The 72,089-nt window shown below is 39.3% G+C and overlaps 1 protein-coding gene across 1 annotated transcript; it reads left to right on the top strand.

Moving 5' to 3' along the window:
• Positions 1-29,689: 29,689 nt before the first annotated feature.
• On the top strand, positions 29,690-52,043 carry LOC145572181 (putative indole-3-pyruvate monooxygenase YUCCA10). Its single transcript, XM_081631194.1, has 4 exons — positions 29,690-30,408; positions 49,591-49,824; positions 51,077-51,199; positions 51,699-52,043. Exons 1-4 carry the CDS (start codon positions 29,770-29,772, stop codon positions 52,035-52,037), a joined length of 1,335 nt encoding a protein of 444 aa, XP_081487320.1. The 5' UTR covers positions 29,690-29,769; the 3' UTR covers positions 52,038-52,043.
• Positions 52,044-72,089: the final 20,046 nt, after the last annotated feature.

Consider the following 72,089-nt stretch of genomic DNA (forward strand, 5'->3'; position numbering starts at 1 on the left):
GATAATAAGAAGCTAGTTTAAATCCCACAAGAACGAGATGCTACCATTAACGGGGTTTGGGATAGTGATGACGAGGATGTCTACCTTAACGTCGAAGAAACTCCACTCTCGACAGTATATCCAGTAGGTGACATTTGGAATGAAGAGGATTCACCTATAGATGTCCTTACAAGATCCGGGAGAATGCAACCTCCCATTACTTCGCAACCTATTCCCACTACTCAGCAAGTTCCCATACCAATCATAGAATACAACGATGTTGTCAAACAATTAAAAAAGACTAAGGTCGAAATGAACGTATAGAAACTTCTAGCTACATCCCGAGAACATAGAATCGCAGTCATGGATGCCTTAGCTAAAGTAGGGATAGAATCAGACACCACTCCTAAGGGGTTGGCTAATTTCCTCACAAGTGATCTCCTAAGTCCTACTAATTTGATCACTTTTTCCGACAAAGATCTACCGCCGGAAGGTGACAAACACAACAAAGCTCTCAACCTCACAGTAATTTGCAAGAGAATGAACACCCTATGACTCTTGTAGATAATGGATCGGCAATTAGCGTTTGCCCACTTAGAACTGCGAGGATGTTGGGGATAAGGGATGAAGATTTATCTCCATCAACACAAGGGATAAGAGCTTATGATAACTCACGTCGCCAACCATTAGGCACAATTACCATGAACATAACGATGGGAGTAATTGAGCATGCCACCACATTCCAAGTGGTAGATATTAAGGCTTCGTTCAACTTACTGTTGGGACGCCCTTGGCTTCATGACCTCATGGCCATCCCTTCATCTCTTCACTAACAAGTGAAAGCCATAGTTGGAGGAGTACCAATTACAATCGATGCTTCACCCATGAGGATCAAAACAGTAGAAAACCCACTAATCAATGTGGAGCACGATGAGAATGACGAAGATCTGTGGGGCTTTAATGAAGAGGTCTCCTTGATCGAGGAAGATGAAAAGACCCCTCTTCGCTACGACCTCCACTCAAACATGATAACCAATGCTATCTTGAGAAAACAAGGACACTTCCCTAGAATGACCCTAGGAAAGAAGAAAGGGATAGCAAAACAGATGGGACTACCTGGCCTCTCTAAATTAGATACTTTCGGACTTGGTTTCGAACCGAATCTCGAAGATCTAAAGCGATCCCGGGAAAAATCAAAAGCACGTAGAAATGCTCGCACACAAAAGAAAGCAATACCGATGGATCAATACCCTCTTACCTTAAATGGACAATTCATAAGAGAGGGAGAAGATTATCCATGTTACGAATTTCCAGAACCCTTCGTTGTAAATGGAATAAGACAACCTGGGTTCGAAATATTTCTGGATTGTTGCTTTCTAGATGAGATTCCAACTCCCATACATAAAGAAAAAGCACCCCCATGCTTTGACTTTAACGTCATGGGACTTCTCTTTGGGCAAGAAAAGAATGAGCCAAGATATATAGAGGATAACTCTTCACTCATTCAAACAGTCCTACAAAGCGAGAACTTTGATCCCTCCAAGCTCATCACTCCAGCAGAGGATTTAGTGCGAGAATGGCGCAAGACAGTAAAAGTGACTACTGCAAACGGAAATAAGATCTCAATAACTACAGGACAAGGGCCAATGTTCGAAGAATCGTCTGAGTCAGAGTCTGAGTCTAAGTCTTCCCTCATCGAGTCCTCTAAGTCTCTAGTTGTAGCACCTCCCTCTAATTCTACTATTTTATCATCTACTCCTAGGATAGTTAGCAATCAAGTCCTAACGGACATTTCTTTATTCGATGTAATGATTTCTGAGTTTAATAATATGTCTTCTTCCCCTTATTCCTCGTGTTTCTCCTTAGCTCCAGATGACGAGTATTGCTTAACTAACGATGAAAATGACAAAGAAATCATTAAAGCAATGGAAACACTTGAAAATAAAACACCAATAATTGAGGACACTGAAACGATTGATATCTCAAAAGATCCAACCATCAAAAGAGAAGTTAAAATCGGACTCACGTTAAACAAAGATGAAAGAACCGATTAAATTAATCTACTTAAAGAATTCATCGATGTATTTGCTTGGTCATATGAAGATATGCCAGGCATTAATAGAGAAAAAGCTCAACACACTATACCACTAATCCCAGGAATGAAACCTGTAAAACAAAAGTTGCGTCGAATGAAACCCGACGTAGCTCTTAAAATAAAAGAAGAAGTACAAAAGGAAATAACTGCGGGTTTTATTAGGGTATCCAAATAGCCCGAATGGGTTGCAAATGTAGTCCCAGTTCCAAAAAAAATGGTAGGGTTCGAATGTGTGTCGACTATCGAGATCTAAATAAGGCAAGTTCGAAGGACGACTTCCCTTTACCACACATCGATATTTTGGTAGATAATACAGCGAATCACGCACTTCTCTCATTTATGGATGGATACGCAGGGTACAACCAGATCCTCATGGCCGAGGAAGACATGGAGAAAACAACATTTATAACACCTTGGGGTACTTACTATTACACGGTAATGCCATTCGGGTTGAAAAACGCGGGTGCCACATACCAACGAGCAGCAACTGCCCTACTCCATGACATGATGCACAAAGAAGTGTACTTTTGGAGTACCTCAGGCAAACTCTTGGGATACGTCATAAGCTCTAGAGGAATAGAGATAGACCCAACCAAGATCAAAGCAATCATGTCAATGCCACCGCCCAAAACCGAGAAGCAAATTCAAGGATTTATTGGCCGATTGCAATATATAAGTAGGTTCATATCTAAGCTGACAACAATATGTGAACCAATATTCAAGAAGCTTAAGAAAAATGTGCCAGTAATATGGGACGACGAGTGTCAAAAAGCCTTTGAGAAGATCAAAGCCTATCCCATGCTCGTTCACACAGTCTTTGTAGTATCACGAATGGATCCTCTCAGGTACTTATTCGAGAAATCCACGCTTAACGGACGCATCTCAAGGTGGATAGTCAACCTAGCCCAGTTTGATGTAAGGTTCATGCCTCAAAAGGCTATTAAAGGATCTGTAGTCTCGGACTTCTTAGCGGACATTCCAATAGAAGATTCGACACCAATACACGACAATGAATTTCCAGATGAAGACTTAATGGTCACGGAAGATGATACTTGGACTTTATACTTCAATGGAGCCTCGAACCAAAAGGGATGTGGCGTAGGAGTCCTATTAGTATCACCTAAAGAAGAGCATGTTCCAATTTCAATAAAGTTAGATTTCGACGTTACCAACAACGCTGCAAAGTATGAAGCATGCGTGGTAGGCCTCGAAACAGCTTTAGAATTGGGTGTAAAGAAACTTCGAATATTCGGAGATTCTTCCTTGATCATCAACCAAATATCCAAAAGATGGAAAGTAAGGAGCGAAAGCTTAGCCCCTTACCAAACCTATCTGATAACTTTCACCGATCAATTGGAAAAGGTGGAATACACATATCTACCTAGAGAAGAAAACCAATTTGCCGATGCCTTGGCAAGACTAGCCTCAATGGTTAGGATTCTTAAGGAAATTGAGCAAATGCCTCTAACGATAGAGAAAAGACACAAACCAGCATATATTCAAGCTATAGAGGATGATGAAACAATCCAAGAAGAAGAAAAAGAAGAAGAACCATGGTATACCGACATACTCAATTGTGTCACCAAAGGAAAATACCCTCCTCATGCTGACAAAAGAGCAAAACGAGCTTTGAGACTTTTGGCTTCCCAATACGTGCTCATAAATGATGAGCTACACAAAAGGGTACCTAAAGGTCGAGCCCTATTATGTGTAGGCAAGAAGGACGCTCAAATAACTATCTATGAGAATAGTCCACGAGGGAGTATGTGGAACACATGTTAATGGAAAAATGCTAGTCCAAAAGATAATGCGAGAAGGATATTATTGGACTACCATGAATAGGGATTGTCATCAATATGTAAAAAGATGCCCTAAGTGCCAAATTTATGCAAACTTGCAGCATATTCCTCCATCTCTCCTCTACACCTACACCTCACCATGGCCATTCTCAACATGGGGAATCGATATAATCGGAAAGATCACACCTCCTGGAACAGGAGGTCACGAATACATCTTGGTAGCAATCTATTGCTTCACAAAGTGGGTAGAAGCACAATCATATGCTAAACTCACTGCAAAACATGTAGCACTCTTTATCGAAAGGAACATAATTTGTCGATATGGAGTCCCACATGAGATGATAACTGACAATGGAACTCACTTTCAAGTCGAATGTGAAGAATTGTTACAAAAGTATGGTATTCAACATCACCATTCTTCCCCTTATAGACCTCAAGCAAATGGAGCAGTTGAGGCAGCTAATAAAAATTTAAAAACTATCATCGAGAAAATGACAGAAAATTACAAGGATTGGCCTGACAAACTCCATTTTGCACTTTGGGGTTATCGCACGTCAATTCGAACGTCAACAAGAAAACACGCTATTCGCCTTAGTCTATGGAATGGATGTCGTACACCCTGTAGAACTAGAAATACCTTCTCTACGCATTGTGTTAGAAAGTAAACTCGATGAAGTTGAATGGACTAGAGCATGGTATGAAGAATTAATTCTACTTGATGAAAAACGACTAGAAGCTCTACATCATACCCAATGCTACCAAACTCGTATGGCTAGACACTTCAACAAGAAGGTCAAGACAAGAAACATCAAGGTTGGAGACTTGGTACTAAAAGCACTAAAGAGGAATGTGTTGGATCCAAGAGACAAATTCAGGCCCAATTGATCCGGACCATACATTGTCAAAACAATCCTGTCAGGAGGTGCAGCTCAGTTAACCGACATGGACGGCAATGAATTCTCAAACATGACCAATCTTGACCAACTTAAGAACTACTACCCATAATTACTTGAGTAGGACACTCAAGAGAGCTACGTTTGGCTTGATTCCTTAAGAAAGGATACGTAGGCAACCCTTTAAAGGGTGCGGCCACTTTAATTATCAAGCATTTTGCGTCCCAGCATCGACAAAATAAAATAAAATAAAATAAAAAAATAAAAAATATTGTCGCCAGACGACAAGGCGAAAAGCTTGGCGACAGATTCGTATGAGCGTCGCCAATTTTCTCCGTATATCTGGACAACTTCGGTGCATTCTGAAATTTTTTCGACTTCTGTACTTGAAGAAATTTTTCGAAAAAAATATTTTAAGTTGTTTTCATTACTTTAAATGAACAAATGTAAAGTTAATTTAATTAAAAAGCTGAAATTGCATTAATAAGTAAAAGAATTACATCATTAATGGAATTTAAATAAAGCTTAAAAAATTAAAATCAACTTAACATGTGTCATAAATCGAAGGAAAAGCAATACTCTAATCTTTCTTTTCTTTCTTCATCCTTTTCCAATTTTTGTCAGAGGCTTCTTCTTCATCCATCACTTTTGCTAAGAGACATCCATTAGAGGCTCTACATTAGATTTTAGTATGGATAGTCTCTCCCACTGCTAAAACTCCATGCTTCTTCTCTACCAAACTTTATTTTTTGAAGAGTCCACCTTTATTTTCCCTTTGTCTTTTTAGCACTCTTCTTTTTAGGCATCACAGGAGTCTTAAACTCAATTCTTTTACCTAGGCATTCTTTCGCAGGCATTTTCTTGTCACCAAGGCGAGTCTTCACATTGGTCTTCTCTATTTTGGTTCGGTCCTTTTGAGATCTACCAGTCAACCACCGCTTCACATCATTGGACAAAGAAGGTGGAGCCTTTTGGGTAGTCACTTTCCATAAAGGCCTAGCACACCAATACCCGTCAAAAAGTTCAACTTCTTGTGAAACCGGGAATTCATAAGGGCGACGAAGATCTCCCGTAGGAATGGTTTGAGCAATCCCATATTGTCTCTTTACTCTGCAGGGATAAAAAAAAGGTCAATTTTAACAAACTAGGAAGACGGCAAAAGGGTTGAGTATTACAATCAATCATCTTTTCAAGCTTCCACCAGGGAATGACCCATTTAATTGAGAAGTCACAACAGGCAAACACTTTGCCCCACTCATGGCGACCCATCTTCAAGGAGAAACGTTTCTTTCGTCGAACAAAGCAATTGGGGGTATATTTGTCAATATTATCAGGAGGACTAATCAATTCTAGTCTCTCCATGAGCCACATTTGTAAAAACCAATGCACATAATCAGTATTGCTATACAAAAATATATTTTTAATTTCTGTAATTAAGAATATTATTTTTCTACCTGTAATAAAATTGGAGAGCCTCGAAGAGGTGCTTCTGGATTCTTTTTCAATTCATCAAGACTAAGCATAGTCTCTCCAACGATTAATGGCATTGGATTTCTCCCAGATTCGATTTGTTCTAGCACCGATATTATAATTGCTTGACCATCATTATTTTTACCATTAGTAAGAAAATATTGGCCAAGCATGCAAAAGAGGAAAGCTCTTCTCCTATAGACATGAAAAGATTCGGAGCGTGGTCCATCAAAATAAAAACGTGCAAATTCTTTTAAATCAATATTATTACCATGCACTATGTTTTTTAGATCTTTACCCCTAAGGTCAAGGAAACGCTCATAATCTTTGTAATAATACTCACTCACCGAAGGCATTACCACGAGATTTAATGGAGGAAAGCCTAGAATGGCACCAAACTCTTCTGGTAAAGGGCAAATTTCATCATAGCCTAATCTAAAACAATGAGTATTAGGATCCCAATATTCTAAAGCGGTATGAATGAAGTCTATATCAAGATCTACCCCCTTTATGCCATAAATACCCCCCATATGAAAAAAGTTGAGTTCTTTTCTCTCCTTAGCAGTTAAAGAACGACACCACTCACGAGTGAAATCACAAAAACTCTTTTTAATTAAAGCCATGATTAATTTTTTGAGTTAATCTGTTCGAATTATACTGAAATCGGCAAATTTGGGGGCTATTTATAAACAATTTTTTGGCAGATTTCGAATTCTGTAAGGATTTGGAAAATAAAGTCTGTCGCCAAACGACAAGTTTGTCGCCTGACGACAACGTCTGTCGCTTGGCGACAAAGATTGTCGCCTGGCAACAAAAGGATACGCGTGGCGACAACGCGCCTGAGCAAGCGACAATTACACGCTATGCAACCCGCGTTTTTCTGACTTCGATTCGACTTTGATTTTTCATATTACACCCTGTTATTCAATACCCTCATCCAAATCCATTCCATATTACCTTTCTTCTTTTTGATTAAATTGAGCTTAGGCTTATTTTTAGTCAACATCATTTTATTTTTCATTTTTTCTTTTGGGGGAGAAAGTCGGATACCCTCCATTGATGATAAAAATGACGAAAACTTTTGCGCAAAAAAAATTAAGTCACAGATGCACACACTCACATGCACATAAAATGAAAAATAAAATGCAAAGATAAAACAGGCTTAATATAAAAGGTTTGTATATACGATATGAGTCATATAATACGAAAGACAAAGTCCTATGAAGTCAAATAAATAAATGAGTACAGGTACAAACTATGGCGCCGGAGGCCGTAAATGATGAGGTACGCCCATCATATCAAAGAACGCTGTAGTCCGGGGAGTATGCTCCTTACCATCTCCTGACCCGTCAGTCGGCGGAAATCTTAGCTCAGGGCCAGTCAACCTAGGCTCACCATCGACAACAGCTGAGGCTGCAAGGGCTGCTGCGACGACGAGCCGACCTCGTACGTCCCACCACCTATCGAAGGAGCCGATGTCGCACCTCCTTGGCCCGTCGGCCCAGCAAAGACATCCTCAGGTGAAGAAGCCGAGCCCTCGGTCGGAGCAGCCTCAGACCGGCCACCTCGACCGCTATCAGAAGTGCGGCGACGCCTTGAGCCAGATCTACTCGGCTCTCTCCTAGCCTCGGGTCTCGACCGAGTGCGGGGTGAAGGAATAGGCTATCCCTGCAAAGGTAAATCAAATCAGACACTAAGGAAAGAATATAATGAAAAAGAAAGATAAGAGAGATACCTCCTCAACGTCGTTCCTCCGACAGGTAGCTCGGTCTCGTAACCTCACGAGCTGGCTACGAAAGGCGTCTATACACCTCGCCATAGCTGTCACCACCTCGCGAGGAAACTGTCAAATGAATAATGTCAGTGATAATACAGAACAAATACAAAAGCAAGAAAATAGATAAGCTCACCTGAGTCTGGTGACGAGGAATTGAGCGCTCCACAAAACGCTGATCCTCGAGGGCTGGAGGAATCATCTCCTAGATCGGTCCGAACGTCCCTGGTAATAGATAGACATCTTCGGAGGGACGAACTCCCTAGGCACAGCCTGATAAAATAAAATGCAAAAGATTAGAATTCACTTGGGGGCTACCTAAAGAGAAATAAAAGCTAAAGCATACCGCTGCCTCCTCAGACAAAACAGGGGCCGGCGCTAGCAAAGGCAGCAAGTCATCCTCGTAACTCTTCCCTAAATGGACATGAGACCGCCAGGGAGTGCCAGGAGTGACCGACTCGCGCAGTCACGCATCAACGCCTCGTGGAACATATGTTGAGGCGGACAAGCGGGGACGACGAAAACATCCGAGGAGTGCTGAATAGCTACCCTCTCGCCAAGATACACTATAGCGTCATACGTCCCCTGACAGTAACGACGCTCGGTAGTATACCGCATGGCCAGCGTAGGTATAACCAAATCAGCCCATGGTCGGTATACCACGTCAGGCTCCTACAAAACAGCTATGTAAGATCAATGCACTCAAAAAGTAATATCAAAAAAACAAATGTTCACGAGAACCTACCGAGAGGATCAGATCTCGAATACGTGTAGTCTCGACCTGGCCAGCACAACCTCCCCAACCAGCGCCGACGGGAAGCTCGCGAGGTGAAGGTCTCACTAGTGCAAGCGAGGGGAAGTACTCGTAGAACCAAATCTACATAGATAAGGAAAAGTCAGCAAATGCTTGCACAAGTCTAGAGCTAATTTCAAAAGGATGGAAATATACCTCTACGACCCTCCAGAAACTGGAAAGTGCGACCTCTCCAAACAAGGCCCTATGACGGCAAGAACGTCGCAGGCCCAGAAGAAAGTCAGCATAGGCCAAGCTGGCCCAGTCATACGTCCCGACCAGAGAAAGGTCGCGAACAGCTCTTAGGTAGTAGAGAAGTACTCGACTACCCTTGTCAGGAGAAAAGGTCCATGACAGCAAAATAAGAACAAAGATGCGCACCCGTTGCTCGCGAGTGGTCGCATCATCCTCAAAAGCCGCTACTAGGGTAGAACGGCGGATGCACCGGGAACTAAGTTGTCCCGGCTGAGCCTCAGCACGGGCCCGAATAGCAATCAGACCCAATAACTCCGAAACCATCGGTGAGTAGACAGTAATATCACTGTCAAATGTCAGTGGAGAAGAACGAAACTCCAAACCTGTGATGAGACTGAAGTCGGCAGGAGTGACCGTCATCTCACCCAGAGAAAGTGAAAGGTGTTGGTAGTGTCCCAAAAGAACTCCACCAAAGCTCGGACAACGAGGTTACTCCCATCATAGGAGTACATGGCTTGAGTACCCCGAAAGAGGGGAGTCAACCCACAAGACTCCCAAAGCTGTGGCAACACCTCGTCTCTGCTGAAATACACTTTATATAGCGTACCGATGACGTTGTTGCCAGAACCATGACTGCGAGTCCTCCCGCTGATGAGCCCGCGTCGCACCTGCTTGGAAATATGGTGCTTAGGAGAAAAGAAAAGAGTGTGCTCATCCCACTCTGGAAGGGGTCCAAGTCTAGTAGAGAGGTCCTCACCCTCGCCGGCGGGCTCGTCCTCCTGGCGTACATCCCTCAACTGAGAACCAGAGCTGCGTTGCCTAACCATGCTATATTATGCAAATAATAAAGAATGAGGCTCTATGGTATCTAAGGTTTGCCTAGCCGCATGATACTATGTTTGCAAAAATGGAGTACGTAGTACAAAAAACAGAGCACAATTTCAACATGAGCATAATTAGCATTTTCAAGTAATCAAACAATTTCTTACAATACTATGACAAATATTGTGACAAATTGTACAAGAGGAACTAGTAAAAACATCAAAAACGGATCACATTGTTCTTCACGACCACAAGAGGTCCAACAATGGTGAATCGCTCATTTCTTCACCAAATTGAGCCAAACAAGTCTCAAAACACTCCCAAGGCAATGCATAAACATAATCAAGCAATTTCAAGGCACAAAATTCAGCAGAAGAAGGGAATTAAGCAAAGACATGTTCGAATTTCCGGAAAATTCGTGAACAAAGAACGCATAATTCAGCAAAAACCGAGTTGAGTTTGTATAAAACTTACATGGATCTGGAAAAAAGATGGAATAAGCTTTGATTTGCAACAAGTTTGAGCGAATTCGATTGAGAATTGAGCGAGAACGAGAAGATTGAAGTTTTAAGCAAATGCGAAAAACAGAACAGCAGCGACTGAAAATGAAGAAGAAAGGGAGGGTATTTAAAAAACCGGACTCTGTCGCCAAACGACAAGTTTGTCGCCTGGCGACAAAGCCTATCGTCTGGCGACAAGCGGAAAAGGCGGCGACAAGCAGTTCTGGCTAACGCTGGAGCGACGCCAGAATACTGGGCTCCATAATATGGTAATGAGAACCTCGTGCAGCAATTTCAGTTTCCTTGGTACGCCAGTTAGCCCCTCTAAGCAACTTGACATGATTAAATGATCGGCTCGATCACGATTAAATCAAGTGATCGGCCTGATAAAAAGATCGTCTCACTTAGCTTAAAGCGCCTAAACATTGGCTCAAAGGCACCGACATAATGGTTCATAAGTAGCAAAGGCACCGACGTAATGATTCACAAGGCAGCAGAAGCGCCGACGTACTGGCATAGCGGAAGCAAAGTTTAAGCGAACTTTAAAGGATCAACAGGCATTGGTCTTCGGTGATATTCTTCGGAGTATTGTCACAAAAAACTGAAGATGGCTACAGGCAGAGTTATCTTCGATCGTGTTCCCTAAGATGTGGAAGATGGTCATAAAAAACTGAAGATGGCTACAGGCAGAGTTATCTTCGATCGTGTTCCCTAGGATGTGGAATATGGTCTCAAGCGGCGGAGAATGACTACAAGCAGAGTCATCTTCAACAATAGGAGGCAGCTACAAGCAGAGCGGTCTTTAACAAATGCAACAAATCGGTTACCTCGAGAGACGTGTGCTCGACGGTGCAAGATACGCGTTTCTTAACTCTTTTATCTGTTTAACTAATGCTAGTTTGCAGGTATTGGCGTTACAATAATGATTTAGGATCGCAGAACGTTCTGAATCATTCTCCGTCCCTATCGCTACTTTGACTTTTGTTTTCGAAACTTGCGTTTCTCCAAACTCAGTTAAAGTTGGGACTTCTGTAGACACCCAAATGTGTCTCTCCAAAAACAAACCAAGTGATGAATACCTTTTGCGTCGAATGATTATCGAATGAGGTGAAAGTGTTAAAGGTCAAGTGGTGCGGTTGGTTTTTATTAAATTCTTTCTTTCTGTTTTCGAAAACAACTCTATTTTATGAAAACAGCCAATCCAGTTTAGTTTGTTCCACAACAAGGGTCCAATAATAGTGAAGTTGGATGGGGCTTGCAAAGATCTTTCCAACGATATATTATAAGCCCAATTCCGATGAATAATGAGGAAGTTATGGCTAAATTACTAAACTGGGCCCGGTTTGATCTTTACATGCGGCCCAATGATCTAGGGGAGGGCCCAATATTAATTATTATTCCTAAAATTATTAGAATTAATTATAGTCTTCTAGAATTCTCTAGAGGGTTCTCTTTAATCCTAATAGAATTAGAATTAATAATTATATTTTGATAAAGTTTTATTTGGAATAAAATATTATTTTATGAAAGATACGATTTCAATTTCATACGGACTTTACAAATCGATTTTGATTCATATGTGGACTCCGTGTTGAAAGCGCATAGAAATTCAGGCTGTCGCCTGGCGACAAGGTCGATTTTGCAGCGACAACGTGGAGTTTTATTCCTTAACAAATTCTACCTATTTCCAGACTGTTTTCTTAAAAATAGGGTCCTGAACCTCCGTTTTTATTCATCTACAATCATCAATAATCTACAACAATCATCTCTCTCTTTCTCTCTCTAAAGCTAGAAGCTTTCTCTCTCTCTTTTTCTAAACCTTCCTTCTCACAAAATTCCGCATTCACGAGATCTAGAAACACCTAGCCAAGTTCGAAGTTGCCTTCGCCCTAGACGTGAAAGGTTATAATTTCTGAGGGTTTGGTCTCTAATCTCTATTTTAATTATTTAATTTTATTGTTTGATTTTATATTTTCCTTGAAGTTACTAACGCGTGTATTTTGTTATTCGAAAGAGGCACGAGGCATCAAAGTATGTAATCTTATTGCTCTATTCTTGTAGAAAGCATGTTTAAATTTGTTTAATTCCTAGTATCATGTTAGGATGTTATTGTTGCTTTCTATTATCATGTTTAGGGTGTCTTTTACTCTTTTCTAATATCATGTTAGTATCATGTTAGGGCTAAAGCTTTGATTTTTATTGTTTAGTGACATGCTAGGGTTTGTTATTAATTTTGTTAGTATCATGCCTAGGATCTTGCTATTAATATTATGCTTTAACATGATTGTTTATAATTATGATTTATGATTATTATGTTGCTTGATTTTTTATTGTTATTGCTTGATCACGCCCTCTCTTGCAGGTTTAAAGGGAATTTGTACTTGTAATCACGCTTAATAAGATAATTAATTAACCTTGTTTAGGGCTAATATGGTTATAATTCAAGTGATCGCCAATAATAGTTTATTTGTGCATGAAATTCAACCAACATAGATAAACAGGTTCAGGGTTAATCTGTTGATTGCATGCTAGTCAGAAAGCGCACATGAATACGAGAAGAATGAAGTAGAGGCCTATTTAGGGCAGGTTCAATCTCTTTTAGGTTGGATTTGTAACTTCATCCCTAAACCCTATTTGGTTCAAGACCTTTTGGAGTTGACAATCTCATGGATCGTTAAGGGGTGTAATCTTCACCTTGTGAACGGTTTACAAGTTCCTAAAACTTGTTGGCGACTCTTTTGCTCTAGCTTCCTTCCCTTTGGACGCCACCATACTTAAGTGTATGATCACAGTGGGGTTCAAGTTTGGGGTAATGCTTGAAATATTCCCTACATTTAGACTCATCGAAACCCAACACAAATAACACCGGGAAAATGCTCCAAATCTGCAATTTCCTACAAAACACTACCAAAACTAGGAAAACACTAGAAAACACATATTAGTAATAAAAGTGGCTCTAAAGAGCCAAAAATACTCCTAATTATGACCAAGGGACGGTAGTAAATCACTATATAAAATAGACATATCAAACTCCCCCAAGCCAAACCTTTGCTTGTTTCAAAGCAAAGAGCTCATCAATGAACAAATAAAACATACTTCACCCCACATCGATCAAAAACAAACATAACCAATTCAAGGCAAATCCAACAAGTATGCATCACAACCAACCAATCAAATCCATCCAATCACTCATCCTCCCTAACAATTGTCAAATAGAGTAAACCACAAGAGCATATAGAAGTCAAGACTAGTGCTCATGCACTCAACTCTCATTTATGTGGCGGATATAAAATGTATCCGATCGCTCTCCATCCCAACCCCTTTATGTGAAAATGCCCTCCCAACTCACAACACTCGTGTGTTTGAAAGATATGCACTCAACCTAAATAGTGGACTCGAAATATATCAAATCATTCTTTGCATTGATAAGCAACTAATTTCACATTCACACAACTCTATGCATAAAAGTCGAAAGGTCGTTAAAGCTTGTAATGTAAGGCTTAGGGGAAAGGGTAAGATAAATTTGGGAAAATGTGAGAGTAAAGTCATGCTTAAGGGAGCCAAAATCCTAATAAAACAAGGTCAAAAATAAATAATGACCAACAATCTCCAATCATAACTCAACTCCACCAAAAATTCACCAAACATATAATTCAATCAAACATTCCCAATACTTACAATTTCACTCATAAAAATATAACAAGGTAGAACTTGAGTGAATAAACAAACTTTGAACTTCAACTTGATTTTTCTTATTGAAACTCATTTTTTTTCCTTTTGATCAACCTTCACTTAGAACATTTGAACATCAAACATTTTTTCCTTTTTTGCTCTTTATTTTTCTTTTCTTTTTTTTTTCTTTGAAGTTCACTTATTTTTTTCCTCTTTTTTTTTTTTATTTTGAACTTCTTTTCTTTTTTTCACTATCATGCTTTATTTTTTCAAGAATTTCAACTTTCAAAATCATCAAAAATAAACCACCATAAGAACAAAACTTCTCAATACCACCCCAAATTGTACAAATAATAAGCACACTACAAATCCCTCACCTCACTCACTAATAGCTCCCCCAAGCCAAGCTTGGGACTATTAACCAATGGGGCAAAATCGGCTTGTAATGTAGATAATAAACAACAAAAAGTCAAGGCAACAACATGGGTAGCAAGAAGGGGACAAATGTATCTAAATTCTTCTGAAGGCTACCTAAAAGAACAAATGCCTTCGTCCTCCTCAATGTGCATAATAATGAGCCATACAAACACTACTCAAAGTTTCAAACCAATACTCAAATTCATTGACATACTAGGAACTAACACACATTCCTAACCAAATCAACTAGTCAAGCACTATATTCACAAGCAGTTGGACAAAATTGACTCATGTTAAGGCATCCAAGCAATCAAACATCAAATCGTAGCTAGCCTATCCACAATACTCATCATCATATACCAAGAATCAAAACAATTTTCATATATGTATGGGGCACAGGGAAGCATGTTTTACCATTCATTGGATCGTATTTTTGTATTTTTTTTTATTTTTCTAATTTTTTTTGTATTTTTCAATTTTTCAAAACAATAAAATCTATACTAGAAAGCAATAAAACTATACTAAACACACCAAAAATAAAAGAAAAAGATACCTAAATCCAAAAATCTCCCCCAAGCCAAAATCAGACAATATCCTCATTAACTCGGGAATTAACCTAGCATGGCTAATCCTCATCCTCATCTACCGCTCCAAATCCTCTGCCGCTACCACTTGCACCACCAGAAGAGCTACCACCAAAATATTTAGGGTTAAAGTCCCCTTCCCCCTCCCCCCCCCCCCCCCCCCCGCGTTGGCCCCCCAAAAGGAATGTCCTAGCCAAACCCGTGAAAGGCCAAATAGTCAGTGTAAATGCCATGGAAGGTGGGATCTATTAGGTCTTGTGTGACCCTAGCTTGCCTAATGGCATTGTAATACTGACAGAAATCTGCAATGTGAAGATTAGGGTCTTCACCCTTAGCTCCACTGAATTTCTTTTTTTCGAAAATCGTGATAAACTGGGGCTTGATCTTGAATTGCACTCCATTAAGAGCTAGAGTAGGAGTAAGATGCGGAAAATCCGTCAGGGACGGCTGCGAATAATCGCTAAGCTTGCGAGGTGGAGGAGGTGGTGGTGCTGTCATCTTTGATTCTGATTCTAAAGAAACTTCTAAATCACTAGATTCGGATGGGGGTTCCAAAGGTATATTACCCTCAGAAGTAGCTCGTACCTATCTGAAAAGATTCTTCTGTCTATGAAAAGATCGTTCGATTTCAGGATCGAATGGAATGTAACCTGATCTAGAACCCCTAGGCATAAACACAGAACTAAACAAACAAATATGAGAAATTTGTCTCAAAGAACTTGCGTTCTCTAAGATGAGAGGAATAACTTAGACTACAAAAATAATCAGAAACAAAAATAAAATTGTTTCCCCTGCAACGGCACCAAATTTTGACAGGATAAAGTCGTATCTCCTAATTAAAAGTAATTACCTAAGTCCTCTAACTAAGTAGATAGGGAAATAGGGTCGAACCACAGGGAAACAAGTCAATTTATTCCTAATTAATTAAAATAATCTAAATTATTAAGTAACCAATTTATTGTTATGAAAAAGACTAAACTACGGAGATTAAATTAGGGAGAAAATCAAAATAATAAAAGCCTAGGGTATAGGTTCACCAATAAATAATATTCTAGGATAAAACACAATAGTCAATCACCAATGCATCAATTAATAAGATTATAAAGGGCTTTCGCTATATATTACAATCATAGAATTAATCTACCGGTATTAAATTGCATCTCTCGAATCTTAACTTAACCATTTATAAATTAACCTGCCTATTGAAACTAAGCCTAAACATCAATTCTCATCTCTCGAATTTCGAATCAATATTGCATAACTCATACAATTAAACCAGGCCTAATCTAATTGCATAGCATTAAATCAATCAATAGGAAATTAATCAAGCATTGACAATTAACAATAATAATTTACCCCTTCATATTATTTATGGATCCCCACAACCCTAGAAAATAATCTACTCACACATAATTAAATCTAAAATAATCAAAGCAATTAAGCTAAACATGATGAACAAAAGCAAATAAATTGCTGAAATAAAAAGGGAAGAAATTGTTACCAAAGTTAACAGAAATAATAAATTGAATTAAAGCCAAGAGTTGTAGAGAGAGATACAAGAGAGAAGTCTAAGTTTAACACTAAGTAAGATAGAATTAAACTAATGGAAAGTGGTAATTGTATCAAAACAACTAAAACGTATTTATACAAACATCAAAATCCTAATTAAAATCTAAGTGAAGAAATCGTCGAAATTGCCCTCTAAAACACGGGCCCGGCCGGGCCCGCCTTTTTCCTCAAGGAGCATCTCTCGCGCCCGGTCGGGCGTGAGACAGGGCGAAGGGCTGCCTTTCTTTCTTCCGCCCCGCCCGGTCGGGCGCGCCTCAGGACGAGGGCATGCCCGATCGGGCGGAACACTTGGGCACCATTTGGATTTCGATTGGGCTTCAATACTTGGCCCAATCCGGATTTCCTCTTTGGGGCTTGATAACTCGGTCCAATGCATCAGCTTCTCATATGCCGAGCCCTTAATCACCGGTTTAATGACTCTAACCGGCCTTGGGCTATGAAAAACGGTCAATATCTTCTAGTGCTTGTAATGGCTCCAAATAACACCGGGAAAATGCTCCAAATCTGCAATTTCCTACAAAATACTACCAAAACTACGAAAACACTAGAAAACACATATTAGTAATAAAAGTGGCTCTAAAGAGCCAAAAATACTCCTAATTATGACTAAGGGACGGGAGTAAATCACTATATAAATGGGGCAACACTCCAGGTCGAGTTCGATCGGTTGAATTCGGGTCGCGTCAATTGGGGTCGGGTCATTTCGGGTCGAATTTGTTTTCGGGTCCAATTATCAGGTCAAGTTCGGGTCGGATTGATTTCGAGTTGGGTCAATTCAGGTTAGGTCAATCTTCATCTACGTCGATGTAGAAATTTGACCAATAATATATTATAATTATCAATAAGTATAAAGTATAACAATTGAATATTAATAATATATTCATTAGACAATTCCAACAGTACTATATACACAAGATGACAAGACTGTATTGTTTTATATGTATGATCACTGAATTGGTCAAAATTCAATGTAACACTTAAAAGAATAAGCTAAGAGTAATAGTAATAATAACAATAACTAGTGTTCCTAATCAAATGAACTCTTTATGAATTACGAGTACTAAATTACATGCACATTTCAACAGTATTATACACACAATACTATATTGTTTAATTTAGGTTAATTTCGATAAGTAATGATTTGAATAAAGTAATTAAGCCATAAATCATCAGTTAGGTAATTTTGAGTATTTGTTCAATTTGGATAGGGTCATTTCGAGTATAGTTCGGGTCACTTCGGGTTTCAAGTCCGTTCGGATCATTCAATTCGGGTCAAAATCGGGTCGGGTCACTTCAGATATCTCGGGTCGGGTCAGTTCAGGTATCGGGTCAACTTTGGGTCAGTTTAATTCGGGTATCGGGTTAAGTTCGGGTCAACTCCACTTCAGATCGGGTATGGGTCGGGTCGGGTCATCTTTGTGTTCAGGTCAATTTCGGGTCTACGTTTTCGGGTCAATTTTGGGTCACGGGTCGGGTCTTTCGGGTCGGGTTGGGTCTTTTGGGTCGGGTCAAGATTTCGAGCTCTAGGTTAGGGCCTCGGGGAAGAGGTTGGGGTGTTAGGTTAGGGTTTTTTTTTGCCAATTAACTTGTAACTTTTGATATTTAAAAAAAAAATTCAACTGATTACCAGCCATTGGATTTGTTAGAAAAAATTGCACTGTAAAATTGGATTATTTTGGAATGATCAAAAGTTGAGATTATTTTTTTAAAAAAAAAATTGGCCAATATTGAAATAATTAAGAACAAATTTTACCTATATTATATTAAGGATTGAAATCACTCATTTAGAAACATATAAGGTCATGTTCTTTTGAGCTTCTAGGCAGAGTAGAGCAGAGCAGAGCAGGAATAAGTGAAGCAAATTTCAGCAGAGCAGGACTTCCACAACTGTAGAGCGGAGTAGAGTAGAGCAGATTTCAGTAGAGTAGAGCAAGACAGAGCATAGCATAGCAGAACAACTCTAAAGAACATGGCCTAAATGTATAATGAAAATTGTTGTATTTAAAAGAAAACAAAGGAAGTATTTTGTAATCGTCAATGATCAGAGACATGGAGTAGGATACGAACTACTAGTAAAACATTTTACTTTAGGAAAAATTGTTGGGAATAATCACACCTTTGGGGCGTCCGCGAAAAATAATCCCACCTTTGGGATTTTTTTAAATAATCCCTCCTTTATATCCAATATGCTCAATGGTCCCAACCGGTAATGTAACTTGTTATAACAAGTTACATGACACGTGGCGGCCTGTGATTTGTCAAAAAAATAAAAATAAAAAAATAATAAAAGTTTTAAAAAAGTTAGATTTTTGTAAAAAAAAAGAAATCAATAAATAAATAAACCACCCACGCCCAAGCCACTGCCGCTCTGCCTAAGCCCACCGTTGCCGCCTGAGCCCCACATCGCCGACCGCCCAGACTAACTCCCCCAGCGCCGACGCCCCCTCCCCGCCTCCCCTGAACCACCAACCTCCCTTCCACCATGACGAAAACCCTTTAAAACCAACCATCCCCAACCCTCGAAAACCCTTTCTCCGCCCCGATCCCAGCTCCCCTCCCCTTTCCCTGTTTCGATCTCGGTAGATTTCCCCTTCCCCCGTCCCGATTCCGGCCTCCCTCCCCTTTCAATGGCTCGAGTTCGGCCTCGTCATGCTCCCTCACATTTCCTCGCCGTGATTTCGGCCTCCATCACTCTCCCTCACATTTCCCCGCCGCGATTTCGGCCGTCTAGACCACCCACAATAGAACGACGGCTCAATTTGATGGTTGCTGAACTCCGGCGATCAACCGTGGCTGGCTGGGGCTGCAATTCATATTGTGCTCCGATCTGTATTGCGGTGGGCCGATGGCTGGGCTTACTGGTTTTGTTTTTTTTTTTTAATTCTATTTTAAAAAAAAATTAAAATTTTAGACAAGTTGTATGATGAAATGTGTACTTTAAACCCAAAAAAAAAAAAAAAAAAAATAAAATAAAATTACTATTTTAGCTGGTTATTGGTCACTTGAGACCATTACGAGTAGATAAGGTATAAAGGTGGGATTATTAAAAATTATCCGAAAAATGAGTTTATTTTTCGCGGATGCTCCAAAGGTGGAATTATTCCCAACAATTTTTCCTTTACTTTGTACAGTTTTTCTCTTGAGTTAAGCTTAAGTCGTTTCATTGTTCACAGTTCACTGATTTATTTCAGCAATCAAAATTTTAGGTAGTACGTGTGATTGCAAAGCATAATTTTCCCACAATGCCCATAATAAATTGAGTTACAATATTAGTTAATCTTATTTTTAAAAATTGCAGGTTACAATCAACATATATGCCAATTTGTTACTCCTCGCGTATTTAAATATGTGAAATATTTTGGGCACTATTTACTAATGTTTGTGATTTATACATATTAATAAATATAGTGTTATTGTTACTTGTTAGAATTGTTTCAATGGATAGTTTTAGTATTCAATGATTATAGTTTTTAGTTATTGATAATTAAACATATTATCAATTAAAGTTTTATATTTGCATACGTGCACGAGACAAATGCTTCACTTATTTAAATACTAAGATGAAGTATATACTACTCTCTTCTTTCATTAACGCTTTTGTCATATTATACGTCATCTATAATAACCAGGCCTCATATATATAGTCACATGTACCTTGTAAGGAATTTAAAAAATAAAATTAACAATCACACATACATCAAGACTTAGACCTGGCAAATGGGTCATTTGGGTTAGGTCTGAATCGGATCACTTTCGAGTCAGGTCATTTCGGGTCAGCTAACATTTGAGTCGGGTATAGGTCGGGTAGGGTCGATTCAGGTTTCGGGTCAGGTATCAGGTCGAGTTCGGGTTGGGTCAATTTCGGATCGGGTATGTTTGGGTCGGGTTAATTTCGGGTCAAGTATGTTCGGGTCATATTCGGGTCAGGTCAAAATGTGGTCGCATCATGTTCGGGTTGTTTCATTTGTAAGTCAAGCTCAAATCAATAATTTTATACAGATTATATAGTTTGTTATTGTTATAATAAAAACTATCAATTCAATTTATGAGTTTAGCTACAATTGAAGATGAACAATTTGAGTTATTTTTGGTACAAGACATTTTAAGTTCAATTATAAGGTAATTTTAGTACGGGATATTTCGGGTATCGGGTCTGTTCGGATCAATTCGGGTATCGGGTCTGTCTAGGTCAACTACTTCGGGTCGGGTCAACTTCGGGTCGGGTCAGTTCGGATGTCGGGTCAGCTCCATTTTTGGGTCGGGTTGGTTCAATTTCGGGTTTTGGGTCATTTTCGGGTTAATTTTTTGGGTCATGGGTCGGGTCATCAGGTTTGGGTTAGGATTGCCAGGTCTAATCAAGACATTAGGGGATTGAATAGTAAAAGTACATTATATCATATTAGGATTGCTCACATTAAAGTTGTGTGTGTGTGTGTTTAGAGAGCCACAAGCATTGGTAAGGAGAATCGATCCTAGAATTTTCTGAAATCGGAAAGAAAGCTTCAACTACTTGACCTATCCCCCACTCTGAAAAAAAAAAAAAAAATTAAATAATACTCCACCAAATTTCATATATTGTGAATTTGTGATTGAAGAATGGGAAAGTATTAATTTAGAGATTTGGTCTTATCAATTTTCTGCATCATATACTCTACCCCACCAAATTAAAATGTAATAAAGAAAATAAATCAAGAGTTAATTTGGGCAAATAATTGGGAGTGGAGAGACTAGCTAGAAGATGGGAGCTGATTATTTTACTCTCATCACAATTGGCAGCTTCATTAATTTTGTCTATAAGTCACAAGATGCATGTTTTTCCAGTATGCATCAAGTCAAGTCAATCATTATTACTCAATAATAATACATTTCTTGCCAAAAATAAGTAGTAATATATTCTACACCATTAAACCTACTCCAACTTTCTTTCTCTTCTTTTTTGAAGAACTTTCTTTCTCTTCTAATATAACGTGTACAAACTTCACATGTATAAAAAATTAAAAATAAAAATAAAATTATAAAAAATCAACAAAAGAGCAAGAATTCAACAAATTTTTTTTTAAAAATAATATATTTTTGAATATAAGAATGCTTTAAAAAAAATTAAAAAAAATTAAAAAAAAAATAAATAAATAATGATTTGTGTGTTTGATTTGTAATTAGTATTTGGGTCCGGAAAATGAACAAGTCTAAGGAAGTTCCATCCCAAAACCATATGAAAATAGAAGGAGTAGTCCCTTTGCCTATAAAGTAATTAACTCTCTCTTATTCAACGACCAATGTGGGACACTTAATGTGATGATACTTGAGAGGCACATTTTAATACACATAACACATAATAAAAATATAATTAACGACTCTTTCAAAATATAAAAAAATAAAAAAAAAAAAGTAATTTACGGCAATCAATATAACATAATATTAAAACAGACGCCAGGAATGACATATGTCACTTCCTGGTGCTGTTTTTTTATTATTTTTTTATTTTTTTATACTTTTTATTGTAAGTATTCTTTATACTATTTTCACCTTTTTTTATTACTACCTCAGGATCGTGCTCGAATCGCCTAAGTTAAATGAACTTAAACATAAATAAGGTAGTACTCGACTCGGCTCATTTAAACCCCTTTTAAACATATACATAATCAAATTCGCATTATTTGGAAACCATTAAAAAAAAAAAAAAAAAGGAATGCAACCAATATTAGTTATGTGTAAGGCCCAGTTCACTTCACCTTAAGAAAATAATATTCTGTAAAAATAATTTTAGTTCAGTAAAAGTAAGTTCAATTTAGTAAAATTAATTGTAATTCAATAAAATATGTGGTAGTTTAGTAAAAAGTTGTAACTCCAAAGAATAAATAATATTTGTAAAAATAATTTCAGTTTAGTAAAAATAGTTTCAGTTCAATATAATTAATTTCAATTCAATAACGGAGTAAAAATAATTTCAGTTCAGTAATAATAATAATTTAACTTCAACAAAAATAATTTAATATTAGTAAAAATAATTTGAGTTCAGCATAAATAATTTCAGTTCATTAAAAATAAGGTGAAGTAAACAGAGCCTACTAAAATTATTTTTGCTGAACTTATATTATTTTTACTGAACTAAAATTATTTTTACTGAACAGAAGTTATTTTTGCTTAAACAACTTTTTTTTTTATTATATTTCTTCTTTAAAGTTATTGATATTTATTGATCTAGAATTTTTTTTACTAAATTGAACTTAATTTTACTGAATTGAAAATATTTTTACAAAATGATAGTATTTTAACTAAATATTTTTATTTTAAGTTTAAGTAAACAAAGATTAAATGCAACAAAAATAATTTTAGTTTAGGAAAAAAGAAAAGGTGAACAGACAAAGCTAAAAGAGAAACTAGGGATAACATATGTGATCTACTAATTTAAATTTTTCCCGTCATTTTGTCTTTTCCTTCTTTTTTTTTTTTATTAAACATTCATGAAAACTAATTATAGCTATAATATTTTCCTTCCACGTCAACCAATAATATAAAAAAAATTATTGTCATTCCATTTTTTTTTTTTTTTTTTTTTTTTTTTTGGAATCCACTTTATTTGTTTGACAATACACTTTATTTCAATTAAAATTAAAAAAGAAAAATCATGTTGATAAACATCGATATAAAAAAATTAGAAGTAAATAAAATTTTCATAAATCGTTGTATCAGTCAAATAACTGTGTCGACAAAATAGGGACTGTAACACCCCCAAATCTCACTCTACGGAAATACTACTATAATACGTATAATTATACCGTAGAGATAGACTTGGGTATATTACCGCCGCGTTATTATGTAAGGCTACTCAAACTTACTAAAAAGACGAACCAATTCTTTACAGTGGAAATTTCAATACTCTTTAATTTCTTTATTAATAAACCATAAATAGAAACCATTGTCATGAGTACTCATAAATAAAGACAAAGACCAACATTCCTAATCTAGATGAAGACATTCCCGGGACTCCATATGCTCATATATTGACTCCACCTGAAATTAGTCAACACTGTTTACGAACCAAAGCAAAGAAGAAAGTACGGGTTAGCAAAATATGCTAAGTACGATAAGTGCAAGATAAGTAAACTCAATTTATTTGCAAACATGCTTTTAAATCCAATTCCAATAATTAATCCAATAATTCCAAACTCATGATTCAAAACCAATTTTCAATATTCTCAAAACAATTCTAATAACGCAATAACAATGATTAATAAAAGCAATTATTTTTTTTGTGCACACCCCTCAAGCTAGTCTCCTACTATTTCAAGGCTCTTTTTGGAGAAAAACTAGGTCATACAAAGTCCATAGTCTTCAATGATGAATCCGCATAGTGGGATTAATATAATAATATGCTTGTAAAGCTTTTTAAATAATTCAATAAACCTCTTTAAATCAATAATTCCAATAAATACTCAAACTCCTTTTTAATTAAATTCAACATGCTTTTAAAATCAAGCCTTTAGGACATGATAAATAATTTAAAATCATTCAAATATGATATCAAAATCAATACTCCAATTTATTTATCAAAACCAATTATTTAAACATGCTTTTATTTATAAACCATAATTTAATTCAATTAAATTAAATCATCATAAAAATTATATAAAACATGCTATTTAAACCAATCACTTTCAAAGGTATCTAGCCACCTCAACATATTTTGATCCTTGCTGGAAATCACACAAAGAAACTTCAAGAAATCTTATCAAACACACCCTACAAATAAATATAACCTTAATCAATATAAGGTAACAAATGATCACAACAGTTAAATTAAAAACCCCTAACTATATGTACATAAATCTTTTAAATTATTTTCTCATAAACATAATTAAAATCTGATTTTATTTAATTAAAACTACTCCTAATAATTTTTATAAATCCCTCATAATAATAATAATAATAATAATAATAAATTAAGTAAGAGAATAAGAAAACGTAGAAAACCAAAGGAAAGAGAGAAGAGAGGTGGCGGCAAGGTGGGACAACCCTCTGGTAGGTGGCTGGAGGTGGCGGCTAGTGGTCGGCGCCGACGACAGGTGGCGCTGGAGGTGGATGGTGGTGTTTGGTGATGGTTGTAACATCCCCGATTTACTAATCAATAATAAACAAGAATTAAAGGAAAGATAGACGACCTTCAAATAAAATTGCGGAAGCATATACTTAAATCGGAGGTATTACCGCCACACTCGACAACCTGTCAAGTGTTAAGGCTTAAAAAATCCCAATAATTACAACTATATAATCTATGTGAGCTATTTAAACAACTTTACAAACTCGTTATAACAAACTAATTGAAACACTTGAGCTTCTTTAGCTACGATCATCACTTGATTAACCTGCTTCGACAAACTTGTCTGCTAACCATTCAGGAAAAATTCCAAAATAGACCGTCGCAGGGCCATCATAAGAAAAAGACATGACCGCAAACACAAGTACGTATCACAACAAAACAACACACACGTCAGCAAAAAGTTGAGTAATCACAACTTATCAAAATACAAAGAGTAATAGGAGGATTAATATATATAATCAGCTCACTTAAACAATGTAGTTCGAAACTACATTTACACATATATATACACCTCGAGATTAAAATAACTCTGTACTTTGAAAATAACTTTTGTCAAACCCAACCTCGAATAATAATACGAACCATTACTCAATTAGCTCATCTATTCCATAAGTGTGCCACGCTCTTTGTTCTATACCTAGCCTTGGACATGAGTAATTCGAATAACTAACCAACAAGTATAAAAACTTGAATATTCCCAATTACCAGAAAACACCTCTAACCATGACTAATGTGGGTCAAATCCCACTGTAGGGGACCATAGAAAAATAATAATAAAGAGTGTACCTCATTTTTAACTCATGATTATCATCTTCTTACCAACATGCTAAAGACTAAGGTATACAACGCTGAGCCTCAAACCAAGAAAATATAATAATTCTCAACCTTTTGATCTCATACTTTGTTCAAATAATAATTCATAGGCTTATAAGTAAAATCTCAATAACGGCACGGGTTCCCAAATAATATAACACAACATACTCTATTCACAAAATATCTCAACTCTTATAGGGCAATAATACTAATACCCAAATTTAATCAATTCTCAACCCAAGATTATACTAGTAACCCTAAAACCTCAAGAACAATACTCCCTAAATCAATAACATTAGAACAATAGAATAAAAACACAATCAATCAATATAATCAATAATACAATAAAATAATATGACAATTTAATCATATATCATGACAAATTAACAAATATATATACGAAACTTGATCATAAGAATCGTAAAATTTACACATACCAATACAAAATATAAAACAAAGATCTCAATGAAAAATCTAGTGTGATTACCGTTCGAAAATTAACATCCAAATATTATCACTATATGCAAAACAAGAGCAACTCCATCTCTGATCCACTCAATACATGAGAAACCATAATGGGTTTGTAAAGTAATGATAATATATATAATTATGAGATTGATCATCAAAGAATTACATTGGGAAATTGGGTTTGGTGATTATGCAATGATGTATCGGTGATGAGATATTAATATTGGTTAAAAGACAAGATCTTCTATGCTTGCTAGGAATAATTGATGGAAATCACGGCTATTATACATAAGAAATATTTATAATTAAGCTAGGTTAATAAGTATATATGGTTTTGTAAACAAAAGTCGTACTAGATATAAAATAGGGTTTAAAACTTTTCAAAAATAAACTGTGTAGATAGGAAAGGTTACTTAATAATTAAAATAACTTAATCTATTAATAAAAACATTATTATATGCATAAAATCATAAAATATTCGGGTATTATAGTGGTGATTGGCGCAAGGAAGAAAAGAAAAAGAAGAAGAGAATTAGAGAATTTGGTGTGAGTGTTTGGCCATGAAACAAAGGGTATTTATAGGCTAGCTCATGCATGAATTATGGTAGAAAAATGTAGGAAGAATTATGCTAAAAAGAATTAAGGAATTACTTGGAGAAGTGATTAAAGAAATATGGAAAGTTTTGAAATTAAGGTGATTAAGAATAATAGAATTTAGGAAAGTGTGTTAGTCATGAAAATAATCTGGCAAAAGAGATTATTTGGGGAATAATCAAGGGAAATATATGGTAGGAAAATAAGATGATCAAATATTTTGGAGATGGCCGGAAAAATAGAATTAAGGAAAAAATAAGAGATTTTAGGGAGATAATTAAAAATACAATTTACCAAAATTAATCACCCAAAATTTGACCATGAGGGCTGAAAATATTGAGCTCCATAGATTAAATTTTCGGATCCGCTTAGTGTATTTTAGGGAGTTATTTTTCTAGAATTAAGGAATTAAAAATAATTGTGTAAATAATATTTATTGTATAAAATAATTAATTAATAAAATACCAATTATTCACCATATAAATTAACCTAGAAAATCAGATTTTCCACACTAGGAAAATCCGAAAATCTTAGTCAATTAATTAGGAATTTCGGACCTCATTAATTAAATAATAAAATATGATTTTTACTTTAATTAAAATATCCGAAATATATAAATAATCCGGTTTTTAAATGAAAATAAATGGATAATAAATCTTATCCAAAATAGTAATTAGGTTTCAAAATACTTTTGGCGCCAAAATTCAAATATCATTTTGGCTCCAAAATTTAAATAGTAATTTAAATTACTAAATAACCTTTTTAGGAAATAATAATTAATTAATTTATTAGAAAAATACGTATCAAAATACGGGGTATTGCAGGGATGAGAGGGGATATAAGTATACAGCGCGGGTTCATAATCGATGTTCCTAAATTTCTTTCATATTTTATAAAGTCTACTGCATCAATAACCTTAACGTTAGTATAGGTAATGATTTCAAGTCATTTTGTTTTATTCATAGATGTAATTCTTGTAAGTATATATATAGTAATGCGTAATTATTGTTAAACTAACATTTTGATTTGTTATATATTTTAGTAAAACATCGTGTGTTGCACGGGACTTAAGCTAGTTAAAACTGACAATCTTTGACCAAGATATGCGTGTTTGAGATTTTCATATATCTCAATCAATTATAAGAAAATATAAAAAAATTTAAAATTAATGTTTCGTAATAAAATACAAGAAAAATTCTCAATTACTACCTCAAAAAAAATAAAGTCGTTACTACCTCAAAAATAAGAGGTCTTTATGAATTACTACCTCTAAAAAATAAAGTCGTTAATTACTACCCTTAAAAATGTTTAATTCAAACAATTGTTATCTTTTCTCGTATTAGCTCACTTAAGCTCTTAATGGCACCATTAAGCTCACTTAAACCTTGATTAATTAGATAAACTCTTGAACCACCTCCGATAGCCCTCTTTACTACCTCTGGCAGACCCCACCCCGAAATCCATCCCCTCTCCCGTTCCCCCACCACAAATATCACCCCCCTCCCCGTTCCACCACTACAATTTCAACCCCTCCCCTTCCCCTACTACGAGTAGACTGTGAACATAAAAAATGAGTAATTCATGAACATAAATAAACGAGTTATTCATGATCATAAATTAACGAGTTATTCATGAACTTATTTGAATAAGCATATCTGTGTTCGTGCGTGTTCAAACTCTTTTATTAAATGAGCTTCATAATTGTTCAAGCTCAACTCATTTATCAAATAAACAATGCAAATATGAACGAGTTTCAACTGAATGCGAACGTTATAGTCGTTGTTTGAAATATGACTATCATATTATTTTAATAATAAATAATATGATCGGTTCATTTTTCACATTATAATATCAACACAATCAATCTTCTAATATCCACAACACAAATATAATTTTTGAAAATTTTAATTTATATATATATATATATATATATATATATATATATATATATATATATATATATATATATATATATATATATTGGGTTTTTGTTTTTCTTTGGGAAATTCGAACGCCATAGTTAAAATATCCCATTAATTTGAACAGTAACATTCAACATAGTATGTTTGCAAAAATTCTCAATTTTTTTTTAAAAAAAGGTTATACAAAATAAACAATCACTCAAAAAATTGATCCAAACTTCTGGTAAAAAATAAAAAAAAAAACTATTTTTTAACACATAAAGATAGAAATATAATAAGGTCTAAAGGCCCAAAGTTTCTAATGCACTTATAGGGAGAAAAAGGTACATTAGAATAAGATAAAAGCCTAAAATTAAGAAAGCAAGTAGGAACAATTAAGTCTTGAATATAAATAACTAGAGTGATACAACTATTAAACATAGAATCATTTAATTTGCTCCGAAAACAGCGAATATCAAAGCTTCTTCTAAAATATTGAAGATAAGGCACCCAAATCAAGTTGCAAATACAAGCTAATAGTGTATTTATAATTATGCATATACTTCTAAAATAAGTAGTAATAAGCTAAATATATAGCTTATAATTTTTTTTTTGGTTTTATTTTAAAAAAAAAAATCTTTAAGAAAATTAAAATAAAATAAAAAAAACAAATTAAAAGAAAATTAATAAAGTGAACCAAACCGGTTCAAAGAAAAATAATAAATAGATAAATTAATTCCTTCAAAATTAATAAATTAGCTAGTTTGGGAATTAAATTTTATAATTAGCCATTTTGGTAAATACTTTTGATAAATTAATTCCTTCAAAATTAATAAATTGGCTACCTTCACCATTAAAAGCTACCTTAATCACTACTTTGCCAAACACTCACATTTTTTGTTAAGTAGTGATTTAACTTGGTCAAACCACTAAAAGCTACCTAAAAGCTACTCAAAAGCTAGTGCCGAACACGCCCTTAATTGAGGCCAATAATTGGAAGGGAGGAATGCTGATTCTTCATTCATCACACTGGGCTGCAACCTCATTAATTTTGTCTACTAATCAAGAATCAAGATGCATGATATTCGAGTATTCGTCAAGTCAAGTCAACTATTCCTTTTTTTTATGAAATTATATTATAATTTCTATAACATTAAACCTACTCCTACACTCCTATTTTCTTATTATATATAATGTGTACACACTTCACACAGAAAAGTCCACATTCAACGAGGGAACATAAATAATATTCCAAATTCCAAATTATTTCAACTCATCTTAAGCCGCCTCCTAAATTAAGCGTTTTACATTAAGCATAAACAACAGTCCGATGGCCGAATCGACTGTTATTGTTGTAGGGGCAGGGCCATCAGGGCTAGCCACCGCGGCTTGCCTAACCCATAACTCGATACCATACATTTTACTCGAAAGAGAGGATTGTTGTGCTTCTCTTTGGAAGAAAAAGGCGTATGATCGCCTTCACTTACATTTACCAAAGGAATATTGTGAACTTCCTCACATGAAAATGCCCTCCAATTACCCAAAATATGTCCCGAAAATAGATTTCTTACACTACTTGGACAACTACGTCGATCATTTTAGGATCAAGCCTTTGTACAGGAGGCGCGTGGTGAGAGCCAAGTTAGATGAAGGTACAAAGAAATGGCGTGTCGTGGCAAAGAAAGTGACTGACAACGACAACGAGGAGGAGGAGGAGGAGGAGGAGGAGGAGGAGTATGTAGGGAGGTATTTGGTAGTGGCAAGTGGTGAAACATGTGATCCATATTGTCCTGAAATTGAAGGGTTGAGTAGCTTTGAAGGGAAAGTAGTGCATTCTACACAATATAGGTCTGGTAAAGAGTATGAAGACAAAAGTGTGTTGGTTATTGGAGCTGGTAATTCTGGCATTGAAATTGGTCTTGATCTTGCTAATTATGGTGCTAAAACTGCCATCGTTGTTAGAAGCCCGGTAAGTTTTCTAATCTTATCTTATCGATATTGTTATTACTCATTACTCCCTCAGTGTTTTAATATTCTAAAATCTATACTTTGACCTTTTTTGTTTCACAGTAAAAAAGTTTTTATATATTTTATTTCTTATGAAATATATTTTTTTTAATACTCTGTATTTTATTGGTGTGACAAATCATGATAATCAATGGTGTTTGGTAACTTTTGAAGATTCATTCTACTTTTTTCTTTTTGAGATACTTTTAACATGTTTTACTAACTTGACTCTACTTGATTAGAGGTGTACATACGTAAATTAGGTGAAGTTAGGATTTTAATTAAATTGAGTTTATTGTATATATACAATGTGTCTAATAAACAAATTAACCAATTCAATTATTATTTAATACATCACACAAGTTGACCCAAAGAAAGTGAAATTATGTAAGTAGGACAATGTTTGGTAGTTATCACTTCTGTAGAGATAATTGACAGTAGGTTACTGATTATTGTAACACTCATGTACGGGGTACAAGTTTTATAATTTTCATAATTTAAAATGTTGAATACCAAATTAATGTGAAAATATGGGAAAGTAAAAGTATGAAAAGTATAATTTTCTCATTATTCATAGTTTTCCGTTATCAAAATTAGACTGAATATAAGTACTTGGAGTACCACCCGTTAGCTTTTAATTCATGACTACGTCCCTTCATTCCATATATTTTCCCCATTTATTTATTTAAAACTTTAACTATATTTGATAATTCTTTTCGATGATCGTTCTCGTTTCTTAAAAACCAAAACTTTATGAAACTGTAATTTTTTAGAAAAGGATATTTAAATTATTTTTATACGTAGCAAAATAAACCAAATTTGTCATATACGTGTACACCTTTTAATAAAATCCATTTACATCATCAATTGTAGAAATCTGATAAATTATGATGTACCTTTCCTTCATCTGAAGACAATTTTAGAATATGAAAAAAAGATAAATTGAGTATTACAGTTGAAATTAAGTTTGATCATGTGAATCTTCACGTTAAAATTGAATGATTTAAGTGACAAAATCTGTTAGAAAGTGCTACAGAGTAGTTTAATCTAGGTATTGGTTGATTAATCATATGTAACTACAACATGAAAGTCAAGCAATTATAAAGATTGATGATTTAATAGTACAAGATAAGCATTAAATATTATTGATTGTTAGTACTCATATAAACGAACTAGTGGGAGTGACCCACTTTTTAAGCCCCCACAATTTTATTTATTTACTTTTTATTTTATTTTTTTTTTTTGACAAAAGGAACTAATAAAAGCTAAAAACGGAACCAAAGTAACATTCTACGACGAGCTAACCCTGCTAAAAAGTGAGCATAATTTATATCTTGGCGAGGCACCTTTTGAATATTAAACTTCCTGAAAGACAGGACGAGCTTGCGGATCTCCTTCAGAATCCATAAAACGAAAATAGCATCCGGAACTTGATCCTTAAGAAAAACTTGAACCAAAGCACAGTCAGTATAAATCTGAACACTAGAATAGCTTGTATCCTTCACCTGACGCAAACCAAGTAAGCAAGCCAGCAATTCAGAATGAAGAGCAGAGGAATCAAACCCCGCCTGGGCCCCACCTCGAATAATGGATGAAGAAAGGGCGGAGGGGAGATACCAACCCATGCTTGCACGAAGATCCGAAGCATTCCAAGCCCCATCAAACGAAAGGCAAATATCATAGGAACCAGGAGGAGTTTCCTGTAAAAGAGGAGATGGAAATAAACCAAATCCTGGAGGACAGGCAGGAGCAGAGAGAGGTAAGAAGTCTCTAGCATGAGAACAGTGGGCGATCCAATCATTAGCCATTGCTATAATCCCGCCCGGAGAATAAACCTCTGAGCGAAAACGAAAATTATTCCTAGTTAACCAGACAGCCCACAGGAATGCCGTAAAAGAATCCAAACCTTGCCAGTTTTTAGCCGACCTAAAGTGAGTAATAGTAGTAGTCAACCAGGAAACGAAATTGTCAGTTAAAGGCAAACTTGCTAAAGCCTCTAGATGAAATAACGACCAGACCGAACGAATAAAAGGACAGTAATGGAATAGATGAGTAGCCGTCTCCGGAAACTGGTAGCAAAACCCACTAGTAGACTCCACTGGAATCCCCTTAAGAAATAAAATATCAGCTGTGGGAAGAGCCTGGTGAATAATTCTCCAAATAAAGAGTTTCCACTTAGGGAGAATAGGGAAACCCCAAAACTTTTTCCACCAGCAAGGAAGAACTGGCGAAGAAGAACGCGAACAGCCCTGCTGTTGCAGGAAGGCATAGGCAGATTTCGTGGAAAAGACTCCATCCCGGGTAAATTTTCAGTAAACAAAATCATCCATCTTTTCCTTCGGCCTATCCAAGGCCAAAATAAGAGAAGCAGTGGAAGAAGGAAAAAGAAGGTGGATAGTCAAACTATCCCAATCTTGGGAATTGGGATTAATAAGATCAGACACAAAGGAAGGCTGGTCAAGAGACGAAACCGTATCCTTGAACCGAACAGATAAACCAGGAACCCATTGATCATTCACAATATCAACCTGAGAACCAAAACCCACCTTCCACATAGCACCTTGAGATAAAACCCGGCCTCCCTCTAGTAAACTTCTGCATCCCCAGGAAGGATGGGCGGAAGTGAAAGAAGCTTTAAAGCTTAAAAGATAAGGATATTTAGCATGATAAATCCTCGAAACCAGTAGCTGAGGATGATGAATTAGACGCCACAGCTGCTTCCCAAGCAGAGCTGAGTTAAAGGAGGGAATATGGCGAATACCCAGACCTCCCAGACCCCTGGGTAAATGAAGTAAAGACGAAGGGACTAAACTTACCCCTTCTGGCGGACTTATTAGACTTCCACCAAAAGCGCGTTAAAAGCCTATCAATTCTATCAGAAATAGTGACAGGCAACTTAAAAACCGAAAGGACATGGTTTAACGAAGCCACTAACACTGAATTAATAACAACCAGCCTAGCAGCCGCAGATAAACTCCTTGAGCTAAATGCCGAAATCCGCTGCGAGATCTTGTTAACCAGAGGCTGAAACTGATGGCACTTAGCACGACCTAAATTCACAGGAAGGCCCAAATACTTACCTAGAGAATCCTTCGACTGCATGCGATGGGCAAAACTTAAATAAGCCCGATAATCTTCCGGGGTGTTCGAGCTAAACTTAACAAAGGATTTTTGAACATTAACCATCTGACCAAAAACCAAGCAGAAGCGATTAATCACTTGCAAAAGATTAGTACAGGCCTTTGGCGAAACTCGAAAAAACAGTAAAGCATCATCCGCAAAAAACAGATGAGAAACCGACGGAGCACGCCTGGAGATGCAAATACCCCGAAATGAACCCTGCGCCTCAGCTTTCCTGATCATAGCCAAAAAGACTTCCATGCAGAGAACAAATAAATACGAGGATAAAGGATCACCCTGGCGGAGCCCACAAGAAGGCCGAAAAGAGGAAGACGGCCGACCATTAACCATAACCTGATAGGAAACCGTAGAAACACATTGTTTAATAATGTGAATCCAGTACGGGGGAAATCCAAAGATCCCAAGTACTTCCCATAAGAACTCCCAATCAACCCTGTCATACGCTCTGTTCATGTCTAACTTCAAAGCTGCCGAACACTGCTTAGTCAATGAGGTATTCATATAAGAAAGAACCTCATGAGCAATGAGACTATTATCTGACATAAGTCGACCCGGAACAAAGGCTGAATGTGAATCTGATATTAGTAAAGGTAGAAATTTGCGCAGCCGAGAAGTCAGGCATTTCGCAATACATTTGTATAAAACATTGCACAAGCCAATGGGACGAAACTGGGAAGGAAACTGAGGATGCTCCACCTTGGGTAACAAGACTAAAAACGTGCGGTTCCATTCCTTAAGCATATAACCATGGGCAAAGAAATATTGAATGGTTGTGGTAACATGAGGACCCACAATTGACCAATGAGATTTAAAGAAAGCTGCAGAATAGCCATCCGGCCCTGGAGATTTATCATCACCAATATGAAACATTGCACTTCTAATTTCTTCTGTCGAGAACGGCACCATAAGCTGTTGTATCTGATCAGAAGTGAGCGAAGGTAAATCCAGATCATCCCAAATACCCTAAATGGAAGAGGGAGAAGAACCCTGACATTTATAAAGATCGACAAAGTGATCCATCAAAAGTCTGTCAATACCCGATGGATCCGAGATCCAACTACCCTGGTTATCCTTCAGGCTGAAAATTTTGTTTCGCCGACGACAGTCCTGAACCGAAGCGAAAAGAAGATGAGAATTGGATTCACCACAAGCATCCCAACGAATTTTAGACCCCTATTTCCAGTATGAAAACAACGTCTAAGCCTGAGACAAATTTTTTTTTTCATAAAGGAAAGCGATAGTCTTAGGGGCTTAAAATTACATATAAAAACTAAAAGTAAGCAGAAGAAAAAATAATAATAATTCTATTATATAAGTCAAGAGAGAAGATTGTGGTGTCCTCCTGAAAATATTTGAGCTCATAAGAAAATTCACATGTGAGTGAAAGTGTTGTCCCACATAGAAAGAATATAAAAGTAAAGTGAAATATTGGGAAGTGTATCCCACATTGAAGAAAAGAAAAAGTCGTATCCACTTTATAAGGCTAAGGGACTACTTCCTTTATTGCCATATGGTTTTGAGGTGGAACCTCCTTGGTCGTGTAAAGTAGACACTCGTGACAAGTGTAGCCCAGACCCGCTTATCATGGTATCAGAGCCAGATTGTGTTGTGATTTGGGCCGGTATTATGGACCAACTCAAATGTGAGAGGGAATAGTACAATACAAAAATGGATGAATGAATATTATTACACTAATATTTTCCTTTTTCTTAATAAAAATTGATTCATTAATAAAAAGTCATATGATATCTACAAAGAGATTTAAATCTAATAAATACATGACACTTGATTCAAATAAAAGCTTCCTTTCAACAAAACTACGATCATTGTTGCAAATCTTACCTTCTTCATACCCTCTTTTATATCGCTGTGATTTACAGCTTTTTTCCGACGAGGGGGTCTATCGATCTGTTGTAGTTGTGAACAAAATTTTCGCCTAATTTATCTGATTGTAATTGAAGGATTAGTCTTTTTTTCAATCCCGCACAAATCTTTACCCATGAAATAACTTGTACCATACTAAACTCAAAAATTAAACAAAAAAAAAGTAGAATAAAGCCCACCATATGGGCACTTTCTACGCTCAAACCCACTATAGGGGTACTTATTACGTTCTAAAAATGTAGATTTATTGAATTCAATAACAAAATTATAAAGAAACTAAAGGTAAATGGTCGAAAATAGCCAAATTTCCGGCCCATGAAACACTTTTTTTTTTGAAGAATCCTACAGAGGAGATGGCTAGGATTTTTTTCTTTTAAAAATTTTCCTAAATAATTTTAAAATCCAGTTTTTATTTTCTGAAATTAAAAATAATTAAATGTAAAAAAAATTAAAAAATAGATTTTAAATATATAAAAAAATAATTTATAACTAATTTTAACATAAAAATTAAATAAAAAATAAACCAATTAAAAATTAGTATAATGATATCCATTTTAAGGATGACTGCCATAGAATTTTAAATAGTAAAGTAAGAATAAAAATAATACAAGTAATAATTCAATATATTTAAGGATTAAATTGATTCATTGTCATTCTTCAATCAAAGAAAATTTTGACTTTTACCACAAAAAAAATTCAAAAAATCGTTTTTTACCATCAAAACTTCTAAACCTTTTATTTTACCAAAAAAAAAAATGATTTTTTGCTACTTAACGTCAAGAAAACTGTTAAATCTAACGGTTAAATTTTTTTTTTCGAATTTCGTGCACAAAACATGTTATTCATAGGTTTAGAGGGCATTTTGGCCCAATGGATCCAATTGAGGTCAGAATTGATAAAAAATAATCGAAAATACCTCGTTTTGCGTGTTTTGCGCAAATCGATGTATTTTTAAACACGTAAAATGAGGCATTTTCGATAATTTTTTGTCAATTCTAACCTCAAGTTGGTTCCATAGGACAAAAATGCCCCCCAAAACCCCTAAACATCATGTGTTTGACACAAAAATCGTTTAAAAAATTCCGTTAGTTGATAGCAGGTGGTTTTATTTGGTGGTAAAATAAAAGTTTTGGTGGTAAAAAACACCTTTTTGATTTTTTTTGGTGGTAAAAGTCAAAACATCCTCAATCAAATACACATATAATCGATTCAATAATCAATGAGAGTGAGGGATAGTTCAATGCAAGTGGTTAGACTTCCCTTCCCGATTTCAAGAAATTTTGGGATCGATTCTCATCACTCACCCTTGCGGCTCTCTAAACAAAAAAAAAAAAAAAAATAATAGACTCAATCAAGGTCATGGTTTAATCTATAATCTTCTATTACATCATGTAACTTACAAAATTAAATAATTTCAATAATTGATTCAATTAGTAATTTTTAAAAAATCAACCTATCATTTCAATCAAATTAAAAATTCCCTCATTATAATAAAATTATTCCCTCTATTAATCAATCTACTCTTCCACAAATCAATAATTTACCTAAATAAATCCTTATGTGTCACTCTTTCGTAATTTGATGGGTATATACACTAACAAACCTTCTTTTTTAATTCTCTTTTTTTTTTTCCTTAATTCTTTAATTCTGTATTTTTTAATTATGAATACTCTTCATCTTCATTGGAAAAACACTTTCGTGATTATTTAGTTTCTCTATCAACCATTCCCACCATCAACCACCACAATCACCATCATTTTTGTATTAACCTTGCAACTGTTACCTAATTCATCATTTGTTTTTTTGCGTACAAAATTGTTTACTAGTTTTACATGTATATTATTGTATGCTAGATTTTTCACACCAAATTCTACATTGTTGACTTTCGTAAGGTTGTATTTGTAGGTTTTTTTTTTTTTTTTTTTTTTTTTTTTTTTTTTTTTTTTTTAATTTAATCAGATTATCTTTATTCTTAACTGATTAAATTTGGCTAGTTAGGTTGTTATTCAAAACTAATGAAGTAGATATTTTAATTATTGTTTAACGCACGCATCACATACATATATAAGCAAATATAACATGTTTTATACACAATTTATAAGTAATTTTATCATGCATTTCTACATTAATTTCAGATTTGAAAATATATTACAAAGAGCTTTTACATATATCAATACCCTTTCATTAAAAGAGTACGGAGTATAATTGTTATTTTTTTAAAACCCTAATAAATAAAAGCCCATAGGATCTTGGGGTAGGTTTGTTTTGCGTAAAATGGGGAATAATTTGCTTTTAATTTTTCGTTGACTTTATAAAGCTCCATACTATAGTACTATACTAAGAAAATGAGAGTTTATATTATACTATACTTTGAGATGTATCGTACTTAATTAAATAATATCTAGGATTAATTCACAAGCACGGCTAATTGATCGTATTTAAGAGCTCATATGAGGAAATTATCCCAAATTTTATTCCTTTTTTTTTAAGAACCCAAATTTTATTCCCTTTTTTAAGAACCCAAATTTTATTCCTTAGGAGTAGATCTAACTGTAAGTAGTACACTTATGATTAATTGCATAATTGACTTTGTAATACATTAATTAATAACATATGAGTGATTGCATTGTTATTATTGATACAATGATACCCCTTTCCCCTTTTTAATTAAGTTTATGATATTCAATGTTTTGGGTGTTTTTGTCCCTCGGGAGAGTTACAGCTCGAAGACTGGTCCGGTGCGGCCTGTACCTGCAAGACAAACGGAGACACCAGTTGGTAGGTGCTCCGCCTCCGACGATCAAGTTAGTAACTTGAAAGGAGAGAAAAAGGTGCGGAAATTTAGGTGGGGATCTGCTCGGGTTCCAAGCTCAGTTGTCTCTATCAAAGGGACAATTTGTAATAAATGGTAGAACGTGCCCTCCAAAAGAGGGGAATCTCCCTATTTATAGGGTCCTTAGGAATTGTTCCCCTGATTAGGTCACAGAACCCTAATCAGTGGTGGGCTGCGCCGTTTTACGGCTTTCTCGGGATTTGGGCTTGAAGGCTGTCATCCTCCAAATATCTGGGATGACAGGTGTCAAGCAGGGATAGGTCCACTTTGGACCACCCTGGGGCTGACACGTGTCACCCTTTGGTTGGTCCACATGGCGGGGTAAAATTACCCTAAACATTTGCCCCTCACAAATGTGACGTGGCACACCACGTAGCATCTGTGACACGCGTCACTCTCTGATTGGTGGTAATTTTACCGCCAAAATTTTACTGTTCACCATCTGAGTAAATTACAGGAATACCCCTTAATTTACCCTCCTTATATAGCCGTTTACCCTCATTATTTTTGTACGTTTCACAAAAATTTTCAGAGAGAACTTTGAGAGAATCTTGAAAGAGAGAGTAGAAGTCATCCGTCTGAGTCAAGCGCAAGTTTTAAGAAAACTCATTCTTCCCAACACAGGCGGACCCGCCTACCTTCAGATCTCAAATCTAAAGGTACCGTCTCTGACACTCTCAGCTCTTTTTCATTTTACCGCTTGTACATATTTCTTGCAATAAATGGATTCATCACCAACACACACGGCACAACCTAGGTTAGAATCCAGCCGTTCACCAGGAACGGCTGAGTCTAGGACTGGTAGTGTCGTCTCAGGGTGTTGGGACCACCCTCATGCTTGAATTCAGACCATTTGCGCGTCAGTGCAGGACACAATGGCTCGGACTATGCAGACGGCACATGATCCGAATTATAGGAGCGAAGGCTCAGGCGGCCAAACGCTTGAGGGAGAGACGTCTGGCTCAGAACACCAGACGGCTCTGGAGAGATCCCCTCCGCGTGGCCCCCCCAACTCCTCCAGACTCGTTTTTGGACGAGTGCGACCAAGGCGGTGAGTAGGCCGCCTCAGCTTCTGTCTCCCAATCTGGGGAGGAGACGGGGAGCGGATTTACCGTCTCCTCTTCTGAGAGCAGTGATGATCTTCCCCCGCTTGAGGATAGCGAGGAAGAATAGAGGAAGAAGTGGAATGAGAAGGACGATCCCTACAAGATCCACGTCTCCAACAAAGACAGGGACCTCATGGAAAGAGGCCTTGAAATTTTTTTGAAAGTGCACCCGTTAGGAGACGGGTACAAAATAAGGGTGCCTCTTGCAGACGACACCATTTCTTGGGAAGACACTGAACGAAACGCCAACGGCTACTTCGGCTGTTACGAGGCGGCGTTCAAGGCTGGTCTGCGCTTCCCCCTTCACCAGGAGGTGAAGGAAATCTTGAGAGGCTACGGCCTCGGAGTCTGGCAACTTACCCCCAATTCTTGGGCAAACATTCTGGGGTATGTTGCCGCCTGTGAGTTCCAAGGAATTCACCCCGGCTGGGAAGCTTTTGCTAAGATGCACTATCTTAGCCGCAACCCAGGCGGGTACAGAGCGTGGTATACTTTGACCACGTTTCCTCAATATATGATGACCTTGGATAAGGTCTCCAAATTTGATGGCTGGAAGCACAGGTTCTACCTGCTGACGGCCCCAACCAGGCGGGAGAATTGCGAGCTCCGCCAATACAATAAAAAGCCCGACCTTCTAGGTCGGAAATGCTGTCTGCCCCGGATCCCGGATGAGGACTTCGATAAAATAATTGAGGCTGACTTCTTCGGCCTCACAGACGCCACACTGTCAACCGGGAGACAATAAAAGTCCCTAGAAACTGGATCCCTAAGAGCGCCTGACTCAGGGACGAATGCTTCCTAGCCGCCTGGGGGCTAGGGCACATGTTCACCAGACGTATGCGCCTGAATCAATATCCGTCTGTAGTACTTTTGTATCGGAATCGTTTTTAATGATGTACTAACCAATTCCTTTTTGTTTTTTGCAGAAGAAGCGTTGAACATGTTGCCAGACGAGAAGACTCCCAGGCGGTCCTCTGCTCAAATCCGCAGAGACCTGGCCGAGGCTCAGGCGAGGGAACTCAGGGCCAAGGTAAACGTCTGACTCTTTTCTTGAGTTCGCTTTCAAAGTTTGCTTTCTTCGACTGCTAAAATTAACTTGTTTATTTTCTTAGGGGGGAGAGGTGGATAAGACGTTTGAGAAAAAACTCAAACGGGCAAGGGAGGAGACCACCGCCTCTAACCCCAGCAAGTCCTCGAAAAAGGCAGCCTCCACCGCAACTCCCAACGCCCCAGGCGGGAAGCCTCAGATGCGGATAGGGGGAAGAACGGAGAAGGTGAGTGGCTCCCTAAGCCTTGACCTAGCCAACCCCCTATCTACAACCGGGGGGGTTCACCGCACTTGCCAGCGGCTCTCGTCTGGCCGGCTCTGCAGGTAAGAACCCTTTTGAATCCCCGCCTGAGCTGGGGTGGCCGTTGCGAGTGAAATCACACTCCCAACAGACGTCATCCTCAGACGGTCGGAACCAGATTGGTGCTGCTTTAGTTTCACACTCTGACGTTGATTGTGGTGCAGGTCAATCACCTCGCCGGCCAGACGTCCAGAAGCACGCCAAGGCCATATTGGAGGCTGTGAGCAAGCGGGATAAGGATGCTATCCCGGGGATTGAGACGTTCAATCTTGAACGTACCTTGTCCCTCCTGGCTGAGGTAAGACACTTAAATAATTTTGAATCATTTTTTCTCTAAGTTTTTCTCCGCCTGCAGTGCTAACCCTGTTTGCTTTTGCAGGCTCTTCTGCGGGTAGACGGGCTCAAGCGTCCTTACACCCACAAGCGGGATGAGGTAAGACGGGCCAAGCAGTCCGCCTCAGACGCCAATAATGTTGCTTTATACTCGTGTATCATTGACGATCTTGAAACTAAAGCAACCCAAATGACACAGGCGGCCAAGATCCAAGAGCTGGAGGCGGACTTGCGGGCGGCCAAGCAGAAGGCGGCGGATGCAAAGACGGCCCAGAAACAGGCGGAGGAGGACCTCCTTAAGCTCAAGGAGGACCTCCAGAAGGCTCAGGAGGACCTTGAGAAGCTTCAAGATGTCTCGAAAGAGAACACTAATCTGAAGGGCAAGGTTGCCAAGCTGGAGAAGGAGGCGGCCAAAGCTCAGGATAACTTCCGAGCGACTCTGCAGGCGGATCAAAACCGCCTGGTAGCTGAGATGGCCGCCGACAGCGAGACCATGATGAAGATCGCCTGGGCTACCTTGTATCCAAACAAGGATTATGGCGTCTGGGCTCTAGCTTACAAATATGCTGAAGAGGTGATATACCTGAGAGAGAAGGGTGAGCCAGAGCCTGAGTCTTTCCTCGCATGGGCCAACATTGAGCACCCCGAGCCTGAAGCCCCCGAGACTGAAGAAGAAGGGGAGAAGGGCCAGGAGGGACCGTCTGCGGGGCAATGAATTCAGCGGCTGTGTGCCAATTTCTTTCTTTTTTTTTTATTTATCTGCGGCAGTATGCCACCAAACTTGCTTTTCCGGCCTGTGTGCCGAGTATATTTGTATCTTTACCGGCTGTAGGGCCGTGTTGTCAAACAATTTCCTTTACCCGGACGGGGTCCGGTTAACATTTAATCCATCACAGCCGTTTGGCTGGGTGGAAATTCAATGAATGCACCGACTGAGTCGGTTTTTATTACTTTGCGCTTGTGTTTGCACTTCAATTTCATTTCAATTTTTTGCATTTTCAATATTTGCCTAACTTATCAAAAGCATGCGGCAATCTCTGCCTAACTTATCAAAAGTATACGGCTGTCCTTGACCCTGGACGGCTGTGTGGTTGGTTTCAAGTGGAGTTGGTTGATTGACTTGGGAACGTCTGATGCTGCATAGAGCATGATACGTTTGTAAGTCAATCAATCACAGTAGTGATTTCCCCAAACCAAGTGCACAGCCGTACATTAACAGGCGTTCCAGTCACTATCTAGACGGTGTTGACCGTCTAGGTAGAGATTGTATAGCCATTGCACAACTCTTTTGCCCCAAACGAGGATGTATGCAATTTAAAACGAAAAAATGCTAAGTAAGAACTTCAGTCGGTCGCCGACTGATGTCATTGGACATCCGGGTTTCGAAACTTGGTCGTTCCTTAGACTGTTCAGGTCAGACGGCTATGGATGGCTGATTCAGCTGTCCAATCGTGGCCGCCTTCATTGGTACGTAGAGTAAGCAGGTTGGCTTCTCTCTACGATGATTGCACCCGGAGGGGTGTCGCCGGACGCCTTTATCCATGTTGGGATAGGCGAATTTATGGGAAAAGCAGCCATCCGGCCATTGGCCTTCTGGTCTTGTTTGAGACCGGCTGTATAGCCACTAAGCGGTTTTGTGCTTAGCTTAATTATCTGGCCATTGGCCTCTCGTCAATCAGATGTTAATTCAATTTTCAAGTGACAAACTCAGAGAAATAAACAAGTGAAAACAAAAAGCAATTTCTCATTAATTTACTTCTTGTTTACAAACATTACGAATCTCAGAAGTAGTACTTTTTCAAATTGTCTACATTCCAAGTTCTAGGCAGGCGCTTGCCGTCTGGAGTTTCCAGGCGGTAGGTGCCGTCTCTTACTTCTTCGTAAATCCGGTAGGGGCCTTCCCAATTTGGAGTTAGTTTTCCAAGCTCATTGGCCCTACCAGTTGCCTCCATTTTCCGTAACACTAGCTCGTCCACTTTCAAAGGACGCCTGTGTACTTTCTTGTTGTAGGCTCTTGTCATTCTCAGACGGTAAATCTCATGACGCAAGGCGGTATTGCCCCTGCGTTCTGGGAGTGAGTTCAATGCCAGGCGCATTGCCTCCCAGTTTGCCTCTTCATCATAAAGCATGACTCTAAGAGTCGGCTGATAGTGTTCAATGGGCAAGACGGCTTCAGCACCGTAAACCATGAGAAATGGGGTTTCACCGGTTGCCCCCTTTGCTGTTGTCCGGATGGCCCATAGGACATGGATTAATTCCTCAGCCCAAAAGCCACCGGCTCTTTCAATTTTCTTCTTAATGTCGTCTGAGATTAGTTTGTTGAAGGCTTCAACCTGGCCGTTTGCTTGGGGACAGCCGACTGATGCAAAACAACTTGAGATCCCTTGATCTCCCAACCAAGTTTTTAGCTGAGGCGTCTCAAACTAAGGACTATTATCAAACACCATGGACATAGGAACCCCATACCGGGTGATGACATTCTTCCAGATGAAAGAGATGACGTCTGATGTCTTGATATTCTTTACCGCCTCAGCCTCTACCCACTTGGTAAAGTAATCCACAGCCACCAAGATGTAACGCTTTCCGCCTGGGGCAGGCGTGTAAGGACCTAAGATGTCCATGCCCCATTTTGCAAACGGGATTGGGCTGTGGATGGCCGTCTGATCAGTAGCCCGACGGTGAATAAGTTTGCCAAATTTCTGGCACTTGTCACATTTCTTCACCAACTCCTTGGCGTCTGCCTCCAGAGTGGGCCAAAAGTAATGTCGTCTGGCTCTGACGGCTAGGGATCTGCCGCCTATGTGGGAGGCACAGAATCCTGAGTGCAAGTCTTCAAAAACTTCTTTCCCCTTTTCTGGGGTTACACACTTCAAAAGAGGCCTAAGAAACCCCGCCTTGAAGAGTTCTCCATTTCTCAACTCGAAGCTTGCGGCTCGCTTTTTCAGAACGGCTGCCTCCTGTGGCGAATCAGGAAGTGTACCGTGTGAGAGGTATGCCCGAATGCCATCCATCCAGGTAGAGCTTCGGTCCAGGACTCCAATGGGATCTTCATAGATGCTTCTTTTTTCAAGAACTTCCCAAAAGACTGACCGAGGCGTATCATGGCAGGCGGAAGATGCATGTTTTGACAGTGCATCCGCCTGGTTGTTATCAGACCTAGGTACTTGATTCAAATGAAACTCCTCAAGAGACCCAGCCTCCTCTTTGCCTCAAATTTTCCCTCATACTGGCTAACGACCAGCTGTGAATCAGAGTAGGCGTCAATTTTTGTTGCCCCTGCCGCCTTACACATGCGGATTCCGGCTAGCAGGGCTTCATATTCCGCCTCATTGTTTGAGGCCTGAAACTTGAACCGTAGTGCATACTCATATCTGTCCCCCTCAGGAGACTCGTAGATTACGCCTGCACCACAGTCGTTCTTTGTAGAGCTCCCGTCTACATACACTTTCCAAACCTGATCAAGATTATCCAGAGCCACCGGACGGGTCATTTCAACAATGAAGTCAGCAAACGCCTGACCTTTCACTGCCTTCCTTGGTTCGTAAGTGATTTCAAGACTTTGCATTTCAATAGCCCATTTCAACATTCTGCCGGCTGACTCCAAAGTAGACATTGGCCGCTTGAGTGGCTGGTCGGTGTAAATCACCATCGGATGAGCCAGAAAGTAAGGCTTCAATTTTTTGAATGCCATGTAAAAAGCAAGGCCAAAATTTTCAACCATGGGGTACCGGAGTTCAGCATTTTTTAGAACATAGCTAATGAAGTAAACCGGGAGCTGAACGCCGTCTCGCTCAGCAAGGAGAACGACACTGAGAGCATGATCTGAGACGGCCAAATACATGTACAACGTCTCCCTAGGCAGAGGACTGACCAGCCTAGGCAAAGATTGCAAGTGCTCTTTTAGCTTCTGAAATGCCGTCTCAGCATCGTCTCCCCATTCAAACCTAGTCTTCTTCCTGATTGCTTGGAAGAAGTAAAGGCATTTGTCGCCTGACTGGCTGAGGAACCTTCCCAAGGCGGCTAGGCAACCAGTTAGTCTCTGAACTTCCTTGACAGAACGGGGTGACTTCATGTCAATTACCGCTTGTATCTTTTCGGGGTTAGCCTCTATCCCCCTCTGATCAATCAGGAATCCGAGAAACTTCCCAGACTCAACACCAAAGACGCATTTCTTGGGGTTTAACATGACCTTATGCCGCCTGAGGGTGGTGAACGTTTCTCGGAGATCAGCCAGATGATCCATCTGTTGCTTGGATTTGACTATCATGTCATCGATGTACGCCTCCACATTCCTCCCAATTTGATTAATGAAGACGTATTAAACATCCGTTGGAAGGTGGCAGGCGCATTCTTCAATCCAAACGACATCACAGTATAGCAAAATAACCCCAAATCAGTGACGAAGGCCGTCTTCTCTTGATCTTTCTTCCAGAGGGGTATCTGATGGAAGCCAGAGTAGGCATCCATGAAGCTCATCAAGGCGTGACCGGCTATTGAATCGACCAGACTGTCGATCTTTGGAAGCGGGTAACTGTCCTTTGGACACGCCTTGTTGAGGTCTGTGTAATCAACACATATGCGCCAGGTCCCATTCGGTTTCTTAACAAGGACCACATTGGCCACCCAGTCGGGGAAATTACAAGGCCGAATGAACCTGGCATCTAGCAGCTTTTTGACTTCGGCAGCTGCCGCCTGACTTCTTTCCTCGCCATGGTTTCTTTTCTTTTACCGGATGGGCTTCTTTTTAGGATCCACGACGAGTTTGTGGACAGCGAGATCCGGGCTGACGCCAGGCATCTCTTCCACTTCAAAGGCAAAGATGTCTTTGAATTCTTTCAGCACAAGGTGCAAGCTTGCACCCAGAGTAGCTTAAGCAACCGTACCGACCTTCACAGTACGCTCTGGACGGCTGTCGTCCAGAACGAGATCAATGTTTTCACCAGCCAGTTGGGGACGGAGCTCGTCTGATCGTTCCCCGGTCAGTGATTGCTATTTTTTCTCTTTCTTCACCTCCACCAGCAGAGGCGCTTTTCTTTTCTTACCAATGGCTGGTGGGGCAGGATTGGCATCATTGACATCGTCAAGGTCTATTGGTTCCTTCTCTTGGCCGTCTGAGGCCACAGTGTCTTTAACGGCTGAGAGGTAGCACTCCCGAGCCGTCTTCTGATCCCCGTTCAGGCAACCAACAGAGCCATCATCCCGCTCATACTTGATGAGCATGAGAGACGGGATGATTACCGCCTTGGCTTCGTTGAGGGTTGGCCTACCAAGGATGATATTGTAGGCGGTCAACTCCTCAACAACCAAGAATCTGACGACAATATGTCGTCCCTGGCCTTTTTCTCCCAGCCGGATGGGCAAGTCAATTCTTCCGGCTGGGTAGACCATCCCACCCCCAAAACCAACCAAGGGGTGGGTGACCGGATGCATGCAGCTGACATTGTATTTCAGCTTCTGTAGGCACCGGAGGCTGATAATGTCCGACGAGCTGCCGGTGTCAATAAGGATCCGTCCAACCAGCTGGTTGGCAACCTTACATTCAATGACGACCGGGTCGTCATGCGGACGACGGACGCTGCCCCTGTCCTTCTTAGTTATGAGGACGTCTGGGAAGGTGGAACTGGCAAACGCCTGCTCATCATCATCATCCTTGTCCATCTTCCGAAGATGGCTCTTGGTGCCCTGGATGGTAGGGCCACCACATGAAAATCCGCCTGCTATAGTGTAGACTGGATCCTTGTCGGTATCCGAGCTACTAGTAGGCTGATGGGTAATCTTGGGGGACTGACCCTTGTTTTTCTTCTTTGCCCCAGCTGGGGACTTAGAAATGTAGGACTTTAGAAGCCCTTTGTCAGCCAGACGGTCCAACGTCCGCTGTAGACTGAAGCAGTCGTTGGTGTCATGGCCAACCTCCTCATGGAACTGGCAAAATTTATTTTTGTTTCGCGACTGGACGGAACTCTTCATTGGATTCGGCTTCTCAATGGACAGCCGGTCCTTTACCTCCATGAGGATGGAGTTGCAGTCTTTGTTAAACTCGTACTTGGGGACGTACGGTTTAAACTCTCTCTTTTTCTTCTAGGACGGCTGGTCAGAATCACTAACCGCCCAGACTTCTTTTCTCTTTTTGCTCTCTTCTTTTTTGTTGGCCGGCTGAGCAGACCAGCTTTCTTTTTGTTTGTCAGACTTCTTTGAGTCTGACTGACTACTAGGCATGCAGAGGTCGGTAGCTTGAATATAGCTCTCCGCCTCCCTCAGGGTGGCCTGTAGCGTAAATGCCCCCTTTCTGACAAGGTCGAACTTAAAAGCCGACCCGTCTCTCAGACCCTTGAAAAAGTCTGTAAAAGCTACCTCGTCAGACAGTCCCTGGATCTGAATTCTGACCAGGTTGAACCTCCTGACATATGAGCGTAGCCCTTCCTTCTCACCCTGCTTAACGGTGCTCAAATCAAGGCTCGTTTTCTTAGCAGGGATGTTCATTGAGACGTTGGTGGAAAACAAGAAGGCTAGCTTCTTGAAGCAATCAATTGAGCCGGCTGGCAAGTTGCCAAACCACTGTTGGGCAATGCCCTTCAGTTTAGCCGGGAAACATCGACACCAGGTGGCATCGTCCCAACCCTGTAAGCACATGAGGTTGGTGTATGCCATCAGGTGGTCTTCTGGGTTGGTGGTACCATCATAGGTGCCCACCAACACATTCTTAACCTTGGACGGCTGAGCCGCCTCGGTTATATTCTTGGCAAACGTAGAGGGTTGTTCACCAAGCTTGAGCAGCCGGAGCTGCCAGTCCAAAGGCTGGACGGGGGTGTATGCCGCCTGTCCTCTAAAAGGAGGAGGCTGCATGAACTGTAGGCCATATTGCCCATACTGCGCCTGAGGCGCATATGGGACAGACCCAATCATCAGCTGAGGTTCGGTATTGACGGTTTTGCCGCCTGTCCGACTCTCAAGTAAGGACTGTGAGTTCCTTACAGAAGTTTCTTTGAAGCTGTCTGGAAAGCTCGAAGTAGAGGCTGACTCAGATAGCTGCTGGTTTCTCCTCCGCTCGATGATGTGTCGAGCGTCGGAGGCTGTTTTCTTGCTGGTCCCCGGCTGTTCATGCCGAGGCTGCCTCTGAGGACCAGTAGGCAGTAGAATTTTCGACCAGTCAAGTCTAGAGGCCATCCTCTCCTTCTCCCTTTCTTTGTCTTTGGGATGGGGAGTTGGACGCCTGTCCTTGACAAGCTTTTTCTTCCCAGGAGTGGGAGACTTCTTAGCCGGCGGACTCTTGCTAGAGCCTGCCTTGTTTTTGTTGATCATGGCCTTGATTTCACCTTTGAAAGAGGTCATGAATTTCATGAGCTCATCTCGGGTGACTGGGGCTTGACCTTTGGCCTTCTGGGTTTCCCCTTCTGGCCTTCCAGAGGGGCGCCTGCTTGGGCCCGCCTGATCAAGATTGCGCTCCAATTTATCTTTAGAACGCTTGTACTTAGACACGAAGGACCCATCCTTTGTGGTATAGGTCTCCACGTCATCATCATCTTCATCATCAGCTTCATCCTCAGTGACGACCTCAGGCGGAGGCCGAGAGAACGACTGAGGAATTCCAAAACCTCCCGGCTGAGGTGCCGGTTGAGGGTTTTCTTGGTTCTCCGGTTGTATAGCCGGTTGTAAGTTTGTAAGATCAGGAATGGGTACAGACTCTCCAACTATCTTTGAGGTACTCTCCCCACAGACGGCGCCAAATGTTTTGGGTGTTTTTGTCCCTCGGGAGAGTTACAGCTCGAAGACTGGTCCGGTGCGGCCTGTACCTGCAAGACAAACGGAGACACCAGTTGGTAGGTGCTCCGCCTCCGACGATCAAGTTAGTAACTTGAAAGGAGAGAAAAAGGTGCGGAAATTTAGGTGGGGATCTGCTCGGGTTCCAAGCTCACTTGTCTCTATCAAAGAGATAGTTTGTAATAAATGGTAGAATGTGCCCTCCAAAAGAGGGGAATCTCCCTATTTATAGGGTCCTTGGGAATTGTGCCCCTGATTAGGTCACAGAACCCTAATCAGTGGTGGGCTGCGCCGTTTTATGGCTTTCTCGGGTTTTGGGCTTGAAGGCCGTCATCCTCCAAATATCTGGGATGACACGTGTCAAGCAGGGATATGTCCACTTTGGACCACCCTGGGGCTGACACGTGTCACCCTCTGGTTGGTCCACATGACGGGGTAAAATTACCCTAAACATTCGATATGTTACTTTATAAAATAAGAAAGGTTAGAAACTCGATTTAAACAAAAAGAAAATTCCACTATTCTAGAAATATATACTTCATACTTTATATAAAATGTAACACTGTTTTAATAATTATGTACATAGCATGGTTATATAAATTTTGTAAATGTAATAATTATTTAACAATTCCTAATTATCTTTAAAAATTGAAAAAACGTGCAACGAACACACTTGATCATCGATCATTATTAGTTGTATGAGTATTGATAAAGCTCTTGCAAATTGAATTTTTGTGTAGGTTCACATATTGTCCAAGGGAATGGTGAGCATGGGACTAGTTCTTTTGAAGCATTTACCATTAAAATGGGTGGACAACTTGTTGGTGCTCATTAGTAAAATTGTATATGGAGACGTGACCAAATACGGGTTGACAAGGCCGCAAGAAGGTCCCTTCTATTTAAAAGTTGCCTTTGGTAAATACCCAATTATTGATCAAGGGTCTTTTCAAAAGATCAAATCTGGTGAAATTCAGGTATTATTATTTCCCAACCAATCAACTATTTGGCAATCTTTATATGTTCCCCAAAATCTAACATATCAATAATTTGCTTTGTTTGTTGATAAGAAAAAGAACTTAAAACACGCTCTTATTTAGTTTCTTAAAATCGTGCATAATTAGTTTCTTGATTTATAGTTAGATACAGTAGTTTTGTTTCTCACATTTGAGGTGTTCCGAACCGAGGGTTGAGAGATATTTAGAAGTGTCTCGCAGCGGTAAATTGGTCATTTTATGTGGGATTTAAATTTTGTCATCGTAGATTCAATGGTACAAAATACATTATCAGTTATACAAGATATAATTTCAGTGGTATTTTAAAAAAGGTTTAAATGTCTCATTAGACTGTCAAATAATACCATTGGAGTTTAATTAATACAAAATACATTCTCAATGATACACAATATAATTTTAGTGGTACTTACAAAAATCCTTAGTGGTACAAAATATACTCTCAAAGTCTCAATAGTAGTAGTCCCAATTATTTTTTGTTTTTTTTTGCACGTGAAACCATTTCTAACGAAATAGTAGGCCCTACACCACCCTTTTTTCACTCTCTCTATCTCTTTTCTTTTCTCCCTCTTCCTAGTACATTTGTTATATTATTTTATGTTGTGAGACATTTTATTTTGTCTTACAAACCTACATCTATTGTTGTTGAAATGTCTCATCACCGATATAAATTTGAGTGCTGAGAACTTGATACAAATGTTAAGATATTAAAATATAAAATGAAAAGTCTAAATGATTCAACATAGCTCACAAAACACAAACAAAAATTCTACCGGAAAACATTAATATAAGACCGTCTTATCATTATAGGACCACTTTTGTTTGTCACTAAGAGCCAGTGACGTACACTATCCTAGTATGATCAACCTACAAGGTATTCTTATGATTGTAAGGCAGATTTAACTGTTAATCACAACGACATGTCGACATACAACAACTCAATGTAGTAACTAAGTAGGGCTATAGATTTAGAAATAATCAATCAATGCAAGCTTAATTACATTACACCTAATTTAGCTGTTGCGTAGCTTTGATTTGTTAAGTTAGTATGATGTGTGAATGCGTTAGACACAAGAAAAAGCAAAGCAGGGCACATTGCATGTGAACATTAATCACTGTCCCTAGGTGTGCTACATAATTATTCATGTTTTGTCATATTTTTGTAATTGCAACTTGTAACGTTGAGTTTATTATTATGGAACGGTAAATGTTACAGATTTTGCCGGCAATCACGAGCATAAGAGGCAATGATGTGTTGTTCAAGGATGGCAGATCGTATGCTTTCGAGACTATTATTTTTGCCACTGGTTTTAAAAGGGCCACAAATCAATGGCTCAAGGTAAAATTAATTAGATATGTATGTTAGTATGTATGGTCTACATATTCAAGTTCGGTTAAAGTTATTTTTGATATTATGATGACATATATGATAGGAAACCGGTCTATTCTAAAAAATATGTTCAAGTTCGGATAAAGTTTTTAAATGACATCGTGATGATATATGATCATTATTTCTTTTTTTTTTTGAAGAATGAATTATTTGTTTGACAGTAGATAGTGACACGGTGTTACATCAAATTTTATTTAATTTTTTTTTAATCATAATTTTTTATGATATTCTATTAGTGAAGAGGGGAATAAGGTCCAAATAAAGTGTAGTGTGTACTTAGTGGGTTTTAAAATCCAACTTCTAAAACTATATCCATTTTAAATACAATTGGTTATGTTTGATGTATTCATTGCTTCAGAATGATAATTGTCAAATTATATACCTTAACTCGTGTTCACTTCACTTGATATATTTTTATTTAATCATGAGTTCGTTGGTGATTTAATAGGGAGACGATTTTCTGCTGAATGAAGATGGATTGTCAAAGCAAAGTTTTCCTAACAATTGGAAGGGTAAAAATGGATTGTATTGTGCTGGTCTAGCAAGAAGGGGACTCTACGGAGCTGCTATGGATGCTGAAAATATCTCTAATGACATCAAAAAAAATGAAATAGATAATTTTTTGCTATCAAATCTCTGTTTCATTCTAATAAGGAATGGTAATCATGTCCAACTAGCATATTTATTTTTGTGTGTACGTACGTGTGTTGTGTATGTGCACACATACACTTGTTATCACTTGATTTTGTTCAATAGTCTTTCAAAATGTTTGATATTTATAAAATAAATTAAATGATGGCTTATTATTTATTGATGTTTAACTAGAATTGTTGTTTATGGCCCTCCTAAGTCCTAATATCTAGAGACGAAAGGACGAGAAGAGATCATCATACTATTCTGATTTTGAAGGCTTTATGTCTTCGTCAAGTGCAATTACTAAATATACAAATTAATTAAATTATAGATATAATTAAGTTCCTTCATTTGAATGGATCCTATAAAGTCACATAAAGGGGCTAGATTGAGTATTAGAGGAAGAAGTCCATAATTAGCCTCATCCCACTAGGTGGCCGGCCTTATGAGGAGTAATAAGGGTTTGGGCTTTGCTTCATAGTCTAATTATAATATGATTATAAATAGACTAGGTGCCTAGGGTTGAACATAACATTTAGTGATCTTTTGATCAAAACCCTAATTAACAAACACAAACCCTATTTATTCTCTTTCACGCATCTCACTCTCCTCCTTTCGCGGTGGTTGTGCACGATGGTGGTAGTGGTTCGTGGTTGTGTCCGATTGTCCATAAAGGTGGTGATCGTGGTGCTTTCCTCCATCATATGACCTGTTTTGGGTAAAATTATCCATTCCACGTGGACCCGCCAGAAGACGACACGTGTTAACCCAAGATAGGGCCAAAGTGGGCCTATCCCTATTTGACATGTGGCGTTCTCAGAATTTGGGAGAAAAGATGGCCTTCAAGGCCCAAATCCTAAAAAATTCGTAATATGACGCAACCCATCAGAATTAGGTCAGAGTGACCTAATCAGGGGCACATTTACCAATGACCCTATAAATAGGGAGATTCCCGCCATTTTGGGGACATCTACAATTCATTTATTACAACAACCCTACATTCTCTCACATCATAGAAACACCTTATCTCGGAATCCGAGAGGATCTCACTTTTATCTTTTTCGCACCTTTTCGTATTCTTCGACCGATACTAATTTGATCGTCGGAGGCGGAGCTCCTACCAACCGGAGTCTCCGTGTTTTGCAGGTATAGAGCGCGTCGGACCAATCTTCGAACTGTAACTCTCCCGAGGGACAAAAACAACCAAAACAATTAGCGCCGTCTGTGGGAGAGTACCTCTAAGATGGTTCAAGAGTCTATACCGCCACATAAACCCAACCGGCCTACGGCCAACGGGGAGGTCCACACGGACCAAGATTCAGATAACAACTGTGAGGTCGAAACTTATGTGGCCCCTCATGGGTCACTCTTCTTAAAGCGCCTCCGTCCCAGAGATAGGCTGGAACGGGGAAACAACGAAGCTGGTACCAGCAGGTTTGCTGGACCACCGCCTGGGAACACCCAGGCGGCGCGGGGTCAGGCTCAGTCACCCGAGACGAACTCATGAAATTCATGACAAGTTTCAAGGGTAAAATCAAGGACCTGATCAACAAGAGGACGACTTGCTCTAGCAAGGTTCAATCGGCCAAAAAGACTCCTCAAGCTGAGAGAAGAATGTCAGTCAGAGACAGGCAACCTACTCCACACCCAAAGGAGAAGACTACGCCTGCCATTGACTGGTCTAAGATCCTTCTGCCCAGACGGGTAAAAGGAAGGTCATTCGAGCTGTTCAGCTGGATGGCAACAAGAAAAACCTTCTTCGATGCTCGACACATCATCGAGCACAACCAGAGCCAGCAGCTATCTGAGTCAGCCTCTGCATCGAGCTTTCCAGACAGCTTCAAATATACAGAATTCTCAATATCCTTGCATGAGAGTTATACAGGTGGCAAGTCCGTCCATACTGGACCTCAGATGATTGGGGTAGTCCGTATATCCCATCATTCATGCAGCCAACCCTCTTCGGAGGTCAGGCGGCACACAATGTCCAGCCCCTGGACTAGCAGCTCCGTCGGCTCAGACTTGATGAACAAACCTCTGCATTCACCAAGGAAATAACCTAGGCAGCACAGCCGGCCAAGGTTAAGAATATCTTGGTTGGTACCTATGATGGTACCACTAACCCTGAGGACCACCTCATGGCCTACACCACTTATGTACATGTAGGGGTTGGAGGATGCTATGTGGTGCCGATGCTTCCCGGCTACCTTGAAGGGCATAGCTCAACAATGGTTTGGCAACCTGCCAACCGGATGCATTAATAGCTTTAGGAGGCTTGCCTTCCTGTTTGCCTCCAACTTCTCGATGAACATCCCTGCCAAGAAAACAAGTCTCGACTTGAGCACCATACGGCAGGGAGAGAGAGAAGGACTCCGCTCCTACGTCAGGCGTTTCAATCTAGTGAGAATCCAGGTAGAAGGGCTGTCTGACGAGGTAGCTTATACAGACTTCTTCAAGGGTCTGAAGGATGGGTCAACCTTTAGGTTTGACCTCGTCTAGAAGAGGGTCTTCACCCTCCAAGAGACGTTGATAGAGGCGGAGAGCTTTATTCAAGCCACCGACCTCTACTAGTCCAGCCATCAGTCAGACTCCAAAAAGTCTAACAAGCAAAAAGAGAGTCGGTCTGCTTAGCCGGTTCAGAAAGCTGAAGAGAGTAAAAAGAGGAAAGAAGTTTGGGCGGTTGATGAATCTAATCAGCCGACCTAGAAGAAAAAGAAAGAATTCAAACCGTACGTCCTAAAGTACGAGTTTAATAATGAATACTACTCCATCCTCATGGAGATAAGGGACCGGCTGACCATTGAGAAGCCGAATCCCATGAAGAGTTCCGTCCAGGCGTGGAACAAAAATAAATATTGCCACTTCCATGAGGAAGTTGGCAGGACACCAACGACTGCTATAGCCTCAAGCAGACATTGGACCGTCCGACTGACAAGGGGGTGCTGAAATCTTACATCTTGAAGTCCAAAGCGACTGTCAAGACGAATCTTGGACAATCGTTCAAGATTGCCCAGCTGCTAGTAGCTCGGACATTGACAAAGAGCTGGTCTACACCATAGTAGGAGGATTCTCAAGCGGTGATCGGACCATCCTGGGCACCAAGGATCATCTGAAAAAGATGATTCATGTTGTTGATGAGGGGCAAGCGTCCGCCAGCGGAACCTTTCCAGACGTCCTCATCACTGAGAAGGATCGGGGCAAAGTCCGCCGGCCGCATGACGACCCGATCGTCGTTGAATGTAAGGTCGCCAACTAACTGGTTGGTCGGATCTTTATAAACACCGGTAGTTCCTTTGACTTCATCAGCTACAAGTGTATGTCCAAGCTGAAGTACAAGCTGGACAACCTGCGTGACATCTCCCATTCTATTGTAGGTTTCGGGGGAGGGGTCGTGCACCCAGTCGGACAAATTGATTTACCCATCCGGTTGGGGGAGAACGGAAAATGGCGACATATGATCGTTATATTTTTGGTATAACATTATTCTGGGCCGACCCACTCTGAACTGATCAGCTGGTAGAGGTGAAGAAAGAGAAGAAATAGCAATCACTGACTGGGGAACGGTCAGATGAACTACGTCCCCAGCCGGCTGGCGATCATATTGGTATTCCTCTAGATGAGAGTCGTCTAGAGCGAACTGTTAAAGTGGGGACGGCTGGCTTTGAAAAGTTAGGTGCAGACTTGCATCTTCTACTGAAGGAATTTAAAGACATCTTTGCCTTTGAAGTGGAAGAGATGTCAGGCATTAGCCCGGACCTTGCTATCCACAAACTCGCTGTGGATCTTAAAAAGAAGCCCATACGGCAAAAGAAAAGAAATCACGGAGAGGAGAGAAGTCAGGCGGCAGCTGTCGAGGTCAAAAAGATGTTAGACGCTGGGTTCATTCGACCATGTAACTTCCTTGATTGGGTTGCAAACATTGTGCTTGTAAAGAAGCCAAATGGTACCTAGTGCATGTGTGTTTATTACACTGACTTGAACAAAGGCATGTCCAAAGGACAGTTACCCGCTTTCAAAGATCGACAGCCTAGTCGACTTTACAGCCATGCATGTCTTGATGAGTTTTATGGATAACTACTCAGGTTTCCACCAGATACCCCTGTGGAAAAAAGATCAAAAGAAGACGGTTTTCGTCACTGATCAGGGGTTATTCTGCTATACTGTGATGCAGTTTGGCTTGAAGAATGCCCCTGCTACTTTTCAACAGATGAATAATACTACCTTCATTAATCATATTGAGAGGAATGTAGAGGCGTACATTGATGACATGATAGTCAAATCCAAGCAACAAGAGGATCATCTTATTGACCTTCGAGAAACCTTCACCACACTCAGGCGGCACAAGGTCATGCTCAATCCCAAGAAGTGTGTCTTTGATGTTGAGTCTGGGAAGTTTCTCGGATTCTTGATGGATCAAAGAAGGATAGAGGCCAACCCGGAGAAGATACAGGCGGTGATAGTCATAAAGTCACCCCGTACTGTAAGGGAAGTCTAGAAACTTACCGGTTGTCTGGAAGCTTTGGGGAGATTCCTCAGCCGGTCAGGTGACAAGTGCCTCTATTTCTTCCAGACAATCAGAAAGAAGACCAGGGTTTAATGGGGGGATGATACTGAGGCGACCTTTCAGAAATTAAAACAACATTTACACTCTTTGCCAAGGCTTGTTAGCCCTCTGCCAAAGTGACGCTTTACATGTACTTAGCCGTCTCAAATCATGCCCTCAGTGTCGTCCTCCTTGCTAAGAGAGACGTCATTCAACTCTCGGTCTATTTCATTAGCCATGTACTCAGAGCTGAACTACGGTACCCCATGGTTGAAAAATTTGGCGTTTCTCTTTACATGGCTGTCAAGAAGTTGAAACCTTACTTCTTGGCACATCCAGTTGTGGTCTACACAGACCAACCTCTCAAACGACCAATGACAACCTTGGAGTCATCCGCTAGAATGCTCAAATGGGATATTGAAATGCAAAGTCTTGAAATCACTTTCGAACCAAGAAAGGCAGTGAAGGGTCAGGCGTTCGCCGACTTCATTATTGAAATGACAAGGCCGGTTGCACCGAACAATGATGATCAGGTTTGGAAAGTGTACGTAGACGGGAGCTTTATCATGAACGGTTGTGGTGCAGGCATAATATGTCAGTCTCCTAAGGGGGACAAATATGAATATGCACTACGGTTCAAGTTCTAGGTCTCAAACAACGAGGTAAAATATGAAGCCTTGCTAGCCGGTATCCGCATGTGTAAGGCGATAGGGGAAACAAAATTGACGCCTGCTCTGATTCTCAGTTGGTCGTAAGCCAATACCATGGTGACTATGGAGCCACCCATCCGGCTATGATCAAGTACCTTCAGGCAGTCAAAGCCGAAACTGGGACACTTGAAGAATTCCATCTGAGTCAAGTGCCCAGGTCTGAAAATAATCAGGCGGATGCACTATCAAAACAAGCATCATCCGCCTCCTGTGATACGCCTCAGTCAGTCTTCTGGGAAGTTATGGAAAAACGAAGTATTACTGAAGAAGAGCCCATTGGATTACTTGACCGAAGCTCTACCTGGATGGACGGCATCCGGGCATACCTACAAGACAACACGCAGCCTGACTCACCACAAGAAGCGGCTGTCCTCAAGAAACGAGCTGCAAACTTCAAGATAAGAAATGGAGAGCTCTTCAAGACAGGTTTCTTAAAACCTCTATTGAAGTGTGTTACCCCAAAAAAGGGGCAGGAAGTTCTCGAAGATTTGCATGCGGGATACTGCGCTTCTCACATAGGCGGCAGATCCCTGGATGTCGGGACCAAGTGGCAGGGTTACTTCTAGCCCACTCTTGAGTCAGACGCCATGGAGATGGTAAAAAAATGTGACAAGTGTCAACGGTTTGGCATACTCATCCATCAGCCGGCCACTGAACTGACAGCAATTCATAGCCCAATCTTGTTTGCTAGATGGGGCATGGACATCTTGGGATCGTATACGCCTGCACCAGGCAAAAAACGGTACATTCTGGTGGCTGTGGATTATTTCAACAAGTGGGTTGAGGTAGAGGCTGTTAAAAATATGAAGACTAAGGATGCCATCTCTTTCATTTGGAAGAACATCATCACTCGGTTTAGGGTACCTATGTCTATGGTTTTTGACAATGGCCCTCAGTTCGAAACGCCTCAGCTCAAAACTTGGCTGGGAGATCAAGTGATCTCACATTGTTTTCTATTAGTCGGTCGACCCCAAGCAAACGGCCAAGTTGAAGCATTCAACAAACTAATCTCAGACGACATCAAAAAGAAAATAAAAAGAGCCGGTGGTTTATAGGCCGAAGAATTAATTCATGTCTTATGGGCCATCCGGACAACTGAAAAAGGGGCAACCGGTAAAACCCCATTTCTCATGGTATGCGGTGCTGAAGTCGTCTTGCTCATCGAGTATTATGAGCCGACTCTGCGAGTCATGCTATACATTGAAGAGGCAAACTAGGAGGCTATGCGGCTAGCATTGGTCTCACTGCCGGAACGCAGGGGTAATGCCGCCTTACGTCATGAGATTTACCGTCTGAGAATGACCAGAGCCTACAACAAGAAAGTACACAAACATCCCTTGAAAGTTGGGGAATTTGTGTTATGAAAAATGGAGGCAACCGGTAGGGCCAATGAGCAAGGAAAGTTGACTCCCAATTGGGAAGTCCCCTACCGGATCTATGGCGAAGTAAGAGACGGCACCTATCGCTTGAAAACTTCAGATGGTAGGCAGCTGCCTAAAATTTGGAATGTAGACAACTTAAAAAAGTACTACTTCTAAGAATTGTAAATTTTTGTAAATGAAAAGCGTATCAATGAAAAAGTTTCTTTTTGTTTTCAATGCTATTATTCATACATGCGCAATGTTTTAAGCACCACTTTTACAATGTACAGACGGTCAACCTTCACGTACTTGATTTAAACTAAGTTAAAAACTTAGTAGCTAAACAGACGACTAAGAGACGTGAGGCCCATGGCCGGATGATATTTTATTTTATAAATTCGCCTGCTCCAACATGAGTAAGGCGTCCGGCGACTCCCATCCGGTTGGAATCGTCGCAGAGAGCATCCCCCATCCGGGTGACGCATTGCTCTACCAACGCATACATACGACAAAGATTGAACGACCTAATTGGTCAACTCATTGCCGTCTGACCTGGGTAATCTAAAGAACGACCAAAGTCTACGGGAATTGGATGTCCAAAGACACCAGCTGGTGACCGGCCGAAGTTCTAACTTAGATTAATTTTCGAAATTATGAAAGTTCTCCCAATGGGGAAAAGGGACATTAAGCATAATTAGATTGCAAGAACCCCAAGCGGAGGAGATCACCACAACTTTTTCACCGCCTGGGCTAATGCTACCGTTTTCTATGCTTGGACGGCTGTGTACTTGGTTTGGAACAATCACTACTATGATTGATTGACTTAGAAACATCTCATACTCTTTAAAGTATCAAAAGTTCCCAAGTGAATCAATCAGCAAACTTTGAAACCAATCACATAGCCGCCCAGGGGCAAGTAAAGCTGGGTTATCATCTGCCACATGCACTTAAAGAGTTAGGCAAAAATTCAAGTATATATATGCAAAATTTAGAAGCAAAAATCAATGCAAAAATTGAAGAGAATCAAAATCAAAACTGACTTAGTCGGTACTTTCATAAATAAGACTCGGCCACAAGAGCTGGGAGGATACGTTGACCGGATAACCATCCGAATAAAGACAAAGAACTAAAAATTGTTTTCATTACATTCAAATACTCGACACACAGGCCGGAAATGCAGACGGCTTAAAGTCGAATAGAAGACAATGAACTTTAACTTGCGGCGCAACTGGGTCCCCTTCTCCTGTCTGCACAAGCGGCGATATAGTAGAATTCACTTGATATTCTTTTGGTCCTTGCTCTTTCTCTCCTCCGCCGGCAGCTTGAACTGGCTCCTCCTCTATCTCTCGGTTGGCCCAGACATCGAATGACCTAGGATACGGCTTGCCTTCGTCCTTGGCGGTGATAACTTCATCAGCGTACTAATAAGCCAAAACCCAGATACCGTACTCCTTCCCCGGGTGCAAAGCCTCCCAGGCTATCTTCATACAGTCTGTGCAGTCGGACTCGTTCTCTTCAACCATTCGCTCCTACTCGGCATCCAGCGTTACCTTGAAGTTCGCCTCAGCCTTGGCTATTTCATTCTTCGGGCGGTTGACGTCTGCGCGGAGATCATTGTTCTCCTTGTCAGCTCCCTTAAGAGTTTTGAGGTCTGCCGGGACATTTTTCCGCACATCCTCGAAGTCAGAAGCCTTCTTCTTGACAGTCTGCAGCTCAGCTGTCAAGGCGCCTGATGTTTTTCCGCCTCCGTCATTTCAAATGTTTTAGTCTCAAGTTCATTTATTGTAGTTTGGTATTAAGCAACGTCTGAGGAGTCTCGTGCAGCTTTATTGGCTCATTTTACCTCGTTCTTCTTGTGGGCCCATGGCCTCCTCAACCCATCAACCCTCAGCATAACCTATGGACACAAATGGAGTGTTAGGGGCTCAAGCGGTAATATACTTAACGAAATCTATTAGAAAGGTCGTACCTCAGACAGGAGGGCCATGATCCGTTTGAGGTAGAACGTCCCTATGCCAGGAATGGCATCCTTCTCCTTCTTGGGGATGGCCCCAAGCATGGACTTGGCATACTTCTGCAGATTCGGCCATCAGGGGGAATCTGCATCATAACCAAGATTGGGTGAGTAAGCTGTGTAGGCGGCACCTATCTGCAGATGGTTGCCTGAAGAGCCTTTAGAAGTCTTTCGTGAGTGAGATTTCACCCGCATGGGCCAGGGAAGCTCAAACGGGGATTTGAAGGGACTAGCAATACCTTGATCAATAATTTGCAGGCTGTCATCACCCACAGTCGCTGCGAAGCTGCGAGCCGCCTTGGGCTGCTCGCCTACTCTAGACACCGCCTCTTGATATGTCTATTTTATATGGTGTCTTACTCTAGTTCCTTGGTCATAATTGGTACTGTTTTTGGCTCTTTTGGGCCACTTTTATTACTAATTGTTGTTTTCTAGTGTTTTTGTAGTTTTTGTTGAGTTTTGCAGGGAATTTCCACATTGAAGCATTTTCCCGGGATTTTATGAAGCGACTACGAGCATTGGAGGAGCACGACCGATGTACTGAGGTAATTGGACCGAGTAGTCAAACCTAAGGAGGAAATCCGGATTGGGCCGAATGATCGGGGCCCAATCAAAGTCCAAGGCTTGCCCAAAGTGGGCTAGGGTGCCCAAGATGGCCTTGCCCGGCCTAGAGGGTCTCACCCTAAGGCGCGCCTGGCCGGGTGGGATGGAAGAAGCAAAACGCCCGATCTCGCGCCCGACCGGGCGCGAGAGAAGACTTGATAGAGAAAAGGCGCGCCCGACCGGGCGCGTGTTTTTGGAAGATAATTAAGCTCGATTTTAGTTCGTTTTAGTTTAGGATTTTCGAGTATAATATATATACGATTTTGTTAAGTAATTTGAGTACCCTTTTTCTCCTAGCTTTCTCTCTCTACTTAGTTTTGAGATTAGATTTCTCTCTCTACAACTCTACAACCTTGTTCTTAATACAAGTCATTATTTTCGTTAATTTTTGTAACGAATTTTTCTCAATTATATTCAGTAATTTAATTTCTTTATTTCATCATGTCTTGTTTAATTACTTTGATTAGTTTAGATTAAATTATGCGTGAGTAGTTTTCTTTCTAGGGTTTATGGGGATCCATAAATAATGTGAAGGGGTAATTCATTGTTGTTGATTGTCAATGCTTGATTAATTTCTTATTGATTGGTTTAATGCTATGCAATTAGATTAGGCTTGGTTTAATTGTATATGCAATATTGATTCGAGATGAGAATTGATGTTTAGGCTTAGTTTCAATAGGTGGACTAATTTATTAATTATTATTCCTAAAGTAATTAGGATTGATTTTGATCTTCTAGGAATATCTAGAAGGTTCTCTTTAATTCTAATAATATTAGGATTGATAATTATATTTTTTTTAAAAAAGATGTTTTATTTTGAATAAAATATATTAAATCTGATTTTAAATCTGCTTGAACGCAGAATTACCTGTAACCGGTTTAAAAGGTGATTTTGCGTGTAAAAGCGCGCTATACTTTTGAACCAGCGCGAGACGACAGAGTCATCGCCTGGCGCTGACTTTCGTTGCCTGGCACTGACCTTCGTCGCCTGGCGACGAGCTTGCTGTCTGGCGCTGACTTTTGTCGTTGGCGATAGGAGGTATATTATTTCGAATGTGATTTTCTTTGATCCCGTGCTATTTTTCCTATAAATAGGGGTCGAATTTCCCTATTTTTATTCACCAACAATCATCTACAATTCACAATCATTTATTCTCTCTCTCTAAAAGCTAGAAGCTTTTCTTTTCTCTCCATTCTTTTTCTAAACCTTCCCTCTCTCAAAATTCCTCATTCACAAGTTCTAGACACGCCTAGCCAAGTTCGAAGTTGCCTTCACCCTAGACGTGAAAGGTTTAATATTTCTGAGGGTTTGGTCCCAAATCTCTATTTCAATTATTTAATTTAATTGTTTTGATTTATTATTTTCCTTGAAGTTACTAACGTGTGTATTTTGTTATTAGAAAGAGATACGAGGCATCGAAGTAATTACTTTAATTGTTTTATTGATCTTTTGATATAGAAATCATGCTTAGATTATTATGTTGATTCCTAGTATCATGTTAGGATGTTTTATTGCTTCCTAGTATCATGTTTAGGATGATAACTAAAATTTCTAATATCATGTATATTTTATTATGATGCTTCCTATTTCTTTCCTAATAGCATGTTAGTGTCATGTTAAAGCTTTGATCTTTAATGTTTAGTGACATGCTAGGATTTGTTATTAATCTTGTTAGTATCATGCTTAGGATCTTGCTATTATTATGCTTTATTGAGATTAATACGATGATGATGATTGTTGTCAATTTATTATTGTTGCTTGATATTGTTATTGTTATTGCTTGATCACGCCTTTTATGCATGATTAAAGCTAAGGAATTTGTACTTGTAATCATGCTTAATAAGATAATTAATAATCTTTTTTAGGCTAATATGATTATAATTCAAGTGATTGCCAATAATAGTTTTGTTTGTGCATTAATATTTAACCAGCATAGATAAACAGGTTTAGGGTTATGTAGACACCCATTTGTGTATCCCCAAAACCAAACCCGATGATGAATACTTTTCACGTCGAATCATAATCGAATGAAGTGAAAGTGTGGAAAGTCTAGTGTTGCGGTTAGTTTTTATTTCTCTTCTTTCTCTCTATTTTATGAAAATAGCCAATCCAGTTTAGTTTGGTCCATGAAAAGGGTCCAATAATAGTGTAGTTGGATTGGGCTCGGAAAGAGCTTTCCATTATATTATAAGCCCAATTCCGATAAATAATGTGGAAATTATGGCCAATTTACTAAATTGAGCCCGGTTTGACCTTTATATGCGGCCCAATGATCTAGAGGAGGGCCCATTATGATTTATGATTCCTAATGCAATTAAGATTGATTATAGTCTTCTAGAATCTTCTAGAAGGTTCTTTTGAATCCTACTGTGATTAGCATTGAGTTTTTTGAGTTTTATTTAGAATAAAAGAAGTGTTTTAAATGAAATTACAGTTTTAACCCTCGTACGCTTAATTTTATCAAAAATATGAAAACGTGTGGAAAAATTGCCTGCAACGCCGTACCACAGGCTGTCGCCTGGCGACAGATGTTGGTGTGGCGACAGCGTCATGTTTTATTCTTTTTGAAACTCTGATTCTTTTTTATCATATTCCGGCTGATTTTCGTTATAAATAGCCTCCTTAAACCTTCGTTTTTAATTACCAACTCTCATTAAGAATTTCTTGATACTCTCCCTCTCTTTCTAAACCAACTTTTCACAAACAAAATTCCGCATTTACAAGATCTAGACACACCTAGCCAAGTTCGAAGTTGCCTTCACCCTAAATGTGAAAGGTTATAATTTCTGAGGGTTTGGTCCCAAATCTCTATTTCCATTATTTAATTTAATTGTTTGATTTATTATTTTCCTTGAAGTTACTAATGTGTGTATTTTGTTATTAGAAAGAGGTACGAGGCATCCAAGTAAGTGCTTTAATTGTTTAATTGATATTTTGATATAGAAATCATGTTAAGATTGTTATTTTGGTTCCTAGTATCATGTTAGGATGCTTTCCTTAGTATGATATTTAGGATGATTTGCTTATATCAATTATGATTTCTAGGATGCTTCCTATTTTCTTTCCTAATAGCATGTTAGTTTCATGTTAGGGCTAATTGATCTTTAATGTTTAGTGACATGCTAGGGTTTGTTATTAATCTTGTTAGTATCATGCCTAGGGTCTTGCTATTATTATTATGCTTTGAGATTGAATATTATTATTGATGATGATTGTGATTATTATGTTTCTTGATATATATTGTTGTTATTGCTTGATCACGCCCTCTCTTGCAGGATTAAAATGGAATTTGTATTTGTAATCACGCTTAATAAGATAATTAATAATTTTGTTTAGGCTAATATGATTATAATTCAAGTGATCGCCAATAATAGTTTTTCTTGTGCATTAATATTCAACCAACATAGATTAAACAGGTTTATGGTTAACCTATTGATTGCATGTTAGTTAGAAAGCGCACATGAATACGAGAAGAATAAAGTAGAGGCCTTTTTATGGCAGGTTCAATCTCTTTTAGGTTGGATTTGTACCTTCATCCCCGAACTTCCAGTCATGGTTCCAGACCTATTAGAGTTGACGATCTCATGGATCATTAAGGGGTGTAACCTTCACCCTATGAACGGTTTACAAGTTCCTAAAACTTGTTGACGACTCTTTTGCTCTAGCTTCCTTCCCTTTAGACGCCACCATGCTTAAGTGTATGATCACAGTGGGGCTCAAGTGTGGGATGGCTTGAAATATTCTCTACAGGTTAATTTATTGATTGTATGTTAGTCAGAAAGCGCACATGAATACGAGAAGAATGAAGTAGAGGCCTATTATTAGGGCAAGTTCAATCTCTTTTAGGTTGGATTTGTACCTTCATCCTTGAACTTCCAGTCATGGTTCCAGACCTATTGGAGTTAACAATCTCCTGGATCGTTAAGGGGTGTAACCTTCACCCTGTGAACGGTTTACATTTTCCTAAAACTTGTTGGTGACTCTTTTTACTCTAGCTTCCTTCCCATTGGACGCCACCATGCTTAATTGTATGATCATAGTGGGGCTCAAGTGTGGGATGCTTGAAATATTCCCTAAAGTTTTTTGGCGATTCTACTGGGGAGGATTTCTATTTTAATTCCTAAAATTTATTTTGGCAATGATTTAGAATGAGTGGATGAGACTCGAAAAGTTCTAAGTATTTCATGTGCGTAATTTTGATTGACATTATTGGCATATGCATAAAAAGGTCCGCATTGGAAAGACCATCCGAAATGCGTCAAAAACATAGGATTTTTACACGTCGGAAACTAGGGAAATATCTTTTACAACTAAAATCGAAATAACGCTACAAAAAAACTGGAAAATTCAGGAATAGATAGCTGCCGAGGCATGTAGGAATTAGCACTGAGAAAACAGCGTCAGCGCCAAACGATGGCAACAGTCTTGTCGTCTGGCGACAGTGCCAGCGTCTGGTGACAGATGCTATTTTCTTGCGCCGAATTCTTCCAATACCGAGCCAGAAATCTACCTTCTTGTTTCGACTAGTTTTCTAGTACTGTTTTCTCGGTTTACTTCCTGGTTGAGTTTTTCCCTTTTTTCCGAAACCCATATGTGTTCTACATATGGCCATAACCCTCTGGGGATTCACGCTCCATGTACCCAATCGAACGCTCCTGGCAACAAAGGGTACTTTCGAGTTTGTTGAATTCACTAAACCATGGAAGCGAGTTTAAATTGCGGGGTCCCATCCACACGCGCCAACCCTTCCAATGGTTAGGCTTCCGCGCGGTGCATCCATACTCATAACCATGGACCCTCTTTGACTAAACCATATCCCGAATTTTAGAGAACTAGAGCCATGGTTAGGTTGCAAACTCATTGCATCATATTGTGACTATTTGACTACTTGTGCATTATTTGTTGTGCATATTTTATGTGTTTTCCCTTAACCGTTTGTTTGACTTGTGAATGAGTTAAATAAATTAATTAACTACTAAAGGACTTTGCTAATTTAATTAATTAATTAACAAATGATTAAAGTCTAATTAAATTGATCAAACTTGACTTAACACGACTTTTAGGCTTGTCCCTTTAGAGTAAAATACTCGAAACAGTCCCATATCGATGTTCTAGAATGGTGCAGAGATTTGGACTGTGGCGCCACGCGCTAGAGATTAGCACCAGGCGACGATCCCGTCGTCTGGTGCTGACCCTTAGTGTCTGGCGACAGTTCTGTCGTCTGACGACAACCTGTATTTTTGTTCGAGTCTTCACGACGAGTATGATTAATCAATTTGCTAAAATAGTTTAATCGTTTATTAATGGCAGTAATCATGTTCAGTCCTTAATTGAGTCTAGGCACACAGTCCCATGGTCTCACAAAAGAGTCAAAGTATGTCACTCACATTACTATTAAAGCACACACATAATATGACCATGTCGATCTAGAGAATCTTGTATGCGCGTATTTTCCGTCAGTTTTTTAGGGGGGTAAGTCGGATATTAACCCTCCAATGAGACCATACTTTTTTAAACCCTTTCTTGGTTTTAAAAAATACACCCTATTTTTGCTTTTTTTTTTTACCCTATTTTTTAATTTTTCTTTAAAATCAATAAAGTCAAAGTCAAATTCGAGTCAAATCATTAAAACAAATAAATGGTTTAATTTACAGCGCTTGGTCAAGAAAGGAAGGGCGATTAATCAAAGACAATAAATTCGTTCAAATACTCCTTTTTGACAAACCCATCACTCAGAAAAGAAAAGCTAAGAAGATCATGGCGTCTCAAGAAGAAGTTAATTTAATGAACTCAAAAAGGATGTAGCCAACCTAACTGAATTGATGAAGAATATAGCTCTTCAAGTCAATGACCCTATGAGGCAACAACAAATGGAGCTCATGCAAGAAAGCTTGAACAACATATCTAATGACTACAGATTCCAGGGCATTAGCTCACAAGGGGTCTCATTGGACAAGGAACTTCTTCCGCCTCTACCAAGTGTTGCCTTTCTTTTATGCTTGTTTGTTGTTAGACCTTTATAGATATTGTGTCTTACTTGCATAATAGCTTCCCTCTAAACCAACTTGTTGCGCTAAGAATTCGTGGTTCGGACTTGCTTGTGCCCGTCTTGAAGCATCGGCCGTCCCAAGCCCCGACCACCCGCACTCCGTCACCCAGATAGACGTGAATGCTCTTGTGATTTAATTGCCCGCTTGTGTTGCTTTGTGCTCACAAGTCCCTCTTCCACTCAAGGCTAGCGTCCTTGCCGCCAAAAGGCTAGAGCGCGCCGCACGTTTCGGGGGCCCAAACTCCCGGACCGCAACAGTCAATGCCAGTGACATCCCTAAATTCAAGGCAACAGATAATCCTTACTTTCACTTAAGAGCGTTCGAGACAATAATGAACATTAAAGGGATAGATAAGAAAATTTTTCATACACTGTTTTCTTTATCACTCGAAACCGTTTGCCAACAATGGTTCTTTTCCCTTGACAGGGAGAAAACCTCTACTTGGGATGCCATTGTAAATGCTTTTATTGATAGGTACAAGTGTAATATTCAATTCGAAACTGACCATAGGGAACTTGAGATACTTAAACAAAAAGAGAATGAAGGTTTTACTTCTTTCTTTAATAAGTGGAGGGAAACCTCTACTAAGATGATTGAGGTACCGACTAAAAAGGAATCTGTGAGATTGTTTGTAAAGAATCTCCAGGAAAAATATTCTAAACATCTCAAGTATCAAATCAACTTGAATACCTTTAAGGTCGTCTATGACATTGGGATTAATATTGAAGACGACCTTACAAAGCAAAAAGCTGCTCACACTAACTCCAACAGTGGCTGGAAAGGAAAGAAGAACGACAATCCTTCTTCTTCCAAAACCACCCACTCAAACAATATTATCACCTTTAATCTAAATGAAGTCCTCACTATGAATAATCAAGGACAAAAGAAACCATTTAGGAGAAACTTTACTCCTATTGATATGAGTTATGACACCGCATTTGACCGTCTTCATGCAAAAGGTCTTATAACTCCTATTGGACTATTTGGGGATCCACCTGTCTAAAGGAGAACGGCTAAGTGGAACCCCAATGCACACTGCAAGTACCATCAAGTTAGGGGCCATCTTACCAAGAATTGCTGGAAGCTAAAGGAAGCTGTCTAGGAATTAATCGACAACAATAAACTCCCAGTGCCTCCTGCAAGCAAGAAGCCAAGCATCAACAGTGCACCACTTTCTGACTCCTTGGCTATTTCTGATGAGGAAAATTCTGTTGATCCCTCATCTTTGATCAAACCAGTCGAAGAAACTCATGCCCTTGGAGAGGAAGAAGAAGTATTCTTCGACGCCATGAGTGAACCGTCCCCAATACAACAATCGCCCACTAAGGAAGATATATTGCTTCTCGTATATTCGGTAGAGAAATTGGTAGGCATATGTAGAAGAGTTCTTGAACGCACAGAATAAGAACGAAATATATATGTCAAGACTAATATAAAGAAACCATTCTCTCTTCAAGTAGTCGAAACACCCAAAAGGAGCCATAAGTCCTACATTCCAATTGGGACCACCTATGCGAATATGTTCAAAATGCTCTCCGAGAGTGGCAAGATTAAACCTCTCGAACCGAGACCATTTGAATCACTAAAGAGGACAGATAGGTTCTATTGTCCATATCATCAGTCAGGGGGACATACAATAGAACACTGTTTTAAATTTAAGGATTTAATTCAGAAACTGATTGATGATAAAAATATAGTCTAAATTCCACAAGAGAAAGATGCTACCATTAATGGAGTTTGGGACAGTGACGATGAAGACGTCTACCTTAAGGATATGGAAGAGACCCCACTCTCCACAATATATCCAGTGGACGACATTTGGGATGAAGAAGATTCACCATAGATGTTCTCACAAGATCCGGGAGAATGCAACCTACTACTCAGCAAGTTCCCATACCCAATATAGAAGACAACGATGTTGTCAAGCAATTAAAGAAGACTAAAGTTGATATGAATGTATGGAAACTCTTAGCTACATCCCATCAACATAGATTGGCAGTGATGAATGCTTTGGACAAAATAGGAATAGATTCTGAAACCACTCCTGAGGGGTTGGTTAACATTCTCACGAGTGATCTTCCTAGTTCCATCAATTAGATTACCTTTTCTGACAAGGACTACCTCCAAAGGGTGATAAACATAACAAAGCACTAAACCTCAAAGTAATCTGCAAGAGGATGAATGTCCCAATGACTCTTGTAGATAATGGGTCAGCGATTAACGTCTGTCCACTCCGAACTGCGAGAATGTTAGCGATAAAAGATGAAGACTTGTCTCCATCTTCACAGGGAATAAGAGCCTATGACAGCACTCGCCGCCAAGCTCTTGGGACTATCACCATGAATGTAACGACAGGAGTCATAGAACATGCTACTAGTTTTCAAGTGGTAGACATTAAAGCATCTTTCAACCTATTGTTGGGACGCCCTTGGCTTCACGACCTAAAGGCCATCCCTTCATCAGCAAGTGAAGGCTATAGTTGGAGGAATCCCTGTCACAATTGATGCTTCACCAATGAGAATCAAGATTATTGAGAATCCTATCATAAATGTGGAGCACGATGAAGATGACGAAGACTTGTGGGGCTTTAACGAAGAGGTCTCCTTAATTGTGGAGGATAAAAGGACCCCTCTTCACTACAACCTCCACTCTAACATGACCGTAAATGCTATCCTCAAGAAACAGGGACACTTTTCTAGAATGACCCTCGGAAGGAAGAAAGGGATAGCAAAGCAAATAGGACTACCTGGCCTCCCTAAATTAGACACTTTTGGACTTGGTTTTGAACCGACTCCGGAAGATCTTAAGAGAGCCCGGGAAAAAGCAAATGCACGTAGGAATGCTCGTACCCAAAAGAAAGCAATCCCAATGGATCATTATCCTCTTATCCTAAATGGACAATTCATAAAAGAGGGAGGGGATTATCCATGATGTGAATTTCCTGAACCCTTTGTCAAGAATGGGATAAGACAACCTGGGTTCGAAATATTTTTGGATTGTAATTCCCATTCATAAGGAGAAAGCACCCCATGCTTTGAGTTTAATGTCATGGGACTTCTCTATGGGTATGAGAAGAATGAGCCAACGCACATCGAAGACAATTCTTTGCTCATTCAAACAGTAATAAAGAGTGATAACTTTGATCCCTCCAAACTTATCACTCCAGCAGATGGTCTAGTTCAAGGATGGCGAAAGACTGTGAAGGTGACTACTCCAAGTGGAAGAAAGATCTCCATAACAACCGGACAAGGACCAATGTTCGATGAATCGTCTGAGTCAAAGTCCGAGTCAGAGTCTTCCCCTATTGAGTCTTCTAAGTCTTTAGTCGTAGCACCCTCTCCTAGTTCTTCTCCCTTAGCACCTTTGCCTAGAATAGTTAATAATCAAGTCCCAACGAACATAACTTTATTCGATGTAATGGTTTCTGAATCCAATAACATGTCTTCTTTTGCTTACTCTTCGTGTCATTCTTTAACTCAAGATGATGAGCATTGCTTAACTAACAATGAAAGTGACAAAGAAATAATTAAAGCAATGGAGACACTTGAAAATAAAACACCAGTAATTGAGGATACTGAAATGGTTGACATCTCAAAAGATCCAACCATTAAAAGAGAAGTTAAAATCGGGCTAACACTTAATAAAGATGAAAGAACCGATTTTATTAATCTATTAAAAGAATTCATCGATGTATTCGCTTGGTCATATGAAGATATGCCAGACATTAATAGAGAAATAGCTCAACACACAATTCCACTAATCCCAGGAATGAAACCTGTAAAACAAAAGTTACGTCAAATGAAACCCGACGTAGCCCTTAAAATAAAAGAAGAAGTACAAAAACAGATAACAGCAGGTTTTATCAGGGTATCCAAATACCCCGAATGGGTCGCAAATGTAGTCCCAGTTCTGAAGAAGGATGGAAGGGTACGAATGTGTGTCGACTATCGAGATCTAAATAAGGCAAGTCCAAAAGACGACTTCCCTTTACCACACATTGATATTCTAGTAGATAATACAACATACCACACACTTCTCTCATTTATGGATACGCAGGGTTCAATCAGATCCTCATGGAAGAAGAAGACATGGAGAAAACAACGTTCATAACACCTTGGGGCACTTACTGTTACACGGTGATGCCATACGGGTTGAAAAACGCGGGTGCCACTTACCAACGAGCAGCAACTGCTATACTCCATGACATGATACACAAGGAAGTCGAAGTCTATGTATATGACATGATTGTGAAATCAAAGGATCACCCAGGACATTTGGTAGCCCTAAGAAAATTCTTCGAAAGGTTAAGGAAAGCTCTTGGGATACGTCATTAGCTCTAGAGGAATAGAGATAGACCCAACCAAGATCAAGGCATACATGTCAATGCCACCGCCCAAAACCGAGAAGCAAATTCGGGGATTCATTGGCCGGTTGCAATACATAAGTAGGTTCATTTCTAAATTGACAACAATATGTGAACCAATATTCAATAAGCTTAAAAATAATGTACCAGTAATATGGGACGATGAGTGTCAAAAAGCCTTTGAGAAGATCAAATCCTACCTCGCTAATCCTCCCATATTAACACCAACACTCCCAGGAATCCTTCTTAGGTTGTACTTAACAGTCACCAAAGAGACAATGGGGGCTATGCTCGCACAAGAAGTAGAAGGAAAGGAGAACGCCATCTACTATCAAAGTAAAAAGATGCTCAAGTATGAAATACGCTACACACCACTTGAGAAATTTTGCCTCGCATTGGTGTGGGCCACAACCAAGTTAAGACATTATATGCTCGTTCATACGGTCTTTGTAGTATCTCGAATGGATCCACTCAAGTATCTTTTCGAGAAATCTACACTAAATGAGCGAATATCAAGATGGATAGTCAACTTAGCCTAATTCGATGTAAGATTCTGTAGAC

This window comes from Chenopodium album, chromosome 12, assembly GCF_948465745.1.
Source record: "Chenopodium album chromosome 12, dcCheAlbu1.1, whole genome shotgun sequence".
NCBI lineage: Eukaryota > Viridiplantae > Streptophyta > Magnoliopsida > Caryophyllales > Amaranthaceae > Chenopodium > Chenopodium album.

Bases quoted from the DNA above. Each gene is read 5' to 3' on its own strand.
- LOC145572181 (XM_081631194.1), top strand. From the start codon at position 29,770: ATGGCCGAATCGACTGTTATTGTTGTAGGGGCAGGGCCATCAGGGCTA. The intron at 30,409-49,590 runs GTAAGTTTTCTA...ATTTTTGTGTAG, and splicing joins CCATCGTTGTTAGAAGCCCG to GTTCACATATTGTCCAAGGG. The intron at 49,825-51,076 runs GTATTATTATTT...TAAATGTTACAG, and splicing joins TCAAATCTGGTGAAATTCAG to ATTTTGCCGGCAATCACGAG.